This window comes from Helianthus annuus, chromosome 4 (genome assembly GCF_002127325.2).
Source record: "Helianthus annuus cultivar XRQ/B chromosome 4, HanXRQr2.0-SUNRISE, whole genome shotgun sequence".
Classification (NCBI taxonomy): Eukaryota; Viridiplantae; Streptophyta; class Magnoliopsida; order Asterales; family Asteraceae; genus Helianthus; species Helianthus annuus.
In genome coordinates, this window is record NC_035436.2 from 75,302,225 (window position 1) to 75,374,313 (window position 72,089).

The following is a 72,089-nucleotide window of genomic DNA, read 5'->3' on the forward strand; positions in this document are numbered from 1 at the left end:
AAAGTCTCGTCAAGGTTTTCGGGTTTTAATAGTGTGAACACGTGCGAACTGGAAGAGTGAATGCCTGTACCCTGAGTTTTCTGTCTAAGGCTAGAGTGTTCGTACAAATCCACATAATCGGACCAGTCACTCTTACCTGGGAACTCTTGGGGTGAGTGTTCACTTATAGGCGAACATGTCTTCACGATACATTATTTTTGACCCATTCACTTTGACTAGACTTTTCGTGTCGCTTGTTTGCTTTGCGATGCGTAACCACCATCTTTGCTTTTGTTGATTCTGTTTCATCTCATTCTCTTCATCCAATCATCTCACTCATTTCCTTTCATGTTTTCCTCTTTTAGAATGCCTCCTCGACGCGAACACCAGATAGCAACTGCCGAGCTGGCGGAAATTATTGCGCAGCAGATGGCTGCTCAATTCCCAAATCTCTTTGCTCAATGGAACCAAGCCAACAACATCAACAATGGTACATGCAATTTCAAGAACTTTAACTCAGCTAAACCACTCAAGTTTAGTGGTTCTGAGGGAGCAACTGGGCTTCTTCAATGGTTCGAGAGCATCGAGAATACCTTTCGCCACGTGCAGTGTCCGGATAATTGCAAGGTCGAGTTTTCTTCAAGCGTGTTTCAGAAGAGGGCTCTTACATGGTGGAATGGGGTAATGAGAGACCGTGGTGCAGATGTCGCTCTAGCACAGACATGGGCTGAACTAAGAGCTCTCATGATGAGGGAATTTTGTCCTCGTCATGAGCGACGAGCGTTGGAGAAAGAGTTTGATGATTTGAAACAAGATAGTGGTGAGCACAGGGCATATACTGATAGGTTTGAGGAGTTGAGTCTACTTTGCCCGACTATGGTCGCCCCACTCGACAAGGCTATCGAAAGGTACATCGACGGTCTGCCTGACTCGGTACAAGACATCCTTACTGGTAGCAACCCTACCACACTCCGTCAGGTGATCGAGTTATCAGCGACATTGACTGAGTCGCAGATTCGGAAGAATAAATATACACAGGAAGGGTGACAAGGGCAAGAAACAGTCGACTGACAAGGAAGATAGCAAGAAAGGTCAAAACAAGAAGGGAAAGGACTTTGGTTCCTCAAGGGGGTCAAGGAAGCGTAAGGCTTCCCAAAATTTTGTTGTCACTGCCCAGGTTAACCAGGCAGCTCCCAACCAACCCGCACAGCCTCCAGCCAAGAAGCCTTATCTTGGCAATGCACCTTTGTGCAACAGGTGTAACAGCCATCACCCACCACAGGTTCAGTGTCGTCAATGCACTAACTGTGGAAGAAATGGTCATCTTGCTGCCACCTGCCGCATTCCTGCTAACCAGAACCAAGCTCAGCCTCTTACTCAACAACAAGGTCAAGCTGCACGACCTCATTTTCCTCCTGGATCGTGCTACAATTGTGAGGATCTGACCCACTACAGAAACCGGTGCCCAAGGCTAGCCAACCAGAATGCAAACCAGAATCAGGCTCAGGCTCGAGGTCGGGTCTTCAACATGAATGCACAAGAGGCACAAGCAGATGATAATGTGGTGAACGGTACGTTCTTTATTAATAATCAGCCAGCATATGTTCTTTTTTATTCGGGTGCCGATAAGAGTTTTGTGTCATTATCTTTTGAGCCAATGCTTCGAGGTCTAGAACGAAACTAGGTAAACCACTGACAGTAGAAGTTGCTAATGGAAGAAACATGGTGGATACGCCGCTGGTACTTCCTATATATAAATGCTTGTATAATATTACATATCGTAGCATTATCTAAGTCATTTCAGTTTAGACACATTACATTTTACACAAATAACATACTCTTCACAAGACATTATTTTCACAAACAAACTTATCTTATTCAACTCATTTTACTTGGTTGCCCGTTTAACCTTACACTTATCTATACATATCATCTGATATTATCGTTTTTCAAATGGTTTACAAAGCAAGACAAATTACAAGGTTCATGACTGACTGTTATGGAACATTTCTTTAAACTCAAGTCATGAACCCCATTTTCACAAAACCTATGTATCTCACAGGCATTTTTATGCTGACGTACCTACTTTCACATGTGTTTTCAGGAGCTATTGTGTAGGATGACAATGGTGACACTAGGGCGGACCTGTGCCTTAGAGCCTAAAAATGAAGATAGACTAGTTTAATTATGCTATGAACTTTGTTATTTCCTGTTTTGAAACGATGTAACACCCAAGATTAATAAATAAAATGAAACTTTAATTTCCATGGTTATGAAACAAATTAATTCTGTCCCAACACTCCCCGGCGTTTCCGCCGCGGTTGCACGTTATACGCGGCCGGGGTGTGACAAAAGATCTTTAGCATTGTTATACTCGATCAAAGATATAATATCTTCTCGGACAGACTGAAACAGCAACGCGATGCACTTTTGCTCCGCGACAAAATTCTCTATATCTTCAGTTTGTGTCAGAAGTTCACCACTTTGTTCTCCAATATATCCGTTCTTTAAACTTTTCCAGCTCGGATAAGCAAATGCTTTTAACCATTCTTCAAATTTCTTGGCCCACCGACTGTACTCTTCGATCGCCATCAACTTCGGGGGTTTATTGTATGTTCCGTATGCACTTTCCACACCTAAAGTATCCGACAAAGTTTTCTTCGCATTTGGCGTGTTCTCATTGGTGTTGCTAGAAGTATCATCTCCAGAGTTTCCAGCAAAGGCATACATATCACTGAAAGGATTCATGAATTCGTCCGTCTTTCACGTACCTGAAAAATCAACAAACACTTAGATGTTTTTTAAATTTTTGAAAAAAATAGCAAATCCAAGCGGAATCACTTTGAAGCGAAATATCTTCTCAAGCGGAATCAACTGAATTTTCAAGCGGAACCTGATATTGAAGCGAAATCTCTTATTTCGCTTGAAAATTTCAAGCGGAACCTGTTTTCAAGCGGAATAAGATACAATCTTTCAAGCGGAATATGAATTTAACTGGTTTCGCTTGAAATTACACAAGCATTTCAAGCGGAATATGATTTTTAGCAGGTTTCGCTTGAAATTGCACAACTTTTACAAGCGGAATAAGATGATGATGTCATCAAATTCGAATGATTTTTAAGCGGAATTAGTTTGTTTTGTCTGAATTTGTTCGAATTAAGGTCCAAAACTCTCAGGGATTAGTTAACACTATGTTTCGCTTGATATATGTCAAAATCAGGCTATTTCAACCATAAAATATCGTTCAAATCAGAAAAGAAGGTGTAGAAGTGAGAGAATCCGGAGAAATCAAGCTGAATTGGTATGAACTCCTCATCCTGAGCTCTGATACCACTTGTTGGATCGTTCCGGTGACCCTAAACAGTGAAGTTGAGTAGTTCATCATCATTTACGAAGGCGGAATCAATGCAAACAATGTCAAACAGCTTGTTTCCTTTTCAATTCTTTTCTATTAGTAATTTCTGAGCTTTACAATGATTTCTGACAAAAATCCGGCAGCACCTCGACTCAGAACAATTGGTCAGATTCCGCTCCAAATGACACATACACTCCCTATATATAGACTCTCTGATTCCGCTTGAAACACTCCCAAGCGGACCCTGATTCCGCTCCAAACTGTTCAAGCGAAACCCCTATGTTGCTTTCGATCGGAATTACAATTCTTATGATTTCGCTTGAAATGACATGTTGTCATTTCAAGCGGAATTACATGAAATAACCCACTTTCTTTATTTCCAACCCTAATCTATCCTATCTAGACCTAAGACTCGATTAAGACGAAGTTAACAGACACTAGATGCACTAACAACTGCCATCCGAGTGATGATTTAAGTGCCAGAAAGTGCCCAAAACACACTAAAACTGCAGAATTCTGCAGAAAACAGCAAAAATCAGCATTTTAACATCAAAATATAATGCAGAAATGAGGTTTAATGGTCCAGAATAACTTGCTAAGTTTCGGGAATCAAAACTATCATAAAAGACATCATTTGCACAATAAACTGCGCAATTTAGCACCTTAACGAACCGGTAACCAAACGAACAACTTGACACTACCCGAAACACCAAAATTAACTAGATGCATTGTTTTAATGTTACAAAGCTAGTTATGACCACTAAACATCATATTACCACTTAAAAACATATAACATACTTAAACACCAAAATTTAACACTAACATGTAACTAGATGTGTAACTAGAACTTGAAATCCAACTAGACCCCCCCTCCCCATGTTGTGGACGGTTCACAAGGGGCCCCACTTATTGATTTTCTTGAATATTATAATGGGTATGTAGAGTTGATATCAAACATAAGAACCAAGGGGTAAATAAATGTTGGAAGTTATTTTTATAAAACCTTAAGTCCATAACTCACTATCATCTTCATCACTTCAACTCCCCACAACCTCCTTCTCCATCTCTAAAGCTTACAGCCCAACACCCCTCTCACTACTCCTCCATTTTCAATCCATTCTCAAGCATTCTAAGGTGTTCTCAAGGTGTTTCAAGCCTAACTAAGAAGGTTGCAAGCATAGGAAGTGGAAGGACCATCTTGGAGTGCTTTTATCCACCACATTTCTTCATCACTTTGCAACTTGATTCTTCCCTAGCCTTAGAACTAGTAGTAAGCCTCTTTGATCTTGTTTCTACTCATAATTTTAGTGGTTAATGTATGATGTAACTTGGTAATCTAAAGAATCTCAACAAAACATAAGTATGATCATGAACATAAAGCTTAAAAACATGAAAATCAAAGATGTTTAAGTGCATGTAGTAAACTTGATTGTTGATTACTTGTGTTTATGGTGTAGATCACCATATGAAGCTTGCTAGATGATGATTAAACACATGATCTAGCAAGTATAAGGATGGATCTTGAGAAATCTATGTTGATCATCTTTTATGTAAACTATGAACTTGAAGGTGAACTTGTTTATGTGTAGGATGATTATTCCTACAAGATATAAGTCTTGAATATGTAAGATTTCAAAAATAATATTTCCAAGAAACTAAAGTTTACTACAAGATTTCACATGATTTGATTTCAAAGGAAAATAACCATGTTTTAGAAGGTTAAAAGGAACTAGTAAAGTGTATGTAACATGAAATATAAAGAAGATTTATTTTTGAAAAATCATGTTACAAGTTGTGAAGGATGAAATTTTGCAATAATGAGTTTTATGAAACAAAAACCATGGATTTAGTGTTACTAGACCTTACTAAACAACACGTTAAAACACTACAAAGTTTTGTTAAACTTCAAGTTCATAACATCTTGTAAAATGCATATTTATGGCTATTGGTAAGTTGTGTGAAACTTGTTGTTAATTGATGATGAATTTTCAAAAGAAAAAGATATGCTATTACGCATGGAAACCCCCATTTTTAAGGGGAAACTATGGCAATTTTTTTTGTAAAAATTAAACACTTAGAAAAAATATTTATAAACAAGTATTTACAAGTAATTTTTTATCTTGATTTTAAGTATAAAATTTGCCATAATTTTTATTACAAAAATTACAAATATTGAAAGTTGATTTTTGATAATAAAAATGACTAAGTATATATTTGGGAAAATATATATTTAGATGTCACAAAATTATGTGCTACTTGTATATTGATTGTATTAGTTATATTAAAATTAGGGACTTTAACATAATATAACACACTAAAATACTAAAAGTTGTAATATAAAATATTACCAAAATCACAAGAAAATAAATATATAATTTATACCCGAATATTGGACAATCGGACAAAGGACATTGGACAATACATATATATATATATATATATATATATATATATATATATTCCGGAAATAAATTCGTAACTTGACGAATGTGATAAAAGGTATTTTTGAAACCAAAGAAACAGCAAAAATATGAATTTTTATAACTATTACAAAATATATCATATTTTGTGAAATAGAAAATATATTATTTTTTAGTGGAGAAAAATATATATTTTCTTAAAACAATTCAAAAGTATATTATTTTGGTGAAAACTAGAAATATATATATTTTCTAAATTTATTCTTAAAAATATATTATTTTTAAAATATATATGAAAGCATACTTATTTTTGCCAAGTAGAGTTTATAGATACTTTTCTATAAAAATTCTCTTAAAATATGTATATTTTAAGAATATAAAGTGGTGATTTTTAGTGTTTAAAAATAATATTCCGGAAAATAATACACAAATTAAGTATAAAATACTTAATAAATACAAGAAAATACATATTCATATACGTATAAATACATACCGGAATACACTACCAATACTTGGAAAATACATGTGTGAGAAATACATGATAAACCAAGTTAAAAATATATTATTTTTAACAATATTCCAAATAATTGGATAAAAATAGTTTGAAGTTAAAATATTCTTATTTTAACTAATAATTATATAATTGGGAATTATATAATGTACATCAATCGTATAACTCAAAGTGTACTAAACTCCAAAAGTAAGCCTTAATAAACAACTAAGACTAGTAGTCGTTACACGACCTAAACGTCTAATAAAACATGGCACGTGTGTAAGTAGTTGTACGACTCGCAAGAAGGATCTTTGAGTTACAAGACTGCGGATGCAAAACTGTGAGTTCATGTCCCCCTTTTCTTTTAACTGTTTTCAGTTTTATAATTTACCGGGGTGAAATACATGTTTCAAATGTTTCAAATGGTATGGTTAGCTAAGAAATGAACTGTTAGATCATGTGAATGGGTAGGCGCACAATAAAGACTATTAGTCTTTGTATAAAGACCGAGGGGCATGTGTGATAGATCTATCTGGGTGTTGCGAGCCCCACCCATGGGCCCGGGAGTGGCCGAATGTGGTGACTATGTCCTTCCAGCCAGGTGGACCGGTACAAAATACGCTAGGTTTGAGCCTTCCTACACCATTGCACACATATTAATGTTTTAGCTACGCATTAATGATCTGTTCATAGACGCTTTCATACCGGATTACAAAGGAATATTTACACATGTTTACAAGATTATTCGAGCTCACATACAAAACACATGAACTCGCTCAACTTTTGTTGATGTTTTCAAATTACATATAATTCAGGAAACTAATTGGATCTGGTGGCGTTAGAAAGATTTCAAGAAGATATTTCAAGATTGATGTCATCCTTTTGGATGGGTTTGGTTAGTATATTTTATCTTCGATAAGATATACAAACCAAAGCCTTAGTTTAAAAAGACTTTTGTTTTAAAAAGTCCTTTATGGAACTTATTACTTCGAATGGTTTGTAAACTTAACTTGAAGTTTGTTGGTTTAACTTAACAACTTGGGTTTGTAATATTTTGAAACTTATGTATGGATGAACATCATGTTTTAATCATGTAGTTGTTTATTATAATTGAATGCAATGTCAAGTCACACATCAATGCTTCCGCAAAAGTCAGGGTGTGACATCGAAGAGCTGTGGATACTTGGTTTTCATTTCACTCTCGAGTTCCCAAGTGAATTCGGCGCCACGCTTTCCTTCCCATAACACCTTAACTATGGAAATTTTGTTGCGCCTCAGCCGCTTGGTTCCTCGGTCCATGATTTCGACCGGTTTTTCCACAAAGTGAAGAGTCTCGTTTATTTGCAAGTCTTCGATGGGAACCTGAAGTTCCTCATCGGCTAAGCACTTCCTGAGGTTAGATACGTGGAATGTCGGATGTACATTGCTAAGCTCTTGAGGCAATTCGACTTGGTAAGCCACCTTGCCAATCCTTTCGAGTATCTTAAAAATTATATGTTTTTATTTATTATTATTTATTTCTTAAAAATGATATATTTTTAAGGTTTGTTGAAATATATATATATATATATATATATATATATATATATATATATATATATATATATATTGTTATGCTTGTTAAATATATATATATATTTATTTTGTCCTTTTCTGATTTTTTTATGATTTTCATTACTTGGTAGTAATCATATACATTTGTCCAAATATTTGTCCAAGTCCATATATTGTGAGAAATATATATTTATATTAACATATAAATTGTTTATTGTCCAAATACCCCTTTTATGGGTAATTCTTGTATATATATTTATAAATATTTCCTTGTATATTTTTGTGTGTATTTTGGTATTTATACTCCTTGGGAGTATTTAGTGTATTTTCAAGTTCCTAATACACTACTACATATAATACACATAATATACACTTAGCACAAAATTTGGTGATTACTAAGTATATATATTTTTCCTAAAAATATATATACTTAATATTGATTTTAACTTGAAGAAACCTTATTTCTTGACTTGTAATTTTGTATAAAAATTAGGAAACCATAGTAAATATTTTTAGGTGAATTTTTGGGGAATAAGCTTCACCAAAACTTATATTTTTCTAAGTGTCAAAATTTTATAAAAATTGTGACATAATTTCCCCTAAAAATGGAGGTTTCCCATGTTTTCAAAACATGTGTTTATTTTCTTTTCATCACCAAAATCAATTTCCAATCAACATCACAAGTTACATACACTAATTTCATCATGTAAAACCCTGAGATGAAGTTGATTATTTTGTAAAAACATGTAGTCTTTTAGATCTACATTTAACATACTTGATTCTTTCAAAAATAAGCTTCTTGAAGACTTTTTCATGAACTTTTTATAAAACTTAGTTTCATAAGTAAATAATCCATAAACGTTATCACTTCAAGATCATAAGAATCATACTTTAAAGCTATTTTTCATGTTCACATAAAGATTTTTCAAGTTCATCTTCAAATTTAACCATGGATCTTTCAAGATCCATGCTTAAACTTGTTAGATCTAAGCTTCTAACAAGCTTTAACATGATGGATCTAACTAAAAACACAAGATTCAACATTCACAACTTCATCACATACATCAAACAACTTAAAACCAACTTGTTTTCACTTAGATTATGTTAGATCTTCATATTACCATCTTTTAAAGTTTAGATTCTTTGATGATGTGACTTGTACATACTAATAACAAGAAGTAAAATAGTGTTTAGAAGGCTTCCTACTAGCTCTATTGGCTATGGAAGTGGCACAAACAAGAAGAAGATGAAGATTGAAGAAGATGAGAGGTTAAAAGCTCCACAAGAAGGTCCTTCAACTTCTACCACTTGTAGCTTCCTTAGATCACCTACTTACACCTTGTGATAACCTTAGATTCCCTTAATTTGAAGTGAAAATGGGTGTTGTATGGAGTAGGGGATGTGGCCGTGAGGTTAGAGAGAAAAGGAGAAGAAGATGAAGTTTAAAATGAGGTGAATGATCTTGTTTCCTTTATATTATTGTCGTTTAAAACAACCTTCCAACATTTCTTTAACCATAGGGTTTTATGTCCAATATCTAAACCACACTTATAATATTTTAATGGAAAGTGGGTGTGGGCCATGTTGGGGCCGGTTACAAAGAGAGGGGGTAATTTGTAAATATTGGAAGTTAAGGGTGAAAGATGTAACTTGGAAGGTTATATGTAATATTAAGTGTTTTTATGATTTTTAAGGTGTTTGATCATCATAAATAGCTTTATATCATAAAACAATGCTTCTAATCTATTTTTGATGTTTTGGGTAGTGTCCAGTTAATCGTTCGGTTATCGGTTCGTTAAAGTGCCAAATAGTTCATTTTTACTAGGTATGAAGTACCTTTTGTGACAGTTTTCATTCCCAACACTTTACAAGTTATTTTGGACACTAAAACATCAATTTTGCATGTTATTTTATTGTTTAGATGTTGTTTTTGCTGATTTTATGCTGATTTTGCATAAATCTGCATTTAAAGTGTGTTTCGGGTACTTTTTAGTGCTTGTTTTAGCTTCCGAAAAGTGTTTATGTTAACCCTTGTTCCTACACTTGGGATTTAATGTATTTTTGTAGTTGGACCTACATCTAGGTCCTAAATCTATTATCTAATTGTATTCTGCAGTCATGCTGACGCAGCTTGTCTTACCGGTGAGTTTACTAGTCGTTTCGACGCTACGCTTAATGTAATGCACAATGCGATAATTGAAGTATAAAACATGCATGAATTCATATGTAAAGCAAGTAAACATATAATATTGGCGTTTAAGCACATAATCGCAGGAAATAATTAATTATTAAAATAATACGGAAATTACCGGTTTGTGCCAGTTGTCACAGTAAGTTCTCAAATTTTATGATGTCGTGTTCATTTCATTTATACTTAATGAGTCACGAGTCAATTTGTTGTCCATGGAATTTTAATTAAAAACATTTATTTAGCATAGAAAAAGACATGTGGGACATGAGTTACAACAACAGCGACATCAATATCAACAGTAGTAACAACAGCAGCAACAACAACACTACCACCAACATCAACAACACCTTCACTAATAACACCATCACCACCAACAACAATCTAGTTGAAGCATTTATTACTTGTGCTAAACTACTAAGGTAAAAATACTATCTTTCAGCATGCTGATATTGTATTGACAAGTATCCCTTCAATCCATAATGTTACAAATACACATAAAAGCATTCGAAAAAACCAAAAAATTGTCAAACCTTTTCATAAATTATTCCTGATTTGTGATTTATGTGTGTGTAAAATATCAAAGGGTTTTTCTTATTGATTAGAAATCATAATACAGGGAGTTTATACAGACAAGATATTTACACAAAACCTACCTAAGGAATTACACTAATACATACAAAGATAAAATATATAAAACGGATATTATCTAACATCCCCCTGCAAGCTGAACGGTGGAGGACCAATGCAAAGCATATGTCTGAAACTAACGAACTAAGAGCTAGGCAGGCTTTTGGTAAAAATGTCAGCCACCTGAAGCTTGGTTAGAACAAATTTAGTAGCTAAGTTGCCAGCAATCACTAGCTCACGTAAGAAATGATAATCAAGATCTATGTGTTTGGCATGTTTATGAGCAACTGGATTTTGCATAAGAAAAATTGCACTTTGATTATCACAAAGAATGGTAGGTCTGTCCGGAGGAAGAGCATGAAGTTCTTGTAAAAGATGAGTCAACTATACGATCTCAGCAGCAGTATTAGCCATAGCTCTATATTCCGATTCACAACTTGAGCTGGCAATAGTTGGTTGCTTCTTTGCACTCCAAGAGATCAAACTTCCCCCTAAAAATATAGAATAACCATAAGTGGAACGACGCATTTCTATGCAACGAGCCCAATCAGCATCAGAATAGCCAATTAGCGAAGTGGAGGTCAGACGATTGTAATGTAACCCGTATGCAATAGTGCCTTTTAGATAACATAAGATTCTATTGATCTCCTGAAAATGATCAGTAGTTAGGGCGTGAAGAAACTGACTAACTTGATTAACTGCATATGCAATGTCAGGTCTCGTGATCGTCAAATATTGGAGAGCACATACAATAGATCGATAAAGAGTTGCATCCGAAAACATAGTACCTGTAGAAACAAAAGTAACATTGGTGCTTAAAGGTGTTGGAGCAGGTTTGGCATCCAACATATTTGCACGAGTTAGTATATCCAAAGCATATTTCGACTGATTCACAAAGATACCATTCTGAGTGTAGGTAACCTCCAATCCCAAGAAGTAATTGAGTTTCCCAAGATCCTTAATTGCGAATTCTTTATTGAGGCAGGAAATAAAGGATAAGATAGTAGATGAATGATTCCCCGTTAGAATAAGATCATCTACGTATACGAGCAAGTACATAATACAAGAGCCTCATTTGTAGATGAAGAGAGATGGATCGGCACAACTACAGGAGAGACCATTGTTTAGAAGAAATAAGCTGAGTCGATGGAACCAAGCCCTGGGAGCTTGTTTTAGACCATAGATAGCTTTGTTTAGCTTGCAAACATGAGAAGGAAATTGTGAACTAATGAAGCCCTTCGGTTGCTCCATATAAACATCTTTAGTGAGATGACCATGCAGAAAGGCATTATTGACATCCAATTAATGATGATGCCAATTGTGAATAACACTTAGGGCAAGAACCGTGCGAACACTGTTGCTTACACAATAGGACTAAATGTATAAGTATAATCAAGGCCTGGCACCTAACTATAGCCCTGAGCTACAAGACGGGCTTTGTGTCGTTCAATGGATCCATCGGATCGAAACTTGGTGCGATAGATCCATTTTGAGCCCACGACATTGACATTGTTAGGACGCGCAACAAGAATCCAAGTGTTATTGTTGTTTAGAGCTTGTAATTCAGCCTCCATGGCTTTGCCCCATTTAGTGTCTTTAGAGGCATTATGAAAGGTGGTAGGATCACCATTAGCAAATAAGGCATGATGAAGGGGAATCATGTCCGTGTGGGCCAAGTCAACACGATGACGGATTTTGAAAATCCCTGATTTAGCACGTGTCATCATGGGGTGAGAAGGAAGAGGAGGTGGGTCGGGAGGAGCTTGAGGTGATATAGGAGGAGTGACATTAGGCGATGAAGTGGGTGAAGTAGTGGTGGAAGACTCAACATGATCAGTTTGTGGTGATATTGGGCCGATAGGTGGGAGAGGATCAACTGGACCAACAGGTGTTGGGCCGACGGTTGGACCAGACGAGATACAAGGTGGAATATCAGATGTTGTTGGGCCAGGCCCGCTAAAAGAATCAGCGCCATATAGACTAGATGGGTTGCTAGGCAGAACATTAGTATTTGGTTGGGCCGGAGCAGGTGTTGGGCCGAGAGAGTAGGCTGGGAAGAAGGGAACAATAAGTGGAGGATTAATTTGTGAGAGAGTGGGAACAGTAGGTCTGATAGGGTGCGCTAGCAGTCGGTTTATTTGTTGAGATTGGTGATACGTCTAGAAAAGTGGTAACATCAAGCATGTCAAGGGGTTTGGTGGTTGTGGATAAACCATCAAGAGGAAAAAAATTTTCATCAAACTGAGCATTTCGAGTGATGTAAATACGAGATGAGCACGGATCAAAACATCTATAGCCCTTGTATTTGGACCAATAGCCAAGGAATATACAAGGAATGCTCCTAGGTGATAGTTTATGTGGGGCATAATCGCGAAGGCAAGGAAACACTCTACAACCAAACGTTCGAAACATAGCATAATTTGGTATTTGATGGTATAAGAGTTCAAATGGTGACTGCCTTGCAAAATTTGTGATGGTAAACGGTTAATTATGAACACCGCGGAAGAAAAAGCATCAACCCAATATTTAGTGGGTAACTTGGCATTAAATAACATAGCTAAACCGGTTTCTACCACATGACGATGCTTTCGTTCCACCCGGCCATTTTGTTGTGGTGTATACGGACAAGACATGCGATGTTGAGTGTCGTTTTGTTCAAACAAAGTACGAACCCTATTATTTGTAAATTCCGCACCACCATCACTTTTAAAAACTTTAATTTTGGTAGAAAATTGAGTTTGAAGAAATGGCACAAAGATGGACAAGGCATTAAAAAAATCAGATTTAGCTCGCAATGGGTATAACCATGTAAAGCGAGAGTAATCATCGATGAAGGCAACATAGTAGACAAAGTTATCAACCGACTTTATTGGAGAAGGACCCCATAAGTCACAGTGTATTATTTCAAGAGGTAAAGACGCATGTTTATTATTATAAGAAAAAGGTTGCCTTTTTGCTTTAGCAAGTTCACACGGGGAACAAAGACCCGGTTTGGGTAATACCGAGGTAAAAGATAAGCAACCATTAGTTTATAACAAAGAGACAATATCAAAATTAACATGCCCAAGTCTGGAGTGCCATAACTCAAAAGAAGCTTTTGGACAAGTTGATGTAGAAACCAAAGCTTCATGAGGTTGGCGAAGAACATATAGGCCGTCTTCACGGCACCCCCGGGCTAGAGTTTGCTTGGTTCGACGGTCCTGAATATAGAAATACGGGTGAGAAAAAACAACATCAACTAGATTATCCTCGGTTTATTTTCCAATAGATAATTTGGTGAGATTAGTAACCACCAAAACATTGTTAAGCGCAAGATTACCAAATAATTTTGTTTGACCAATATGAGTTATAGGAAGAGATTACCCATTGCCAAATACACTTTTTGATTACCTTGAGTTGGAGTGGATGATTGAAGGTTATTATTGTTTGGAAGCATATGAGTGGTAGCTCCAATATCAGAAGTCCAATCTGGAACAGTAGAATTAATTTGACACTGAGCATGGAACGCTTGAGCTACCTGCTCCGGAGAAGGAAGAGCAGTGGCAGCATATGTAGAAAGTTGATAACACTGGTTGGCATAATGCCCAGTTTTTTGGCACAACTGGCATGTAGGGGTGTGGCACCCAACTAACTTCACAATCTTGTTTTTACAATTTGGTTTACGTGTTGTCTGTGCAGTTATCTGGATGATTAGTGATTGTGTGTAATGCCTGACTGTTATTTGTGTAGTGTTACATATAGTTTAATTAGAGTTTCTATCGCTTCACTCTACATATCAAATTTCGGGACGAAATTTCTTTCAAGTTAGGGATGATGTGACAACCCAAACTTCCGAGGCCAGTAACGTTTTATCTTGCGATCTTAACTTCTCGTTATCTCTCTCTTATGTGTTAAAATGTTCTATTCAGTTATAACTCCGTTAAACAAAGAACGTTTGATAACTAGGTTACTCATTCTTTGTATATGTTGATCAATTCGGCCTAAGTGTGTGTAGCCCAAAGAAGACTTATTATCGGCCCACTTGTGAGGTGTTGACACTATAATTGAATGCACGTAACCTCCTTATGCCTCTCATTATCACAATATAACAAACCAAACCCTACCCCTCTTTTGCTTCGCGATGGCAGACTTCGAGACTTTCCCTCTCCTCATTGGCGCAACACCCTATTCAGTCAACATCTTAATCTGGTCGAGCTCTTGGTTAGTGTACAATTTATGTTTGGATCGCATTCCTTGATAACTTGGATCACATGATATTGTAACTGTTTGGTTAATTGTTTAGTGCATAGGGTTTGTATGTTGATAAACTGTTGATCCATGTTGCATGATATCGCACAAGTTCATGATAATTAACTGTTAGAAGGGTTATATGATATCGAGTTATGATCTAGTGATGATTTGTAAAGATTGAATAACATTGATTGAAGAATAGGAAACCTGATGTGTCTTGTGTGTATGATATACCATCTGTTGCGTGTGCTATGAGTTTGAAGTAATAGTTATTTGTTAAGCCATAATTTCTATCATGAATGCATGTGATGAAGGATAGTTATGTGGACACTGTTGCTAAGAGATAACCCTACAGTCTGAGATTGAGAACTTTAGTTTGGTTGCATAAATAGAACATTTCTTTATTATTAACTGTTAAGTGAGAATGCATGAATTGTGAACTTGTATGAGTATTGAGTATGTTGATATTGTAGGCTGTGGTGAGTTTGTTAATATTTGCATGTGTTGTAAAGAGGGTATAACAAAATCATGAGTGGGAAACCTAAAATGTCGAGGTTGAGCAGTAAATCATCTATTATGCGTGTTATGTGCTTGAAGTGGTTGGTACATGTTATGCAATGTGCACACTATGAACGTATGTGAATAACGTGAAATATGTGGTTTATGTGCACATGAAACTGATTGTTATCGGTAACCATGCTAGGACGTGTGTGATCAACTGATAAACAAGTAACTAATTATACCGAGCAAACCAAGGTGAGTTCATTCCTCTTGAGCGTGCGTCCCGGTGGTTGGGACAGTCATTGGGTATCCCTGAGAGGGATGAGTTTTTGGGTAAATCATGGGTATTCCTGAGGGAATATGTCTTGTGGGTAAAAATCATGAATGTTGGATAATATACTCATCCTATCATTTTTTAAATCTCATCTGTTTGTACCGGAGAGGTAGGTGGGTATTAGTTGGTAGCGCTACTTAGGTTTGGCAACCTCACCCCGTACCGGAGAGGACGGGTGTTAACTAATGACCTAATCATGACCAATGCTTGGATAGGGGCATTGGGGTAAGGGCAAAACATAAATCAGGAGCCGTCTTGTATCGGGGTATTATCAACATTGTTTTCAGAATTGCAATCATTGAACTTAACTAAACACTTGGTAACCAACGTTTTTGTAAAACTATGAACTCACCAGCGTTGTCTGATACACTTGTTGCATGCTCGAAGGGCGTTAGGTAACATGGACGAGGGACTTGCATATTTGGATGGCTGGAGTGGTCATGGGTCGTGTCGCTTGGAATTACGAGACTTGTTTACTTATTTTGCATACATTGGTTTTGAGATATTTGAACGGTGTTTTACTATTTGCTTCCGTTGACACTATTAAAATTGGAATATGTTCTACGAATGTTTTACTTAATAAATGAGAATTTTGTTAAACGTCTAATGGTTAGTTCAATGTGATTGGTGGCTAGATCCTGGTACGTCACACGCCTAGCGGGGTTACCGCATGTGGTATTTTGGGGGTGTGACAAGGGGGGCTAGATTGGCGCCCAAACTGTCTATTGGATCCCCTGTAATTATTAAAGGTCGGCCGATTGGGCCTAAATTGGGCCTGTTGAGACCTTTGTGGTCGATAAGAAGACCCGAAAGTGTTGGGCCTTTGAGGACTACTTTGGGCCGTAAAAGCAACAGTAGGTGTATCAATAGAGCCATGTAAATTTTTCATAAACATTTCATGACTTTCAGCACTTGCAAGTAAATCAACAAAATTGGGAATAGGGCGTACCGATCGAGTAGAGGTAGAAAAGCTTTCAAAAGAGGTTCTTAACCCCCATAAGGAACCAATGAAGCTGATCCATAGAGTCGACAGGATGACCAATGGCACTAAGCTAGTCACATATGGCTTTGAAGGCATGCCCAAATTCAGCTACTGATTTGTCTCCTTTCTTTAAAGCACGAAGATTATCACAAAGGTTTTGAACTCTTTCAACGGAAGCGTTGCAGAAAGCCGCTTCAAGGGCAACGCATATATCACGCGCAAATGTGAGCCCAATCGTAATAGAGAAAGCCTCTTCAGTGAGAGAGGCATTGAGAAGAATTATAGCTTGTTGTTCATCTTTTACCCATTAAGCATAGTCTGGATTTGCAACTTCTTTGTCATTACTTTGGATAAGAGGAGATGGTGGAGGTAGTAAACCTCACGTGAGAAAACAGCCCTTGATATGCAAGGATAGGCATCATCTGCATCCTCCAACAGATGAAATTAGTAGAACAAAGCTTGATAGCTATCATGGGAGCCAACTCTGGCATGAGAGGATTGGAATTATGAGAGGGAGAGGCCATAGGGGAATCACAGGTGATAGAGAAAAAACAAAGGCAGAAGTAGAGAATGAAGGAGAAGAAAAAGAAACGTGAGGGGAAAAGAAAAGAAAAGGATACGGTTAAGGGAGAGAGAGAGAGAGGTAAACGGTTCGGGAGGTAGAGGATTTAGGAAACTCAATCACCTTTGAGTAAAGGTTGATACCTTCTGTAAAATATCAAAGGTTTTTTCTTATTGATTAGAAATCATAATACAGGGAGTTTATATAGACAAGATATTTACACAAAACCTACCTAAGGAATTACACTAATACATACAAAGATAAAATATATAAAACAGATATTATCTACTAATGTGTTCAGGGTCGACTCAACCATTTTAGAGGCCCAAAGCGATATCAAAAATTTAGGGCCCTTTTCATTTTTATATTTTTGGAACTTATATAACATCCACTCAGAGCTTTTAATTAAGTAAATTTTGAATAGAAGTAAAAAAATGTTTTTATATTTATATAGGCTATTACATAATTTTAGTTGCTGGGATTTGAATGGGTTTTTAAGAACTTGGGCCACCTTAAATGCTAATTAATGAATACAATTTAAAAATATACGGCTGGGAGGTGGGATTCGAACCGAAATCTATGTGGGAAAACCAGAGAATTATACCGCCTGACTAGAATCATATTTATTACTAAACTGACCTCGACAATTTTAATATACGCATTTTAGTTTTTTTTTTTAATGAGGCCCTAAACGTTTGGAGGCCCAAAGCTCTTGCTTGTTTTTACTTATGCTTGGGCCGGCCCTGAATGTGTTAATAGGGGTGTTCATGAGCCGATCCGATCGAGGGTCTGCTCATGCTCGGATTGAATTACAACCGATCCGATCTGATCGGATCGAATTTGCAAAACCGAGCACAAAAGTGATGCGCATGCTCGGATTGAATTTGAATCGATCGGATCGTTTTCGCTCGGTTTTTATCAAATCCTAAAAAAAATCGAGCGGATCTTCGCACAATCAGATTTTGGTGTGTGTGTGTGTGGAGCGGCGATATGCAGATGAGCAGATCTTCGCACAATCAGATTGTGAATATTGTTTGAGGAATAGGGATTTAGGGTTAGATTTTGATATTAACTATTAAGTTGGGCTGAATATTTTTTGAGCTTTTAAGTTTTTTTTTTTGGCTAGTATATTTTTGGGTGTTTAATAGTATATATATATATATATATATATATATATATATATATATATATATATAATATATATATATACACATTAATAAAAATAATTCGAGCGAACCTGAGCGAGCGGACCTTTGCTCATGCTTGGATTGAATTTGAATCAAACGGATCCGAGTGGCTCATTTACAAACTGAGCGGGAATCGAACGAGCATTTTTCGAGCGATCCTTGAGCGATCCTCAATCGTCGAGCAGTTTGGACAGCCCTATGGGTTAACATACGGTAATTGTTTGGTAGGTAAATATTATTATGTGATGATGAGTGGCATCAAGACGTCTAAGCACCTTATACTTCTTTATGGGTAATTAGCTTGGATCCGTAGCTAGTATTGTAGCGAATAGATAGGTTCACCCAAGTGTTGATGTCGTCAAACCACTTAGTCATAGTAGCTATAGTCATTGACAGATGTCAGCTGTGCACAAATATAGTTAACAAACTAGTCATGATATATTGCTAAAGAATTTGTAACCGTCATGAGATGTTATTATCAAAATAGACGGTTTAGAAGTTTGCCTATCTATTATAATGGTGTGGAGTTGACGTTGATTTTGGAGTTTATTCACAACTGGGGCGGAAGCAATGTATAAGGAGGGATAGCCCGGCCGGGCAACCCCTCAACCGTCTTCATAGTGTAACAATACCCTTCACTTCATCTACGTAGTGTAAATTTTTTTTTTCTGTACAAATGATACCCATAATCCAAAATAAATAAATAAATAATTGAATAACCCTGAATTTTTATGCTAGCTACGCCACTGATTCACAGGATTATATGTGTAATGTGTATCTCTACATGAGCCACGAGTAGAAGATGATAGATAACAAGATAAAAACTTCAAATTTAAAACAATTAGGTTTACCGGTCTTAAAAGTTGAACCTGAAATTAAAGAACTAACACTTCTTGTATTTACAAGCGAATTTCATAATAGATTTGTAACTTTTAGAATACGTATAAAAATAAACAATATCTTGATCTGTTAACTATGAACAAAAATACAAAAATAAAACGATATCTTTGTCTAGCATTATCAAACATCGCATTCAATGAATACACGTCTCCATGAGGTTGTGGTGATTGTGTGAACAGTACTGAACAATAAAATAATCATGATGTAATATATCATCAGCTATTATAGCTCACACTGTAATATAATTATATAAAACGTACTTTATTTACACCATAATTAAAAATTAAAAATTAAATTATTTTCCTAAATGAGCTCTAATGAATTACTACAATAAAATAATATATAAATGAGCTCTAATGAATTACTACAATAAAATAATATAAAAATATTAAAAAATTATGTGTTGCTACAGGATAAAGGAAACGGGTTTTCCTCCAAATTGCCCCCAAATGTGCGAGAATTTGGAGATTAAAAAAATAAGACTCATTGACTATTAGAATTCGGGACACCACTGTCATTGACCTTAATTTACACAAAAGCACATAATAATATAATAAATTTATAAAACTTACAACAGCATATAATAATAAATTTATAAATTTTTTTTAACGGCCAACGAATCCTTTAAATGCCGGCTGAAAAGCCTTTTAATCTTAAATCTGAAAAGCACATAACAAGATAATGATAATTATCAATATATAAAAAATTAGTTGGAACCAATGCCGGAAATACGGAAACCTAAAACCTCAAATCGTCGGAGAAATCAGTGTGAAATGTGAAAAAAAAAAATGTGCTACGTAGGTGTCACATAGACGGTGGTGTTTTCACACTCGCACTCACTAGACATGATAATACATACACGTTTTTGACCCCCGATTTTATAGAAAATTTTTTGTATATACGTTTTCGACCTCCGATCGGAAATTTCAAGCTTGGCCACTGACTCTAACCAAACCCGAAAGGAGCGGTGTTCCGCGCCTACGTGACAAGGGCACCACACCTCCTTTCACCTTCCACAACACATGCTACTAAACAAAATAAAAACAATCTATGATTACTTGAATAAATCGAAATATCTTGATTTCATAACAAATAAAAAACCCTAAATTCAACGCTTTGATCACTCCAAAAAATCCCATGTTCATTGTTCACTACATATTTTTTTTACAATTTACCATGAGTAATTCTACTATTTTCAAAATCAACCCTCACATTCATCACCATTAACAACTAATGATGGATGAACTTTACCTCCAGATCTGCTACTGCTACTATTCAACAACTTGTTCGAAGATTGCGATTCCCCAATCGAAGATGATGACGCGACATCCACTATTTCACGAGGCTGTTCGACACGATTACTTATAGTTACAATCTCCAACCGCAAATCCTCGTCGTTATTAATCGTTAATCCATCCGAATTATGTTCCAAATTAGTGATCTCGATCTCTATATGATCGATTTTGCGACTATGGTTGCACTGAATCGCTGCCCGACAAATCGGGCACGTCGAATGCGAGTGCAACCACATGTCTATGCATTCCACGTGAAATGCATGGCCACATACCGGCAACTTCCGTCCGATCTCTTCTTCCTCGAATACGCACAAACAAATCGCGCATTCTAACGCGTAATCGCGATCTTCAAATGAAGAAAGTTTGTAAACGAATAGAGGGAGTGATGAGATGATGGAGATAGGGAGTCCTGATTTTCCGGAAGAATGGTCGGAATTGGTGGTGTCGATGATCGTGAAGCGTTGGTGGAGTCGGGATCCTAAGACGCGTGGGACGGTGACCGAACTGTGGCTTCGTCGGCGAGCTTGGAGGAGGAACCAGCGGGTGTAGAGGTGGAGGAGGAGGACGAAGAGGATGACGAGGAGGAGGGAGATGATTGCGGCGAGCATGACGTTTGTGTCGTAGGAGAGTGTTGTGCGAATGAGACGCGCGAGGGAGCTGTCGGACTCCGGTGGCGGCGTTGGTGGTGGTGGTGGCGGAGGGATAGGCATGGTAAGGCGGTGGTGTGTAAGGGTGGAGGAAGGAGTTGGGTGGTGGGGGTTTGGTTGTTTGGGGTTTGAGTAAAACAGATGTCTAGAATATATCTATATATAGTTTGGAAAGCTTAAATACATATATAATTAAATATATAACTTGTCAAAAGAGTTTGAAAAATTGATGTAATAACTTCTTAATTAAATGCAACTTTATTAAATTTGGGATGGACAACAGGGGTAACAAATCATATTATTTCAGGAAAACTTTTATACAAGTTATTAATTTAAAAAAAAAAAAGTTATATCATAAATTAAGCATCTTGTTCTTTTTAATTCATTAATAGCATTTAATATTAATAAAAAACTATGTTAAGAGTGTTGACGGTGCATACAAAGACACATCTGAAACAATTTACATAATGTATCTAAACTCTAACACCCATAGAGTACACTACGTGTCTGACTCAAATGTCAGTCCAGTACACGTTGCATATAACCCATACATCGGTGCATTGTTCTATATAAAAAAAATAGATTTTGTTACCGGATTTATTCACCACTCTCCCTATTATATGCATGTCAATTTCTTATACTTGTTAAGAATTTTTTTATGGTATAACCGGTTAACCGCTCCTTACACAAGTGTGTTTAAACAATTATTTCTAGTATTTATTTATTTACTTGTGATAAATATATTAATTAAATTACGAATAATATTTTGTTTATGGGGTTATTTTTTTGATGCTAAGATTGCGTACTTTTGTTGGTCAATGCCCCTCATTTGCTCTCACTCCCTCCCCCATTCACATGTATCATACATAAGAAGTCAAAGGAGAGATCCTATTTACCCGACTACCTCAAATCAAATCAAAACGTGATCCAAGGACATAATCGGTATTTTACCACAATTATTTTAAATGCATAAACCATCAAGCAAAATTAATAAAATTCTATATATTTATTAAAAGAAAATACATAAAAGCTACTTATGAGTTATGACTCAACCGATATCTACCAGGTTTCTTATTAATTATAGTCGTAGGTTTAACGCTGGGTACGTATGTTTTTTTATGTTTATAGGTTACGGGCGGCTTTATGTGTCTACGGTTTTGAAGCTTGGGTGACGTGGCAGAATCTTATTGGTGAATAGCAAACAAAGAGGTGCACAGAAAGACTAGAAAGTCCCGTGAAGTCGACGGCATGCAGCATGTGTTAATTAAGTGGTTGAAGAAGATCCCAATACACCCTATTATCTTTAAGAAATCTTGTTTATAATTTTTTTTTTAAAGCATATTAACCTTAAGAAATCTTGTTTATATATTAATGTTTTAAAAGCATATATTAGTTATTAAATCAACAATTTTAATGGTTTATTTAGTAGACGTGTTCTAAAAATTGTTGGGTTAACAAAGAGAGGAGGCAATATTGGCGGTTAGTGATGGAACCTAAACTTCTTAGTTGAGGGGTCATAAGGTTTTACTCTTTACGGATAACTAACGCCAATGGGCCAACTCCTGTTTTTTTATGAAAACTCAACATTTTATATTAAAAAACTAGGTTATAACCCCGTGTATTACACAGGGTTGAATAAATAAATTTTATATACTAAATAATAAAACAATATATTTTTAAAAACTTCATTTATTGTACGGGTTAAATAAATATAATTTTATATATTAAATAATAGAATGTTATATATATAAGAACCATATTGTACAGATTGAATAAATGTAATTATATATACCAAATAAAAAAGTTATATCTTTAAAACCACGTGTATTATACGCGTTGAATAAATGTAATATTGTTTATCAAATAATAAAATAATACATCTTTAAAAACCTCATTTATTACACGGGTTGAATAAATGTAATTTTCTATGCCAAATAATAAAAAAAAATTACATCTTTAAAAATATGCGCATTACATGGTTTGAATAAATATACCAAATAAAAAAGTTATATCTTTAAAACCACGTGTATTATACGGGTTGAATAAATGTAATATTGTTTATCAAATAATAAAATAATACATCTTTAAAAGCCTCATTTATTACACTGGTTGAATAAATGTAATTTTATATGCCAAATAATAAAAAAAAAAATTACATCTTTAAAAATATGCGCATTACATGGTTTGAATAAATGTAATTTTCTGTACTAAATAAGAAAAAAAATACATCCTTAAAAAAACCTCGTGTATTGTACGAATTGAATAAATCTAATTTTATATATCAAATAATAAAAAGTTATATCTTAAAAACCTCATGTATTACATGGGTCGAGTAAATGTAATTTTGTATAGTAAAAATAAAAATATTTAATATATTAATACAAAGTTTGGTTTTCATGATAAAAATAGATTATTCTGTTATTGCAAAATTTGTTAACGAAGTCTCAATATTTAACCCTTTATTTAAAACTCCGTAAATGTATAAATGATAAATAATATTAGTTAATTTTATTTTAAGTTTCGTAAAATCTATTTGATACCAAACTAAACAAAACTTTCGAATATAATTAATTCAAATAAATAATATTATAAATGAGAAGGAGATTAAACTAAATAATAATTATCCATAAGATATTAAACTAATAATATTTAGTAGAAGGGTTATCTATGATATAATATATTAAACTAAATAATATTTAGTAGGGTGATTATCTTTAATTAATTAATAGAGATTAAACTAAAATAATAATTATCTATAAGAGATGGCCTAATATGATGACAAGTGTCCCTAAAGTGGTTTCTTTTATTATATAGTATAGATAACCCATGTACTGATGAAAGAAGGCTAATAGACCATCTTTACCCTCTCTGGTTTTGTCCTTTTTATTGAACATTTCATCTAATTTTGCTCTCATTTTCATCGATTTTATCTAGTTTAGTTAAAACCAGTCATTTATGTTCGGTTTGTTAACTTGTAACCAAATCGACGATTCTTAATTGTATACTATAAGTTCGTATATTTATTTACTAAATTTATTAATACTTTATTTATATTTCCGGTATGTTAAAATTTAAGTATAATTTATCATATTTATTTATATTATATTCATAGTAAATACTTTATTGAAGTACATAATTAAGTTATGAAATATAGTTTAAGAAGTGAGACACATAAAAAATAAGGATAGTTGTAAGAAGCAATGACTTGTTAAGATGTGTCTTCTTACTTAAAAAAGAGTGTGGCGTGACATGAGAATTAGGGTTGTAAACGAACCGAACGAACACGGATAAGGCATTGTTCATGTCCTTAATGAATATATTTATGACCGGTTTACGAACGCTTACTGAACAAGATTTCTTGTTCGTTCATTAAGAAAATGAAGAGGTTCATGAACTGTCCATGAACATTACCGAACGTAAATGAACGAAAATGAACACAAAAAAAATGCTCATGAACATAAATGAACACAAACGAACGTTAAATATACATTTTAAAATGAAATCTACAGTTATATCAAAAAGACTATGAAGAGTTCACCGACAATAAATAAGTACTTAACATAACTGTCTGAACATAGTTGACATAATTATCATAAACATAATTAACACAAATACTATGAAGTTTGTCAAGATTTAACAAAACTGAAACTGAAATGGTTAAACGAGCGATGTTGGCGGAGTCGTATAGTAGAACTTTGGTTTCAATTTTTTTAAAACTAAAACCAATAAAACAAAAATATGATATAACATAAAATAAAATAAACTTTAAATAAAGAAACACAAATGCACATAAATGAGCAAACATAAATGAACATATTACCGAACGCTCACGAACATAAACAACCGAACACAAACTCTATTCATATTCATTTGTTTGGGTTTGTTCATTTAATAAGCCAACGAACATAAATGAACTTCCCATCGAATAGTTCACTAACTGTTTACTAAACGTTTGGTTCGTTTACAGGACAAGCGTAAGGATAACACTATGAATGTGTGAACACGGGTGATCTAATGAATTTTCAACCGGACAAACAACTATTAGACTTCTATGCATACCAGTACACCATGTGTCATAACGCTAAATTTGAAGTCATGAAATCGAACATGATCAAATGTGTATCTAACAAGAGTGAAGTCATATATCATCACTGAAAACTCAACACAAACTACTGAACTACCACCGCAAACCATAGCAAAGTCGGTCACTGGAAACTAAACACATCACCCTTCACCACTACCCTCCTCCGTAGCACAACGTGTCACCACTAGTACCTCCGACAATCACCACCGCCCCTGTTCACCACCCTCAAACCACAACAGCGCCACTTTCAAACCATCACTGTACCCCGATTTCACCACCACACCTGGCCAGTTACCACCTTCATCACGTCATCGTCGTCATCCTTTATTGTTCTTCTCCAGTGAATACAAAAAAGAACAGAAGAAGCAAAGCATGGTTACTTGTATAGTTGAGTGTTTTTCGTTGAAACAACAAGAAACAAAGAAAGTATTGTGTTACCGCTGATGCTTTAGATTTAGGGTTTCGTTTGTATTAAAGGGAAGAAGACAAAAAGAAATATTTGTGTTTTTGTTAATAAGTAAGGATATTTTAATTATTTAACAAAACTTAACTGAAAAGCTTAACAGAGATTAACGATAAGGATCACACAAATATAAAAATTGTAATTACTGGAACAAACTCTGTAAATATTGAAGTCCAGGACCAACTCTATGAATATGAAAAACCACAAGAACCAACTAATCATTTAACTAAAGTTTCAAGTTAAACAATATGTCTAGTGATGATAAAAAATGAGAATGCTTTTTCAAATAGTGATGAGTTGAAAAATAAAAAGGAGAAGGAGTTGCATGTGTGTAAACCTAAAACTTTTGTCAAAATTTGCAAAAAACAATAACAATAATAATAATAATAAAATACAAATAATGAGATGAGAGTTCTTGCGGATTCTCGGTTTCTCACGGGCCATAAAGGAGTAATTCAAACATCATTATTCTTGTCGGTAGGAGCCCTAATACTAACAAATCCAACAATCATAAAGTACATAATTACATAATACAATTTGTTGATTTTATATGAAAATCTTACAACCATAGAAATCACTAAATCTAAAACAAACTCATAACACAAAAGCACACTAAAAAAACAATTTCACAAGAGATTTCTAAAACATTTTTGCAAAACTATTCTTATTATTATTACTATATGTTATTATTATTACTATATATTATTATTATTTTTATATATTACTAAACGAACTAAAATAATAGTGATTTTAATATTATAATAATATATAATTTCTTTTAATACTTTATTATTTTAATATTATAATAATTACTATTTTCTTTACTTTTTAACTTTAATATTTTTTTAATATCAGAGGTTGGGATAAGCTTGGTGTCAACCGGTATCGAACCAGTACTGGTATCGAAAATATCGGGATGGTCCTGTTCGGAATCAGTACATAAGGTAAAAACCGGCACTAATACAGAAAACGCCAAAAGTTGGTACCGAATTAATATTGGAAATCTTTTGGTTCGGGAGCGATTTTAATATTATAATAATATATAGTTATTTTTAGTACTTTATTATTTTAATATTATAATAATAGTTATTTTCTTTACTTTTTAACATTAATCCTTTTTTTAATATCAGGGGTTGAGATAAGCTTGGTGTCAACCAGTATCGAACCAGTACTGGTATTGAAAATACCGAGACGGTCCTGTTCAGTATCAGTCCTGAAGGTAAAAACCGGCACTAATACAGAAAACGCCAAAAGTTGGTGTCGAATTGATATTGGAAATCTTTTGGTTCAGGAAATTCAGTGCTGCTACCCAATACCATTTGCTCATCCCTGGTCATGGTTATCGTACGAACAACGGTATCCTACAACTTTTTTTTTGTTGATTTTCTTCAACTTTTAATTTTTTTCTTTTTTTAGTTTCAGGGGTAGGGATGAGCTCGGTGCCAACCGATAAAGAATCGGTACTGATACCGAAAATACCCGTTACGGTACCGGTATATGAAGGTAAAAAACGGTAGTAAACTGGTACCAGGAACGCCAAAATCGGTACCGGTACCCAGAACAATTTGCTCATCTCTAACCACGGGTTTCATACGAACAACATCGTTACCATACAACATTTTTGGTTGATTTTTTTCGGTTATGTTTTAGTGTTTTTTTCTACATTTTCTTTTTATTTTTGTCAGCAGTTCCGTTCGCAACACGCTCGTAGTGATTTCAAAACACATGTAAATAGATACTAAATAACAAAAGAAATTCGCCGTAACGCGACGAAGTTGTTTAAACCTAGTTTAGATGAAAGTCTAATGCAAGAAAAATACATAATATAAAAGCAAACCCAAATTAAAAAAAAAAACACGACAACAAAATATAATATAAAAAGGGTCCTAATAAATCCACATAGTATCATCTTATTCTAACATGGTTGATACGGGCCGTATAAGGTTATACGGCCCGTATAGAATAAAGTGAACCGACAAAGGCTGTGCCAGCAGCCTTTGTCGGTTCACTTTATTCTATACGGGCCGTATAACCTTATACGGCCCGTATCAACCATGTTAGAATAAGATGATACTGTGGTCGTATATATATTATACGACTACTTTATACGGCTCGTATATATCTATACGGCTCGTATACAATGAATTTCCTTTATTTTATTGTTTTATTACTATTTGACGCGACGTATTATTCCTCGATTCACGTGCGAGTAGACGTAAGATTCACTGATTCGATGTTATATTCCTCGATTCTCGTGCGAGTTATGTGATTAGACGTTAGATTCCTCGATATTCGTGCAAGTTATTTGATTCGACGTTAGATTCCTCGATTCGCGTGTTAATCATTTGAAACGATGTAATATTCCGTAAAATTCTCTATATAAACGACACTAATTTCATTCATTTTCATTCAACTTCTATTCGTTTCTTCTATTTTTCTCTGTATTCAAATTATTTACGCTATAATGTCGGGTTGGGGTAACTTTTTTAATGTGTTTGATAACGAGGCGAATCAGGGGAGTTATGATAACAATGAAGATAACAAAGCGGGCATGTTTGATCTAAATGCTCCGTTCGATCCCATTCTTGCTTCTGATGCAGGTCAGGATACTTGGGGTTTGGATGCAATTCAGCCTAATTATGTTGGTTATTATCCATCGCAACACCCGGTTAATTTTGAAGACCCTCCTGTTAGTTTTGGACCACCGACTGATAGTTCTCAGTCTCCTCCCATAAGTGATGGACCGCCGGAGGGTCCAAATGCTGACCAGGAACGTAGTGAGTTTCAAAACAAGAAGGTATAGCATTTAATTATACGTTTATTTGTTGTACGTTAACTATTTTAGTGTTTTTACGTTTGATGTTGTTTTTAATAAAACCTTAGATTAGGGTTGCTCAACGGGTCGTGTTCGCGAGTTGGTGGGTTCAACCCGACCTGAACCTGAAAATTTTACACAAACCCGAACTCGACCCGAACCCGAAAATCGTACCATACATAAGAACCCGAACACGACCCGAACTTTCATGGGTTGACCCGAACACGACCCTTTAAACCCTAATTTTTTTATTTTTTTTCTGAAATTAATATATTAAAGTTAAAATTTACTTAAAAAACACAAATATATATATATATATATATATAATAATATCATATTTAAATTATGAAATCTATGTTAATATATAGTATAAATGTGTAACGGGTCAACCCTCCAACCCGACCATGTTGACCCGAACCCGACCTGTTAACCCAAACGGGTTCGCAGGTTCAACCTGAAACTGACCCGAACCCGTTTATACTAAAGCTAACCGATTGGTTAATCATTAATTGACACATATAAGTGTTTTCGTTAGGAATTCGCAAGCATGGATAAATTGGTAGAGTGGTGTAGAGACGTTGGACGCGTAAATGACTACGTCCTCGTCACCAAACGCACCATCTACGATAAACAGGGTAGCGGTCAGCCGTTAAAAATCTGGCTTACGTGTGATTGTGCCGGCGAGTACAAATCAACAGCCACGGTCAGACGCAGCGGGACCAGGAAAACCGGTTGCAAGTTCCAACTGGTCGGGGCATACAAGAAGAGGTTAGGTTATTGGGATCTAAGGGTTGAGGAAGCTAAACATAACCACGAACCATTTCTGTATCCAGAGGGTCATCCGTCCCTAATGAGGTTGACTCCATCAGAAGAGAGGACGGTGGAGCAAATGACGCATCAGAACATAAAACCACGAGACATTCTTGCTGCCATTAAAGAACAGAACCCCCATAATGTCTCAACAAAAAACACCATATACAACGCTCGGGCCAAATTGGGTCGAATTGAACAACTCGGCGAGACTCCAATGCAGATACTTTTCAACCGGTTGGAGAAGGTTGGGTTTGTTTTTTACCATAAAACATCTCAAAACGGCGAACGGGTCGAGGATGTTTTCTTCATCCACCCGGAGTCGAACATGTTGTGGCGCGCCTTCCCGCATGTGTTGCTTATAGACGCCACCTACAAGACGAATCGGTACAAAATGCCGTTAGTCCAGATTATCGGTGTTACATCCACGTTGATGTCGTTTTGCATTGCTCATGCGTTCGTAAGCAACGAGAAACAGGAAAACTTCACATGGGTTCTACAGAGGTTGAAACACTCATTAGACAGTGTTATGGAACCCCGTGTAATAGTAACCGATAAAGATCGCGCCCTAATGAACGCATGTGCAACCGTGTTTCCCAGGGCTAGACATTCATTGTGTAGGTGGCACATACAGCAAAACATCTTCAAGCATTGCAGGCAAAGCTTTAAAACAGAGGATAAATGGGGGTGGTTTCTTTACAAGTGGGGCAAGCTAATTAACTCAACGACCGATCTTGACTACAACTACTGGTACGAGCGAATACGATCAAACTTGCCACGCAAAAAAACCGACGGTAAGTTTTATATAATTTTTGTTTAATAATCGTATTTATTTGACTTGTCTTAACTGCACTTGACTTTGATTACAGAGATTATGAACTATTTGGATTCAATCTGGTTACAAGCATATAGAGACCGGTTTGTTTCGTTCTAGAGCGACCAACATCTGAACTTCGGTCAAAATACAACGAACCGGGCAGAGGGTCAACATGCCCTTTTGAAGCAGTACCTAGGCGACTCTAATTACACCCTGGAGAAAGTGGTACCACTTATCGATAAGCTCATAAGAAACCAGGTGACAGAAATCAAAGGCAGCATTGAAACAAGCAGGAGCCAAACATTGGGTCATCATAACAAACCAATATTTAATCTCCTACTAAAGAAGGTTTCACATGCCTGCCTAGAGTTGATATCAGACGAAATAAATGAAATAGAAAAATTAAAGTTATATAACCGTACATGCGCGTGCCGTTTGTATACAAGTTGTGGGTTGCCGTGCGCGTGTCGGTTGGAACCGTATACAACGAATGGTAATACATTATTCGACCAACCACATTTTATAATCATAGCCTTTCAACACGCAAAATCTTATTGACGTTTTATGTTGTTTGTTGATATGTTTCTTAGGTCAAATGATCCCGTTGGAGTTGATACACCTTTTTTGGAGAAAGTTAAATTTGGACTCCATAGTCGAACCGAGCAAGGTGGACTCTTTCGACTTAGACGGCGAATTTGCGCTTCTCAAACAACATTTAAGTGCTCAGCCGAGAGAACTCAAGAAAAACTTGATTCAAAAGATGAAGGAGTTGGTACAACTCAACAAGACGAAGCTTAAACAACCAGTTGTGCAAAAAAACACACGGGGTCGTCCAACTTTAAAAGCTCAGCAACAAAGGAAGGATGATTCGTTTACGGAGCCTTCTAGACATAGCTTTTTTACAACGCAGGACCAGTATAGTGATTCACAAGATGGGTTTGGCACACAAGAGTCAACGATCGAACCTACCAGGCACAGCTCGTTTGTCGAGTCACAAAGTTATTGTACTGAAACACCTATGTTCTTCGGCGAGATTGCTAAAGGCGCTAAGAATTCGAAAACGAAAAACAAGGTCGCAAAATCAAAGGAAGAGCCACCAGACTTACCTTTGCTGCCTGTCGGACAAGTTAATATGTTCTTGCACTTCAAAAAGTTCATTCCACCGTGCTTCTATCCGCACCTCAGTCACATACAAAATGTGCAGGGTGATGGTAATTGTGGGTTTCGATCTATAGCGGTCGGCTTATCGCTTAAAGAGTGGCAGTGACCGTTCATACGACAGCATCTTCATGATGAGTGCAACCGGTTCCACGAATTTTGGAAAAAGATAAATGAAGTTCTGTATCAACAAGTTCTGGAATCATTAGTTTGGTCCAACCATATAGACGGAGCACCTCGACATAAGTGGCTACAAATGCCATTCACGGGGCTTCTGATAGCAAACCGGTAGAATGTCATTTGTCTCTTATTAAGTGACCTTGGTTGTGCTTCATTTTTTCCCATGTTCACAACAGCCGAAGAAAGTATTCCGCATCGAACAGTCGCGCTTGTACATGTACACAGGAACCATTTTATTCACGTCAGATTAGAAGGGGAATATCCAATGCCAACCCCATCAGGATACTGGCGACAACCGACACGGAATACGCCAGTAGAAAGTTGGTATCACTATTACAAGGAACGTATTGACCAATATAATATGATCGTTGATGAATATAGGACCAGGGATTACATAGATTTAGGTGCCCTATGAATATAAAATGTTATTTGCATGTTTTGACAATTTGTAATGATCAACATACACGTTATAGAAATGTTTTGGCAACTTTTTGAAATTGAATTTGAAAAAACGTTTAAACGAATCAACGTTAACGCATACCGACCGTATTTTCGTCAGTTCCGCATATAGTAATTGAAAATAAATGAAAAATACTAAATTGTATACGGGCCGTATAAAAATATACGCCTCGTATACCGTCATCGTATATTAAGTATACGACAAAATTAAAATAAATTATATTACTGTATACGGGTCGTATACTCTTATACGGCCCGTATACAAAGGAAAAAAGATCGTATAAGTTTTATACGACCTCATTTCCACCACACGGCCTCAACATTCCACCAAAAATTCTCTCGGTTTTCTCTCGGTTCGTTCTTGGGCAGCGTTCTTCGACGTTTTTGGCGTTTTCTTCTTGTTCTTCCTATACGGTACGTTTTCGTATAGTAAACTTTCAAATTCCGTAACATGTTAGATTATGGTCTTGTATAGTAAAGCGTAGATAGGCGTAACGATTACGATTGTATAATTCAATTTGAAACAGAAAATTGTAACTGATTATTCAAGTGTATACGGTCGTATAAATTGTATTCAAACATTATACGATCGTATACAGTTTATACGACCGTATAATCTTGAATAATCAAAGGTTTTACGATCGTAACATTATATACGCTCGTATAACGTTTGAATATTCAAACATTATACGATCGTATATTTATATACGGTCGTATAATGTTTGAATATTCAAACATTATACGAACGTATATTTTATATACGGTCGTATACTTGTTGAATGTTCAAACATTGTACGAGCGTATATGATATGTACAATACGTTCGTATACAAGAACAGTATTCGTATAATACGTTAACGATAATCGTATAGTGATTGCTAAGTTATAATTGTTATTTGTTACATACGATATGACTGAGTCATCAGCAGCTGGTGCGGCCCATAGAGGTCGAGGTCAGGGTCAGGGTCAGGGTCGGGGTCGGGGCCGTGGACGTGGACGCGGACGGGGACGTGGACGTGGACAGGAGGAGGAGGTTGTGCCCGATTTTACTGAGACGGGGCGGTTTCTTAGAGATATCCCCGAGGTACTGTTGCCTATAGGGTTTTGGGCAAATTACGGGAGATGGTGTTGGATGCGCCTCAGACCATAGATTTTCAGTTTTTGACCGATATTGGAGCGACCGGTCGGGTCCGGGAGCTCATGCCAGCTAACTCCCCATGGGACCGCTTATTTGATGCCGCCGTAGAGCGGGCCCATAGGGAGATTACTTTAGAGTTTTTATCTACCTTTTCATTTACAGACACCCGGGGTGGGGGTTTTCAACATTTTTTGATGACAGAGGCCGTAGCTTTTACTATTTGCGGCAAGACTCAGAGGATGACACTTCCTTAGTTCGCTGTTGCCTTGGGTCTGTACTCACAGGAGGACTCAAGGTCCCACGCATTTTTTGATGCGCCAGTCAGCACGTCCACTGACGTGTTGTGGTCGTATTGGTGCACTATTGGGTTCGGGGAGTTCGCGAAACCGAGTCAGCGATCCCCGAAGGCACGGGCGACTGATCTTTACGACCCGTTACACCGATACCTACATCGGTGTATCGCCGTGACGATCGCCGGTCGTCATGATTGCAGGGAATGGGTCACCCAAAGTGACCTATTCTTCTTGCATGACTTACTTACCGGCGGGAGGACCAACTTGGCGTACAAGTTGGCCGCATATCTCGCCGAGTACGCTTTTAAGCGACCCTCTTCCCACATCAGCTGTGGGGCCTTCGTCACCCGTCTGCCGAAGGGTTTCTTTCGCCTCCTGTCCCCGCAGGTGGCAAGTGATATGACCTTTACACGCTAGCTTGACAGGGTTGGGAGGGACACAGCCCTATCGATGGGTTTGGCTCACGAGGTCGAGGGAGGGCAGCTGGTTTGGGCTTATGGCGTGGGAGGAGTTACGGGGTGATCGCCCGTACGTTCAACGCAACGTGAGACAGCGTGTGTAACAACTCTCACTAAAATTAATAATTCGTGTGTTAATTATCTATTAAGGAAACCCTAATTGAGAAACCCAAGTAACTCCGCATAAACCCTAAAATTTTCGAAACAATCGGAATCAGGAGCAGGACCCCTAAAACTCAGGGGGGTTAAACCCTAGTGGACATTTATCTTCTAAATTTGCTGTAGAATTGAAATTTGTTCGTACAAATTACTCAGCAAGGCTATCTGGGACACGAAACAACCTAGGCTAGGAAGTAGACCCGTCGCGCCACGCGACGGGTACACATGTCTCTTTCGCGTGGCGCGAAGGAGAGCATTTTCCAGATATAAATAGGGGATGTTGGCACTTGAATTTCGGTGTTATTTCGACGTCCAAATTCGAAGTATGCTCTGAGATATCATAGAAATCGTTCACAACACACACTAATCTCGAAACGCTGCCGCAATCAGGGTAATAACTCGATCGCTATTACGATTCAACGTCCGATCGATTGTAACTATCCAACGATTGTTTGAGTGCTGCTCAAATTGAGTTTATACTTTGTTATTCATCGTGATTTCGACTTGAATGTTTGAGTGCTGTTCGAACTCGGACTATACTCTGTCATTCGTTGTGAATCCGCTGAATTGTTAAGTATTGCGCTTATAAATCGTTGTGAGGGTTTAATCTCGTGAATTGACGTAACTGCTGAATTAGTTACTAATCCCGTTTGTGTGTATTGTGAATCAAATTAGGTTAATCCGGGCTAATCAGTAAAGCTTATACTCTGCTCGTTAAATCTGCAATGTGAGTCATTCTCTTTTTATCAACTGTTTTACAAAACTCAAAGTTATAATTACAGGGATTAAGTCTTTGTAATCACCAAGTTACAGCCGGTATGTGGGGTTTTGTATATATTACTTGATAATCTTCAACATTGGGGCAGCCAATGGGTGATATGACCATAATCACAGACACCACTGGACAGGTGGGCCAGTGGGTCGAGTGATAAAGTACCGTGGGTAGTTGGTTGGATATAAGAAACATTGTAATCGCTCTTAATATTGTAAATTATAACAAATGTGTCGTTTTCAGTAAAATGAATGATTCACTCAGTATTTCCTCGCTGACAAAACCTTTTTCAAACATGTTTCAGGTGATCTGATGTGAGCAAAGAAAAGTGCCGTGAAGCACTACTAGCTTAGAAAAGTGGCTCAATGTAAATAAATAAAGAAACATGTTTTGAGAAATAAAGATTTCCCTGTGAAATCAACTTAATGTAAATTATGGGATTATATCCCTAAATTATGTAAACGGGCAGTTTGAAATATTGAAAGATCCTGTTTTAAAAAGACTTCCGCTGTCGCCTAAATTAAATACCACAGGATTCTGTCCCGCGGCACTTGAAACTGGTCAAACCGGGTCGGGGGCCGTGACAGAAAAAGGTGGTATCAGAGCCACTGTTTTAAGCTTACTGATTTAAGCTCACTGTTTTAAGCCTATTAAAGTAATTGGAAAATACTTAGGAATTCTGATTGCTATTCTGTGAATATATGTTTTATTAACTATTTTATTTGTTAAAACTACAGTATGGGTAAACAAAAGCTTTCCGCTATCTACCACAAATTAGATAGAACACCTAAAGAAAAGGGAACCTCTTCCTCCAAATATCCAGCCAATTTAGAAGAAGGGATTTTTGTCCGTAAGGCAAACTATGAAAATCCTCTTACCCCAGAGAAAAGAAATTCGATTATTAGGAAAGGTCAGGAGAAAAAGAAAACCCAAGCCAAGAAAGTGAGGTTTAATCCAGAAGTCCAGGAATTAGGCAATAATCCACCTTGGGAAGACAATTTAGATGAAAAATGGGCAAATTTTTATATGCTAGCTACCGTAGCAGAAAATGCAAACCTTTAAACTATCAATAAGCCTGGTCTAGTAGAAAATTACTACCCAGTAAATAAATAAATCCGAGTGTGTTTTCTTGTTGTCCTTTGTACAAATTCGTGTGCAATAAAACTTCAATGTTTATTTGTTAAACTTTGTTCCAAAGTTTTAACTTAGCATTTTTGTGCATTTTGCATATATGCTACACAGCATGAGTGAGCTATCTGAAGCATTCCAGAATCTCAACCTCTACCCAGTACCAATTGAAGTCTCCCACGACTTTATTGGATATGTTGCTGATATAAAGGAACCTCTGGAATTCCAAGCTCCACCGCTGGAAAAAGCAAAACCTAAAAAGAAAAGAAGATATGTAGGATGGAGGAAAGTGCGCAGGAGAAAGCCAGCCACTAGGAAACTTCCTAAAATAGAAAACCCTGTGAGCAAAGGAAAAGAAATAGAGACCGGAGAGAGTTCCAAACCAGCAGAGATAGAAATAAGGGAAGATATTAAGCAAAAAGGAATAGAGATCTGAGAGAGCTCTAAACAACCTGAGGAGATCACATTTCAAGACGAAATAGACCGTCTACTGTCAAATTGTGATGTCATAGAACCTGTCAACAATAATCTCTACTCTTACCCTGCCACAGCTCAACTCCCAATAAACCTAGAACCAGCTATTCCAGAACCACTAATCCACACACGAACTTTAGGCCAAATGGAAGAATGGTGGACAAATGACTGGCAATTCCAAAACATGATCAACAGTCCTTATTCCTTCTTTCCGCAGTTTGATCCAGAACCTATCCCCAATCCGCCAATGAGCTATGAAAACTTAGCCGAACTTCGACAGTTTGGTGAAGAATTGATAGGTACAGGGAATAGGATCCAGGAAATGGGAGAACAAATCTCCTGGAAGTACGACGAGAGGGAGTGTCGCTACTGAAACTGCCAGTGGACCAAAAGATAGGGGGGTGGAAATTATGTCTGTATAATAACAGTAGTAGTAAAATCTAACTCTGTAAAATGGGAAATAAAACATTGTAAGATAAACAGAGTGTATGGAAGCCTATATAATCTATAAAACAAAATAGAAGTCGAGGCATCGACAATTTTGGTTATAGATGTGTGTTGTAATATTTTATGTGTTTATGTGTGATTATTTTGTTATCAACAAGTAGATACTAATAATTCATACCAATTAGCAGATGGAAAATGCTAATAATGAACCAGTTAATGAAGTAAATCAATCTGAGCAAAATCAGGAAAATCAGTATATGACTAGGCAAGACATCGAGAACATTGTTGCTCAAGGGATAGCCAATGCTATTCCAGAAATTATGGTTGCTACTCAAAAACCTGCCGAACCACAACAATTAGTCCCTAGTAAACGTACTTCGGAAGATAACGGCAGTAACAGCATAAATGGAGGCAGCAATTATAATCAGGAACCACGACAGGCCCCACTTCCTAAGAAAATGAAAGCTGCAACGCCTGGTTGCACTTACAAAGAATTTCTTGCCTGTAAACCAACAGAATTTGCAGGTAATGAAGGGGCAACTGCAACACTGCGTTGGTTAGAGAAAACCGAAGCAGTAATTGCAATAAGTAAATGTGCTGAAGAAGATCAAGTGATGTATGCGTCAAACCTGTTCAAAGAAGGGGCGCTAGAATGGTGGAATACAGTACTACAAGCAAAAGGAAGAAGGGTGGCTTATGCAATGAACTGGGAAGAATTTAAGAGTCTTGTAGAAAGAAAATTCTGTCCCGAATACGAGAAGGAACAAATGGCCAATAAGTTTCTGAGTCATCGTATGATAGGCGTAAACTGTTGAGGATATACTTCGACATTCTTCGAATATGCGAGAGTGGTACCTACCCTGGCTTCGCCAGAACCGGTACTTATTTCCCGTTATATTTGGGGATTAATCGGAGAAATCCGTAACATTGTTAAAGCTGCGAGACCACGCACTATTGACGATGCTGTGGAATTAGCAAATACCCTAACAGATGAACTGGTACGCACAAAAGAAGAAGATCGAAAGAAGGAATTGGCTCAGAAAATTACCCAAGGATTTCGTATGGGTAATAATAATAACCGCTTCAAAAGAAGAGGGACAGGGCAATCTTCAAACCCGCCATTTTGCAGAAATTGCAAAAGGAAACATTTCGGAAGATGCAATATAACTTGCAATTTTTGCAAATCTGTGGGACATAGTGAAGAAAACTGCAAAAAGAAAACCATAGTCTGCTATAACTGTGGAGAAACAGGACATTACAAAACAGAATGTCCTAAATTGGTTAAAACCGCAGATAATAAAGGCAAACCAGCTGAAGGAACAACCAAGAAGAATGCCCGAGCATTTCAATTGACTACTCAGGAAGCCGAACTGATTCCTGACGTCATAGCCGGTACGTTTTTAGTTCACGACGTTTATGCAAAAGTATTATTTGACTCTGGTGCAAACCAAAGTTTTATCAATACTTCATTCTGCCAAGCTCTTAACTTACCCTTAACTACCCTTAGGCAGATCTTTACAGTCGAAACGGCAGATGGAAATTCTGTTAATATAGATAAGGTATTGCAAGAAGGAAAGATAGAACTTCTAGGCCATAAGTTTTCTGCAAACCTGTTACCTATGAAATTAGCCGGATTCGATGTAGTGTTAGGAATGGATTGGTTAGTAGCCAACCATGCTCGAATCCTGTGTGATAAGAATTCCGTAGAAATCCGTACCCCCACAGGAGAAGTAATTTTAATTACAGGAGATAGACCTCGAAAGCCACTGAAATTCATTTCAGTAATGAAATTGGCTAGTTATTCAAAAAAACAAGAAATGGTGTATATGATTTCTGTAATCATTAACACTAAAAATAAGGAACTTCAGGACATTCCTGTAGTCTCAGAATACCCAGATGTCTTTCCAGAAGAATTACCTGGGTTACCACCTGATAGAGAAGTAGAGTTTAGAATTCATCTAATTCCGGGTACTACACCGACAGCCAAGGCACCATATCGATTAGCACCCACCGAAATGCTAGAATTGAAGAAGCAATTAGACGAATTACTAAGCAAAGGATTTATACAACCTAGTTCATCCCCTTGGGGAGCACCAGTGTTGTTTGTGAAAAAGAAAGACGGATCGATGAGAATGTGTATCGATTATAGAGAGCTGAATAAGGTTACAATTAAAAATCGATACCCATTACCTAGGATTGACGATCTTTTCGATCAATTGCAAGGCGCTAGGTATTTCTCTAAGATAGACTTGCGCTCTGGATATCATCAATTGAAAGTACAAGAAGAAGACATACCTAAAACTGCTTTTAGAACTAGGTATGGACATTATGAGTTTACAGTCATGCCCTTTGGATTAACAAATGCCCCAACAGCATTTATGGACATGATGAATAGAATCTGTAAACCATATTTGGATAAATTTGTAATCGTTTTCATTGACGATATACTTATCTATTCCAAAAGTCAGGAAGAACATTGTAAACACCTGCATGCACTCTTAACTTTGTTAAGAAAGGAAAAGCTTTATGCCAAATTCTCGAAGTGTGAATTCTGGCTGCAAGAAGTACAATTTTTAGGACACATGGTGAATCACGAAGGAATTCACGTAGATCCTGCCAAAATAGAAGCAATCACCAATTGGAAGGTTCCACAAACGGCTATCGAAGTTAGAAGTTTTCTAGGCTTAGCTGGATACTATAGACGATTTATTAAGGATTTCTCTAAGATAGCTGTGCCTTTAACTAAGCTAACTTGTAAAGCAGTTAAGTTTGAATGGGGACATAGACAAGAAGAAGCTTTTAAGATTTTAAAGCACAGATTGACAAATGCTCCAATTTTAGCTTTACCCGAAGGAACCGAAGATTTTGAAGTATACTGTGATGCTTCAAAATTAGGATACGGATGCGTATTGATGCAACGCAAGAAGGTAATTGCGTATGCCTCTAGGCAGTTAAAGAAACATGAGGAAAATTACACGACGCACGACCTAGAATTAGGAGCCATAATCTTTGCCCTTAAAATCTGGAGACATTATCTGTATGGAAGTAAGTTTACTATCTATACAGATCATAAAAGTTTAAGGTACATATTTGGGCAAAAAGAGTTAAATATGAGGCAAAGAAGGTGCATGGAAATCCTAAGTGATTACGACTGTGATATCCAATATCACGAAGGAAAGGCGAACGTAGTCGCAGATGCCTTAAGTCGTAAGTATCATGAAAAGCAAAAGCGAGTCCGTGCTCTTAGATTAAATCTACAAATAGATTTAATGAAACAATTGAAGAACGTTCAGGAAACGGCAATCAAGGACGATTCTAAAGGAATGAAAGGTTACCTAAAGGAATTAGAGCAAGGAAAGGATGGAATTTGGAGATTCCACAAGAAACGAATTTGGGTACCTAAGCAGGGAGAATTAAGAAATAAGATTTTAGAAGAAGCTCATAAGTCTAGGTATACTGTACATCCAGGAAACAATAAAATGTATCAAGATTTAAGGAATAATTTCTGGTGGATAGGAATGAAAAAGGATATAGCTGAATACGTATCTAAGTGTCTTACTTGTTCACAAGTTAAGGCTGAACACCAGAAACCTTCAGGATTACTACAACAGTTAGAAATGCCTGTATGGAAATGGGAACTCATAACAATGGATTTTGTTACTAAGTTACCCAAGACCAGAAAAGGTAATGATGCAATTTGGGTAATCGTGGATCGATTAACCAAATCAGCTCATTTTCTACCAATGAAAGAAACCTTTACAATGGAAAGGCTAGCCAAGTTGTACGTAGATGAAGTAGTATCTTTACATGGAGTCCCACTCTCCATTGTATCGGATAGAGATAGTCGTTTCACTTCCCATTTTTGGACTAGTTTCCAGGAAGTAATGGGAACCCGACTAAATTTAAGTACTGCATATCATCCTCAAACAGACGGACAAAGTGAAAGGACAATACAAACCTTGGAAGACATGCTTCGAGCATGTGTAATTGATTTTGGTGGTAATTGGGATAACCGCTTACCCTTAATTGAATTCTCCTATAATAATAGTTATCATTCAAGCATCGAAGCTGCTCCATTCGAAGCAATGTATGGACGCAAGTGCAGAACACTCCAATTTGTTGGGCGGAAATAGGAGAAAGTCAATTATCAGGTCCAGAAATTGTACAAGAAACCACAGACAAGATAACTCAAATCAAGGAAAGACTGAAGACGGCTCGAGATCGCCAGAAAAGCTATGCAGACAATCGCCACAAGCCACTAGAGTTTCAGGTAGGAGACAAAGTACTTTTGAAAGTCTCTCCTTGGAAAGGAGTAGTACGATTCGGTAAGAAAGGAAAACCAAGTCCAAGATACGTAGGACCATTTTCAGTAATGCAACGAATAGGATCAGTTGCTTATCGCTTACAACTACCAGAAGAACTAGCTGGAGTACATGATGTATTTCATGTATCCAATCTCAAGAAATGTTTATCAGACGAATCCCTGGTAGTACCCTGGTAGTACCTCTTCAAGATGTGGAGGTAAATGAAAAGTTAAAATTCGTAGAAAAACCACTGCAAATAGAAGACAAGAAAGTCAAGTTTCTCAAACACAAGCGACTAGTACTAGTCAAAGTCAAATGGGTTTCAAAGAGAGGACCAGAATACACTTGGGAGCTGGAATCAGAAATGAAGCGGAAATACCCTCATCTATTTCAATGAATCTCGAGGACGAGATTTTTCTTAAGGTGGGGAGGATGTAACAACTCTCACTAAAATTAATAAGTAGTGTGTTAATTATCTATTAAGGAAACCCTAATTGAGAAACCCAAGTAATTCCGCATAAACCCTAAAATTTTCGAAACAATCGGAATCAGGAGCAGGACCCCTAAAACTCAGGGGGGTTAAACCCTAGTGGACATTTATCTTCTAAATTTGCTGTAGAATTGAAATTTGTTCGTACAAATTACTCAGCAAGGCTATCTGGGACACGAAACAACCTAGGCTATGAAGTAGACCCGTCGCGCCACGCGACGGGTACACATGTCTCTTTCACGTGGCGCGAAGGAGAGCATTTTCCAGATATAAATAGGGGATGTTGGCACTTGAATTTCGGTGTTATTTCGACGTCCAAATTCGAAGTATGCTCTGAGATATCATAGAAATCGTTCACAACACACACTAATCTCGAAACGCTGCCGCAATCAGGGTAATAACTCGATCGCTATTACGATTCAACGTCCGATCGATTGTAACTATCCAACGATTGTTTGAGTGTTGCTCAAATTGAGTTTATACTTTGTTATTCATCGTGATTTCGACTTGAATGTTTGAGTGTTGTTCGAACTCGGACTATACTCTGTCATTCGTTGTGAATCCGCTGAATTGTTAAGTATTGCACTTATAAATCGTTGTGAGGGTTTAATCTCGTGAATTGACGTAACTGCTGAATTAGTTACTAATCCCGTTTGTGTGTATTGTGAATCAAATTAGGTTAATCAGGGCTAATCAGTAAAGCTTATACTCTGCTCGTTAAATCTGCAATGTGAGTCATTCTCTTTTTATCAACTGTTTTACAAAACTCCAAATTATTTTCAAAGTTATAATTACAGGGATTAAGTCTTTGTAATCACCAAGTTACAGCCGGTATGTGGGGTTTTGTATACATTACTTGATAATCTTCGACATTGGGGCAGCCAATGGGTGATATGACCATAATCACAGACACCACTGGACAGGTGGGCCAGTGGGTCGAGTGATAAAGTACCGTGGGTAGTTGGTTGGATATCAGAAACATTGTAATCGCTCTTAATACTGTAAATTATAACAAATGTGTCGTTTTCAGTAAAATGAATGATTCACTCAGTATTTCCCCGCTGACAAAACCTTTTTCAAACATGTTTCAGGTGATCTGATGTGAGCAAAGAAAAGTGTCGTGAAGCACTACTAGATTAGAAAAATGGCTCAATGTAAATAAATAAAGAAACATGTTTTGAGAAATAAAGATTTCCCTGTGAAATCAGCTTAATGTAAATTATGGGATTATATCCCTAAATTATGTAAACGGGCAGTTTGAAATATTGAAAGATCCTGTTTTAAAAAGACTTTCGCTGTCGCCTAAATTAAATACCACAGGATTTCTGTCCCGCGGCACCTGAAACGGGTCAAACCGGGTCGGGGGCCGTGACAGCGTGTGATGCCTCCACCGGGGGTGGAGGAGAGACTCGTTCAGGTCGAGTCGGATGTAGCTGCAGTCAGAGGGGATTTAGCTGCAGTGAGAGAGGATGTACAGTGGATGGTCGAGGCGATTGTGGCTATGCATTCTGCCGCGCCCCTACCTCCACGAGCTGGCGCTGCACCACCACCACCACCACCGTAGCTGCTTATTGTGTTATTATTATTTTTTTTTGTTATTTTACGTTTGAAACTTTGTAAAAGTTTATCTTTTTTTTGTTTTAGATGTAAAACATTATAAATATTAATCTTATGTTTAGATGTTAACTTGTTTGTTTAATAATTGTTGTCGTAGTTTATCATAATCATATCACATATTTATCGTTTTACATAGTGGAAACTTACTAAACATTATAAATACGTTTAACTAGAAACTCATAACATAATCCGATATATACAATACTATTTTAAAATTTACAAAACTTATTAAACGGTTTTCCGATTGCAACAAAAAATTAACTATTCTATACATATTTATCGTTTTACAAAGTGGAAACCTATGATAAATAATAAATATGTTTAACTACAAACTCGTAACATAATGCGATATATAGAACACTATTTTAAAATTTTCAAAATTTATTAAACGGTTTCCCGATTGCAACAAAAAATTAACTTTTCTATACATATTTATCGTTTTACAAAGAGGAAACTTATTAAACATAATAAATACGTTTAACTACAAACTCGTAACATAATCCGATATATACAACACTATTTTAAAATTTACAAAACTTATTTAACGGTTTCCCGATTTCAACAAAAAATTAACCTTTCTATACGGGCTATACGGGCTGTATAACATTGTACGACCCGTATACAGATTTCAAAACTTAAAACCCTTCTCCAACCTTCGAAACAATATGCAAGTATGTATACGACCCGTATATAATATACGTCCCATATACATATAAAAACAAAAAAAAACATTCCACTCATTAAATTCTGTGCATAAACATTCTATACGACCCATATACACATAGGGATGTGAAAATAAGATTATAGGGGTGTGGAAATAGAAGACCCCTATAAAAAACATAAAGCAATTTACCAATTTGTTTTTAGTTTGAGGAGACACGACAAAATCAATAAATTTAAGGAAACCCATAAAACATCTATCTATCTATCTACTATAATAAAAGAAAATAACTTTTGGACACGTATCATACATTGAAGGTATTCTCAAATCTATACTTATCTTATATTAACTAAGTAAATAATAAATTAATATTAAATCTTATCATATTTTAATAAAATATTATCCTCAAATCTAAATTGTTAATTTAATATATTTTTAAAATAAATATCTCTCTTTCCTACTTATCTTATATTAAATATATAAGTAATAAATTAGTATTAAATGTTATCCTAATTAATTAAAAATATAACTTTTTTATTATTTGGTATACAAAATTATATTTACTCAACTCGTGTAAAACGCTGAGTTTTTAAAGATAATTTTTTTATTATTTGCTATTCAAAGTTACATTTATATAACTCTTGTAATACACGAAGTTTTTAAAGATTTGTTATGTAAAATTAGAACACGTGTAATACACGGGGTTTTTAAGGATATAATATTTTTTATTATTTAGTAGATTTTTCGACCCGACTATACATGAGTTTTTTAAAGATACGACGTTTTTAGTATTTAATATACAAAATTACGTTTATTTAATATGTATAATACACATTATTTTTAAAGATATAACTTTTTTTTAGATCTATTCAACATGTGTAATATAGGGGATTTTTAAGGATGTAATTTTTTTATTATTTGGTAGATTTATTCAACCCGATTATACACGGGTTTTTTTAAAGATACAACGTTTTTAATATTTAGTATACAAAATTATATTTATTTAATCTGTGTAATACACATGGTTTTTAAAGATATAATTTTGTTATTATTTGATATATAAAATTACATTTATTTAACCCGCACAATATACGGGGTTTATAAAGATATAACTTTTTATTGTTTAATATATAAAATTACATTTATTTAACCCGTGTAATACACGGGTTTCTAACCTAGTATTAAGAAAAAGATAATATTATAACAAAGCCCTTACACTAAATAATTATTATATTTATAAAGACGATAACAAACAAGCACACTAACCAAAAAGAATGAAAGAGAAATAAGGTTTACAAAATTTTAAAACAGCATTAGACTTAACACGTAAGTATATAAAACTAAATTCATAGTTTAAGAAATATAAAACCTAAATAAAACACCCTCCAAATATATTAAGTAAAACAACATTTTCAACTAAAAAATATGTGAATTTGTGTAATTAGTAAATGACAAAACTGCCCCTACAATACAACCACCACATCCTAAAGTCATAAAATTATAATACAAGGGTCAGCATGAGTCCATGACTATATTGAATAAAAAAGCAGGACCTGTTCAACCTTCCCCAACTTTCGTGCATGTTTTTAGGCTGAAAGGGAGAAAAACAAAAACAAGATTTGGATAGTGCCCGATTGGCTGACCCATGGGCCATGCCAAACCCGAAAAATAGTATTTTTGGAGCTTAAACTCAAATATTTAATCAATTATTTTCACAAAACCTGCCTTTAGATAGCTTTATGTTTTGGTCACTTTTTGCATTGTTAGGTTACACTTCGTAAGTAATGCAACATATCATTTCATTTTTTTAAAGTTACACTTTTATAAAATAAAACATTATTTTTTTTCTATTTTCTTTACTATTTTAAGGTTCTTGTAACTGATTTGTTGTTCATTTGTCCTTCATGTGGTTTCATCATGAATGGAATTAGTATTATTATTGAGTGATGAGTGATGGGTCAAGCGACTCAGTAGCCCTTTTAATTTGATATGTGGCGTTATCGTTTCTCGACGGGCACACGAGATTTTTTACCTTCAATGTCAACCCTCAGGATTTTTGAATTTACTTAGAAATGATCAATCTATATGTGATACATTTGAAAAACAACGGAAAAGTAAAAATAATGACCATAGAATCCGATCAAGTTGTTCAGTTTTTCTTTTTAAATGGTTACTGAATGGTGCATTATTTTTCATATTCATAATTATCTCAAAAAGCCTCATTCTAGCTCTTAGTTTTACTGGTAAACCGAACCAAAAAATCGAATGTCAAGTTAAGAGACATCCATACATGTAAAATAAACATGATAAATATATATTTTGGTAAACCCATTTCAAAATCAACCAAAAGAATTAATAAAGCAAGACTCAATAACAATAACAATAAGAATCCCTAGACTAATTATATATAAGTCAAACACCATCTCTAAAAACCTAAGACCGGTTCCAAGGTCTGAAATATGAGATTGATTCCATTATAGTCACCTCAATAGTACTTGTGATGTAGGGTTAGAGAGAGATGGCGACAAAGGTTGGATGAGTGATTGGTCAACGCCTAGGGGATTGTCGAAGGTGCTGGTGAGTGATTTTTTGGTACTAGAGTTGGTATCGGGGATGGTATGACGGGTTAAGGCTTCATTGACAATGGTGGTGGGAGTAGTAAGGGCTTTGTTTTCAAACTCACCATTTTCAAAAACCCATCATCTTCAACATTTTCCTCACTCTCTCTGTAATCACTACATCATATTGAGATTTTCTTTATCCATCAATGATTCAAAAACTCAATTACCGTGTTCTTCAACTTTTTTGAAAAAAAAAACCCAATTTGTTTTTATACAATTTCACATTTTTTTTTCTCGTGATTTTGAAGCAAATCACTCGATTCGTTCGATTCGATTGTTGATCAGTGTTTTTAGCATTCAAATTTTGTCAATCATTGAAGAAATCCTAAGAAATCGGCTTCGATCTGTATAAGAAATCTAAAAAACTTTGTCAATCATTGTGTTTTATGATCTTGGTTTTCGAATTGCGCTTTAGAAAAACACATTTTTGTGTTTATACTCTATTGTGTTTTAGAAAAACACATTTTTTTATGTTTTTAGTTAATTGTGTTTTAGAAAAACATATTATTTTTTTTGTTCTCAGTTCATTACATTTTAGAAAGGAAAAGAACACATATTTTGTGTTTTTAGTCTATTGCGTTTAAAAAGCACGTTTTCTGTTGTGTTTTTAGTCGAGTTTTTTCCCAAACTAGTGTAGGTGGAAAACTTATTTACCAAAATGGGTGATTTGAAAAATATTTACCAAAATATGTGGTTTTTAAAAACTTCATTTTTCTCACTCTTAATCTTATTGAATAAAAACTAATTTGATTGTAGAAATTATTCTTTTCAAAAACATAAGAAAAGAGTTTTACAATAAATAACAAAAATATATATATTTTTTTTGTTGGATCGTGATAGTTTGGAAAAAAAAATTAATGCGTCCTGTTATTAATATTTTGTTTTAACTCTTTTAAAATAGAGAAATCTTATATTTTTATATACACCTTTTTATGTTGTAACCTTAATTAACTATATAAAAAAAAGTGTCTCAATGGGGCTTAGAAAATTTAGAAACTATATTGTTGAATTATGATACCGTATAAAAAGTTTTTTTTTTTTTTTTTTTTTTTTTTTTTTTTGTATGAGCATTATTTAACTTTTCATAAAATATAAACATTATTATCTTTCATAAATGTTTTTGCAATCTTTTTACGTATATATTTATAAATATGTTTCCTTTTAATTTCTCAAAAAAAGTATTTATATCTTTTTTTTTCGAAATGATTTTACATACCTTTACCTGTGAGTTGTATTGTTTATTGGATTTTATGTGATGAGTATTTCATAAAATTAGACTTACTATTAAATTTTCTAAGCCCCACGGACGTACTTTTGTTATATTGTTAATTCAGGTTACCACATAAAAAAGTGTAGATGAAAATATAAGATTTCTCTTTTTAAATAAAATTAATTTTTAAAAGAAACTAGTTAAAAGTGCGATTATTTTTTCAAATTCAGTACACGTACTTATATTTTTTATCACATCATATATAGTTAAATCTCAAAAAAAGGTATTTTATTACCATATGTAAAGTTACTGGGTTGGAAAAAAAAATTTATAAATAAGTATTTATAAAATAAGTAGAAAATTTCTATCAAAGACGAAACATATTTCTATTTTGAAAAAGTTAAAATAAAATATTAATAACAGAATTAAAGAAGCATTATTTTTTTTTCCAAACTATCACGATCCAACAAAAAAATATATATGTTTTTGTTATTTATTGTAAAACTCTTTTCTTATGTTTTTGAAAAGAATAATTTCTACAATCAAATTAGTTTTTATTCAATAAGATTAAGAGTGAGAAAAATGAAGTTTTTAAAAAACACATATTTTAGTAAATATTTTTCAAATAACCCATTTTGGTAAATAAGTTTTCCACCTACACTAGTTTGGGAAAAAAACTCGTTTTTAGTCCATTGCATTTTAAAAAAAAAATATTTTCTTTTGTGTTTTAATCTATTACGTTTTAGAAAAAAACATTTTCTTTTGTGTCTTTGTCCATTGCGTTTTAGAATAAACATATTTTTTTTGTTTTTTGTGCAATACGTTTTAGAAAAAAAAAACATATTTTTTGTGTTTTTAGTACATTGCGTTTTAGAAAAAACACATTTTTGTGTTTTTACCATCTGGGTTTTCGATTTTTTTTTTCAAAAGTTAGAAATAGTAAATTCGTTTTAAAGATAAATAAATGTTCGTTTTTTTTGTGCAATTTATAAAAAAATAATGTCGTAAGAAAGAGTTGTTAGTATTTAAAAAAACAAGGGGAATTTGAAGATGGATAATCTATTGACTTAGATGGACTAAAATACCCCTAACTAACTCACGCGCCTCATTTTTTTTTGTTCAATTCCACATGTATAATCTTTGCCATTTATTTTAAATCCAATTGATAAGATTGCTTCCTAATGTTCCCACCAAAATGAGCTACGGATCACTTTCTATTCACGAAAACGTTAATTCATCTATACGTATCTAATTCCTCCACGAAATTAAATACTCCACCTTTTAATTTCTCTAGCTAATTTTGCTGGCAAACCAAGTTAATTATGCTAGGTTACGCTAATTATGCTGGCAAACCAAGTTAAATATGCTGATAGAGTAATTATAATTATGCTGGTAGAGTATATATAATTATGCTGACTTTTTAAATTCGCTGGAACAAATTCGCTGATTAATTCCTCTGATCACTTAAATTCGCTGGGTAATTCCTCTGATCACTTAAATTCGCTGGGTAATTATGCTAGCTGATCAAATTCGCTGGTAAATAATTTCGCTAGCACGGCGTCTAGTAACTTCGCCGATCACCGTAATAATGTCGCTGAGGACAATTAAAACAGTCACCAAAGTCGCCTTTGGATTTTAATTTCGCCGGTCACCGATGTTAAATTTGCTGGATCAGATAATTCCTCTGATTTGTCAGCGCAATTGTTAATTATGCTGGCAAATTTAGGAAACTCAATATGTTTGAAATTTCTGAAGATTTTCCAGATCCTTCTAACAGTTTCCTACAAAATCAACACAGCAAATTATCAGTAATTTTCTGCAAATTATGATGAATACCACGAAGAACACGAAGAACAGTTCTTCAAATCTTCAAGTTTCCTTCAAGCAAAAACACCAAATATGCAGAATTAAATTCGCTGAACACCAACAACAGCCTATTTTCAACTAAAAACCCAAAAAATTTCGAAAATTTTCCTCCAAAATTTCGAAACCCTAGGTCTACCAACTTCAAAATTTTCGAAAATTTCAACACAGAACCTGAAAATCCACTCTTTTCTGCAGAAACAAATTCTAAACCGAGCTTCTTCAAGAGCCTAAAGCTCTGATACCAATTGTAGGTCCCCTGGTTCATACGGATCGTCACAGAATTGTATATCTAACCTAGAGTGCGGAATCCTCTAGATCAGATTTGTTACAGAAACGAGTAGAAACAGAAATCACAATCAAACGGGTCTTCTATTGATTATCCAAACGAAACGTTTTACAATCAATTCAAGACCTCACAACCTCACAACCACTATCTGTGATCTTTCTCAAGAACCCTAAATTTCAAAATTCACTCTCTCTCTAGAATTTCTCTCTCTAGAATTCTCTAACTCCTCTAACCTCTAAAACCCTAATCACAAAACATGTTTATATACCACATGTCTGTGAACTGGGCTTCCTACTGGACTAGGCCATTTTCCAAGCCCATTACAATAATAAACTCACTAACCAATGAGCTAAGCCCAATACAAAATATCCAAAGACTAAATAAACAAACTATTAAGCTGTTGTCACAGAATATGCACCAACAGACTCCCCCTTGACAATAGCTTCATAGTGTAACTTTGTCTTCAAACATCTTGTGTTCTTTTGGTCTTTGGATAACGTCAGCTACACAGTTTCTGACATCAACAGACTCCCCCTTAGCTGATGCTTCCAAACTCCAAAACTTTAATTCGTTGTAGATCAGTTTGCTAGCAATCCTTGGTTAAGCAAGTAAGCTCCAACTCTTCATATCACTATCTCTCTGCAATGTATTAGAAGGATCCTACCATGCATCTTCACACATCTTCACTTCACTCTCAATCTGCACTTTACTTGTATTCTGCACTTCATTTTGATAACTGCATCAATCTGTTTAGAAACACAAGCAAGTATCTCGAGAAACCATTAGTCTTTTTCACATTTAAAGATAAACCAATATTTTATCTTATCATGCAAAAACAACAACCTGTCAGTTCAAAATGGAAGTCTTTTAAAAAGAAATCTTTTTGGTATTTTTGATATTTTAAGAAAGCAGTAAACTATTTATAAAAGCAATAAACACTCTATTTTTGTGAGAATCACCGGTAAGAAGATCATATCAGCACAATCAAACTGTTTCAAACAATTAGATAATTCTTTATGTAATTTTGTCGTGAAAAGCAGTTCAAGACGATTACCAGTATGTTTGTCCACTTAAACAAAATGCATAAACATTTCAAGTACCATTACCGTATGATACGTTAAGGTAATATTATTTCTGAAATACTAGCGTGTCCCACATCAAGATATACCCCCGCGATCAAGGTATGCACAAAGATTCATCGTAGTAGGTGAGTATACTGAATTCATCCATTTTATTTTTCAACGATAGATAATTGGTGAACAGGTCAGTAACTTCCGTACAACAAAGAGACCAAAATATCTTATTGAGGGCTAAGACAGATACCATTTTTTGGTACGATTTATGCATTTTGCACTGTTTTGAATGACTCTCTATGAGAGCTTCTTCATTTTCAAGGTTTTGGCATTTTTAGCTCTTTTAAGATATCCTGGGTGTGTCTAGGTCAGCATGTATCTGGATGCAGCAGAAGGACACCCCTGATATCCCCAGATGAAATAACAGTATAAAGACCTAAAACCTCAGATTTTGGCAATCTATCAACGCAAGAATTAAGGTCATTAAACCATACACCACTGACGTGTTCCCCACTCATATTCAGTTCATTTAGGTTTATATCACTTTGGTAAGTTGATTATTTCATGCTTTTTGCCTACTGGTACATCATATGACGAAGCTGCTATCACACTTAAGCAATTTTGGTTCAATTTCAGTGTGACAGTTTAACTTGCTGATGTACTATCATTTCTTCTTTTTCACACAGTGATATCTCATTTTTTATTTTTTATTTTTTTATGTTTTTTATTTTTCAATTTTTTGTATTTTTTTTAATTTTAAATTATAACTTACTCCACCTAAACTCACGCACTAACTAAACTCCTTTTGGCTTAGGGAAATTTCTCCCCCTAAATTTTTGTTTTTATGGAGCAAGTTTTAAAAACACATATTTAAAAACACAAACAGACTCCCACTTCAATCTGACAATAAGTTTTTCACCAATAAATCATCAATCAATCACTAAAGTAAATAGTTAGTTACCAATTTTAACCTACTATTCACCTCAGACACTTTACAGGAACAACCACTGTCGAACACATCAACAGTCCTTCTTGGTCATCCTGCACATTCTCAACAACTTAGTTAGACTTAACAACCCAAACCTGACCGGTTTTGGGTTGACCATGTAAATCCACATGCGATGCTTCTAACCAATATCCATCACACCTTACTGGTGTCTTGGATGTTTTCCCTGTTGTTGAACAAGATTTATAATTTTCACTAGGTCTTTGATCACGAGAGTTCCAATAAAATCTCAGATTTGCCGACCTTTGAAAATTATTATCTTGATACCTTCTTCGCCCATTATTATACCATGAATTTTGAAAAAAAATTTGGATGTTGTTGAACATTTAAGTTACTAAAACCCCTATGTTCGTTTCTTCTATGAAAATTTCGATTACCAAAGGTTTGGTATCGATTTTGATATCCAAAATTTCTATTTTGATTTTGAAACCGATTTGATTTACCATCATAATGACTAAATTGTATAGAATTGCTTCTTGGTCTATCAAATCTTCCTGATGTTGAAGTCCTTGATTGAAATCTTGGTTGATTATATTGACAATGTGGTTGCACATTATTATTTAAATCAACCCTATTCCCATCCTTAACTTCATCAACTTTTTGCTTATTTTTCTTTAAAGGACAACAACTCGCCACGTGCCCTTTAATGTGACATTTAAAACAAGATTTTGTCTTATAATTTCTCTTTTTCTGAAATCTCTTTTTAAATGTTTTCTTCTTTTCCTCTTCAGTATCCTCATCCTATTTATGAGGTGTACTGTTAGACTCAACAGATTCTTTCAAAGAAACTGGACTATTTGGCAAGTCCACAGCTATCGGATCCACTACAGCTGGTGTAGTAGGCACAAAATCAATTAACTCATTCTCATCAGGTAAAAAAGAGTAATCTTGATCTTTAGAAGATGAGGCTTTACTAAACCCCAAACCCTTTTTATCATTACTCTTTTTCAACCCTTTTTGAATTTGAGTCCTAACTAATGAAGAATTTTCAAATTTGTCTCATTTTCCTTTAAGTTCAACAATTTGGTCTTGTGCAACGGCCAATTCCCTGCACTTTTCAAAAAACTCATTAGTTTTATCCTTTACAGTTTCACGAGCCAAATCAATGATCTGTAACAGTTCATTGACTTTGCTTGTTAAACTGTTGATTTCCTGTTCATTTGACTTGAGTTTGTTTAAACAATTTGACTCTCGTTTAAGCAAAAGAACATTTGACTCTTTCAATTTTTCCAATTCAGCTAACAGAATTTTGTTTTGCTCCGATAGGCTGTTAACTTTACCATGTAGTTCAGTGCAATTATGACACGTATGACTTACAAATTCTGATGATACCTTCACCTCTATTGTAAGTTCATTCACACCATTTATGCACTTTGAAACTTCTGCAGCCTTCTTCTCAATAGCTTTTTTCTTCTCTTCTACCACAACATCTGCATTTCCCTGATATCGCTTTTTCTAATGCATCCCACATATCCTTTGAATTGGTGTACTTCCTAAAGGTATGCTTGATGCCATCAGGTAAGGACATTTTAATTGCAGCTAAAGCTTTCTTCTCAGCATCAACCACCTGCCTCTCAGATTCATCCATCTTGTCATAAGACATCACTATAACCCTTCCTTCAATACGACGCGTAGGAGCAACATATCCATCTATCATACAATACCACATTCTGGTATCTTCACTCTTCACAACCGATTCAAACTCCTCCTTCCAGACAGCATATTCTTTAACGTTTCTCAGCTTTGGCCAATTCTTAACAGTCTCACTGACCTTATCCATTTTAACCATCTTAAAACAAGTTTTACCGTAACCGTACTGATAAAACCGTACAATGTTTTTCTGAAAATTGTTTTTACCAAATTATACCATTAGAATCGTCTCAAAAAAACGAATCCAATGATATATAATGTCGAAAACCCAATCCGGAAATTTCCAGAGTCTTCTTTTCTTTTTTTTTGTCCTAAAAATCCAACGAACCCAACCGTGCAAACGGTTTAGTCAAATGAGCTACGGATCACTTTCTATTCACGAAAACGTTAATTCCTCTATACGTATCTAATTCCTCCACGAAATTAAATACTCCACCTTTTAATTCCAAGTTAATTATGCTAGGTCACGCTAATTATGCTGGCAAACCAAGTTAAATATGCTGATAGAGTAATTACAATTATGCTGGTAGAGTAGATATAACTATGCTGACTTTTTAAATTCGCTGGAACAAATTCGCTGATTAATTCCTCTGATCACTTAAATTCGCTGGGTAATTCCTCTGATCACTTAAATTTGATGGGTAATTATGCTAGCTGATCAAATTCGCTGGTAAATAATTTCGCTAGCACGACGTCTACTAACTTCGCAGATCACCGTAATAATGTCGCTGAGGACAATTAAAACAGTCACCAAAGTCGCCTTTGGATTTTAATTTCGCCGGTCACCGATGTTAAATTTGCTGAATCAGATAATTCCTCTGATTTGTCAGCGGAATTGTTAATTATGCTGGCAAATTTAGGAAACTCAATATATTTGAAATTTCTGAAGATTTTCCAGATCCTTCTAAAAGTTTCCTACAAAATCAACACAGCAAATTATCAGTAATTTTCTGCAAATTATGATGAACACCACGAAGAACACGAAGAACAGTTCTTCAAATCTTCAAGTTTCCTTCAAGCAAAAACACCAAATATGCAGAATTAAATTCGCTGAACACCAACAACAACCTATTTTCAACTAAAAACCCAAAAAATTTCGAAAATTTTCCTCCAAAATTTCGAAACCCTAGGTCTACCAACATCAAAATTTTCGAAAATTTCAACACAGAACCCGAAAATCCACCCTTTTCTGCAGCAACAAATTCTGAACCAAGCTTCTTCAAGAGCCTAAAGCTCTGATACCAATTGTAGGTCCCCTGGTTCGTACGGATCGTCATAGAATTGTATATCTAACCTAGAGTGCGGAATCCTCTAGATCAGATTTGTTACAGAAACGAGTAGAAACAGAAATCACAATCAAACAGGTCTTCTATTGATTATCCAAACGAAACGTTTTACAATCAATTCAAGACCTCACAACCTCACAGCCACTATCTGTGATCTTGCTCAAGAACCCTAAATTTCGAAATTCACTCTCTCTCTAGAATTTCTCTCTCTAGAATTCTCTAACTCCTCTAACCTCTAAAACCCTAATCACAAAACATGTTTATATACCACATGTCTGTGAACTGGGCTTCCTACTGGGCTAGGCTATTTTCCAAGTCCGTTACAACAATAAACTCACTAACCAATGAACTAAGCCCAATACAAAATATCCAAAGACTAAATAAACAAACTATTAAGCTGTTGTCACCGAATATGCACCAACATTTTTTTTGTGCAATTTATAAAAAAAAATAATGTCGTAAGAAAGAGTTGTTAGTATTTAAAAAAAACAAGGGGAATTTGAAGATGGATAATCTATTGACTTAGATGGACTAAAATACCCCTAACTAACTCACGCGCCTCATTTTTTGTTCAATTCCACATGTATAATCTTTGCCATTTATTTTAAATCCAATTGATAAGATTGCTTCCTAATGTTCCCACCAAAATAATCTTTCTAGTATATCCTAAACCAATTAATATAAGGAAAATAACTATGATTTTATGTATATGTACTTAATATATTAAATAAAAAATATTCAAATAATAAGCTCGTTTAGACTCGTGAGCTAGCTTGAGTTCGATAAGGCTGGTGGGTGTAGGGTGCGTCTCCGGCCCGTCGAGGCCTGGCACCACCGGCGCCTCCGGTTCGTCGCGTCACTTTTGTCGTCCAACCCACAAAGGTGACAAGCCCAATTCAAAATATATAGTCGTTAACAAAAAAAAAGAAGAAGAAGAAGAAGAAGAAGAAGAAGAAGAAGGCTCATCACCCGCACTCAAGGCCCATCACTTGCATGAGGTGATGGGCCACCTCCACACCCACCAGCCTAACTAAATTAAACAAATTTAATTTTAGATTCCAGCTTAGACTCTAGCACGTTTAAGCTAACGAGCTTAAATATCTAAGACTAAGTGCAGTAAAATGAGCCCATTTGAAGGTTTTTCATTGGCCGAAAAAAAAAGAAAAGATATTGGATTTAAATAATCGCAACTTTCACCAATTGACTAATAACACTCCCAACTTTCGATTTGTACCACACCACTCTCAACTTTCAACGTATTGGCCGATAGCACTCCAAACTAATTGAACCCTAACCCAGTTAATTTTTGCTTATGTGACACTTGTGGTGACGTCGCATCTAATATGGAATATTTTGATGACATGGCGTCTAACTTGGCTTTTTTGCTGATGTGGCATCTGGCTTGGTTTTTTGTGACGTTGCAGTTGACGTGACATTGGTTTGGTGGCCTGGCAGCTGATATCTGCAAACTGAGTTAGTGTTGGGTTAGTCTGGAAGTGTTATCGGCCACCATAAGTTGAAAGTTAGAAGTGGTGTGGTACAAATCGAAAGTTAAAAGTGTTATCGGTCAATTGGTAAAAGTTGAGGTTATTTAAATTTAATATCTCAAAAAAGAAATCGCACACATGCCCAAGTTGCAAACTTCACGTCTGTTACTCCCAATGTTTTAAAAACCGGTTTTTAAATCATACCGGGTTAGGCTCATAAATTGTTCAACTTAGTTGACTAATTAACCCTATAAATCCATAAAATAAAATTTCAACTCAAAAAATAATCCAAAACTACATCATTCCATTATAAAAAATATTATAAAAGTTAATCCATAATAAAAAATAACCCAATGATCGATGTGGATTGTGGATGAAGTTTGATCGATTTGGATTGTGGGCGCTAAGTTTTACTAAGAAGATAAATCGTCACCTTTTTGGACCCATAGAAGATTAAAAGTCCAAATTTTAACCTTGGGCTAGTACCGGTATACTGGTTTAAACCGGTATAACTCAATTGGCCAACGATACAACTTCTTTTCCGTCTCTCAGTTTACCGGTATAATTTATGCCGGGCAAGCTTTTGACATCCGCTTTAAGCGGTTCAACCGGCCGGTTTAAACGGGTTTTTAAAACCTTCTTTACTCCTGTAACATACACACATCCCCACGTAATGGTGTGTGAGGCACTCATACGATGACGTGGCACTAAGGTAACACCCATCACAGATTGTCTAGTAAACATTCCTCCAGTATACCCAATGTTGCAGAAATCGGCCTAGGCGGCCGATTAATCGGCGCCTAGGCGCTAGTCGGTGGGTTACTGCCTAAATTTAAGCTAGTCGGTCAAAAAATCGGTTATGGTCAAAATCGGTCAAAGTCGGTAAAAGTCGGACAAAACCAGTCAAAGTCGGTAAAAATCGGTCAAAATCGGACTAATCGGGCCCATGTTTTTTGACCCAAAAAACATGTTTTTTTACCCAAAACACCCAATTTTTGAAACCTGTCCCATGGTTTAAAGCCCAAATTTTAGTTATAAACCTATTTTAACATTTAAGTTTAGGTATTTTAACATTTAACTCCCTCTATCTTTCACTAGTTTACATATGGTTCCTAAACTTTTAAATTTATTAATAAAAAGTATAAAGTTATATCCTAAACTTGTAAATTTACTAATAAAAAGTATAAAGTTATCTATATATATATATAAAAATTTGTAAAATTATACTTAAAAAGTCCAATCCGATTAATCCCTAGGCGGTACCTCACCGTCCGACTAGCGCCTAGCGCTTTCTACAACAACACTGAGTATACCTGATGACAAAAGAGCTTTCGCAGTCTTCCATCTCCGGTCGGTCACAATGAGAGCTAAGGTGATTGATCAATCCTGTAACACTTCACGATCTTCAAACCAACTTTTGTTTTGCTGATTTGATATGTGTTCACTCTGCATTTATGTTTCACAGTGGAAGAAGAAGAGAAGAAGAGGAAGCGTCGAAAGATCCAAGTAAATCAGGTGTCAATTTACTGTTTTGATATTTTAACTTCGTTAGCTTTTGCATTTGATTTCTGTAGATACATTTGATTATGCAGCATCGTTGTGTTGATGCTGGTTTGCTGATTGATTTCTTCGTAATTACTTTAGTTTTCTGAACTCTATTACGAAATTATCACCATGATTGTTTGCTCCAATTTTCAAAAACCAAAACAAAAGTTTAGTTTGAATAGAGTTAAGTGCAATTTTCGTCCCTTGGTTTGTTCACTTTTGCCATTTCAGGTTGTAAAACCAAAGGGTTGGATTTTTATTGCATGAATAGAGAGTTACAAACACGGAAATATAAAGACTAAAATATTACACATTCAACCCTCTAACAATAATAAACATGATAGACTTTTGGTTTAACATTCCCCCGCAAGTTGAGGGCGGGGAACGACCTGCAACTTGGACCTTAAGTGTAGAAACCGTTGAGATGGTAAGGGCTTTGTGAAAACATCAGCAATCTGATCACTTGTAGAGATAAACTGGACATTTAATTGACCTTGAGCCACTTATTCACGAACAAAGTGAAAATCTACTTCTACATGTTTTGTACGAGCATGAAATATAGGATTCGCTGAGAGATAAGTGGCCCCTAGATTGTCACACCAAAGTGTAGGGGAAGTATTTACTGAAATGCCTAATTCATGTAGGAGAGACCGTAACCAGATTAATTCTGCCACTGTATTAGCAAGGGCTTTGTACTCGGACTCGGTTGAAGATCGTGAAACAGTTCGTTGTTTACGGGCAGACCAGGAGATGAGATTGGATCCAAGATATATGGCGAACCCTCCCGTGGATCGACGGTCGACTGGGCAACCTGCCCAATCTGAGTCAGAATAGGCACGAACCGGTGAGGTGACAACATTTTGCCAGTTGACATCTGTAAAGGCTTGCAAGACGGAACCCGAAGAATGGCGAATAAAGAGACCCAAATCTGCAGTCCCCTTTAGGTACCGGAGTATCCGTTTTACTGCCGACCAATGATTTTCTGTTGGAGAATGCATGAATTGACATACACGGTTAACAGCAAAAGCAATATCTGGGCGAGATAGAGTAGCATACTGTAAGGCGCCAACGACTTGATGATATTTCACTGGATCGGAGAGAAGTGGGCTGTCATCAATGGTCAACACTTGGGACGTGCTCATTGGAGTATTTACCGGTTTGCAAGTAGAGAGGCCGAAACGTTGAAGGACATCTAGAATATATTTTTGTTGTGATAGGACGATGTCTTTCTTGTGATGAACCACTTCAATTCCCAAAAAATAATGAAGCTTTCCAAGGTCTTTGATGGCAAATATGGAACTGAGGCGGTGAACAAGGCCATTAATAGCAGAATCGTTGTTGCCCGTAATGATAATGTCGTCTACATAAACAAGAACATAAACAAGAGTGCCATCGGAGTTAAAGATAAACAATGAGGGATCAGTTTTTGATCCATAAAAGCCAAGTTTAACTAGAGCTCCTGATAAACGATTAAACCAGGCCCGAGGAGCTTGCTTGAGCCCATAGAGAGATTTGTGAAGAAGGCACACATGATTTGGTTTTTGTGGATCAACAAAACCAGGTGGTTGTTTCATGTAAACAGTTTCTTTTAAATCCCCATGTAAGAAAGCGTTTTGCACGTCCAACTGACGTAAAGACCAGTTGCTTGTCACGGCAAGAGACAAGAGAACCCGAAGAGTAGTTGCCTTTATTACCGGGCTGAATGTCTCATGATAATCAAGACCGGGTTGTTGAGTGAACCCCTTTGCAACAAGGCGTGCTTTATGACGAGTGACATTGCCTTGTGCATCTTTCTTTAACCTGTACACCCACTTACAATAAATAACATTAGTGTTGTTGACATAGGGAACTAAAGACCATGTTCCGTTCTTATGTAAAGCTTGAAACTCCTCAGACATGGCATGACGCCACTTCGGGGATTTGTTGGCAACGGTAAAGGATGAAGGCTCAATGGAAGATGAAGAACATGTGGCCGTAAAAGCCGATGGATCATATCGAGTTGTTTGTTTAGGATTTTGTCGAAGGTGTGAAGGCCGAGGCCGAGTGGGGGAGGAGGGGGGGTAGGAGCTGAGTTGGGTGAAGTTGTTTGTGATGGTGATGATTGATGTGGGGAAGGAGGTGACTTTGGTGGTGGTTGCTGGGAAGAAAAAACTGCATCAGCAATTTGTTGGTCTGAAGTGGTGGAAGAATAAGAAGGGTCTAGTGAAGAAAGGTAAGGAGGGCTTGGCAGTTCGTTCTGTGCAGAGTAGGTGGGAAGAGATGGAGCTGGTGTAGGGTAAACAGAAACATATGGGGTAGACACAGGAATGGATGATTGAGGAGCGGGAGTTTGGAAAGGAAAGACATCCTCATTGAATCGAACATGCCTTGCGATATATATATGTTCAGTAACTGGATCAAAGCAACGATAGCCATGATGATCCGGGCTATAACCAAGAAAGACACAAGGGAGAGAACGGAAGTCCATTTTGTGACGGTTATATGGGCGAAGATAAGGAAAACATTCACACCCAAATACTCGAAGAAACGAGTAATCTGGTTTGCGTTTAAAAATGTGCTGGAAAAGGAGATTTGTTGGAGGATATTCTGGATGGTAACTGATTTATGAGGTAAACGGCGGTTTCAAAAGCAAAGTGCCAAAAACGTTGTGGAAGATGAGACTGGGCTAGAAGAGTAAGCCCGGTTTCCACAACGTGACGATGACGACGTTCAACAACGCCATTTTGTTCACTAGTGTAGGGACATGAACGTCTATGAATAATACCAAGTTTAGAGAAAAAAGGAGATAGGTTACGAAATTCTCCTCTCCAATCAGTTTGGACACACTTAAGTTTAGTATGAAATTGTCTTTCTACCATGGTTACAAAGTTGGTAAAGGTGACATATACATCAGATTTATTTCTAAGCAGAAAATACCACATATAACGTGAGTGGTGATCAACACATAATAGGAAAAACCGATATCCATCAAGAGAAACAATAGGAGAGGGTCCCCAAACATCACAAAATATCAAATCCAAAATATTATTGCTTTGAAACTTAGAATTATCCATAGGAAGTTTGGAAGATTTTCCCAACTGACATGGAGTACATAATGTTGAGCATAATTTATTTGAAATTGACAAAGAACAATTTTAAATAACAGATTGGAAAACCCGTTCATGTGGGTGACCAAGACGTTGATGCCAAATTTTTGAGGGTGCTTTGGTTGCTGAAAAGACTTGTTTTGAAATTGATTTAAGCTGAGGTAGATGGACGGAGTAGAGGCCTTGATTACTTGGACCCATGAGAAGGATAGTGTGTGAAAACTCGTCCTTCACAACAAAGAAAGATGCATGAAATTCAAAGTAGACGTTATTATCAACACAAAATTGTTTAACAGATAATAGATTCTTTTGAATGGCAGGTACGTGAAGAATATTGTTAAGATTAAACGTTTTATTTGGTGAAAAAGATTTGGATGATCCAATATGTAGGATGGGCAAAGGATTACCGTCTCAGATAATAAGCCAGGCAGTTCATTAAACGTGATTGGTGGGTGTCGGCCTAGAAGATTGGATTTTAAACCATTGTATTCGTCTCTTAATCCAGATATTGTGAGCATAACTAGGTCCTTATCTTTCATAGGTTCACCAATATTTGACAAAGCAGAGGCATATTCCATAGCTCGGGTCAAATATGCAATTGGGGTTTCATCCCCTTTCATCATTATTCTGAGCAATTGAGTTTTTAAAGTGTATTCACGAGAGGCTGTGTTGGGTGCATAAGCACGTTCTAAAGAAAGCCAAAGATCACGAGAAGTGTTACCTTGAACATGCTGAAATGATGCTTCAGAAATTGTTGATAAGATTATCATCCGGATGTGGGCATCGTTTGCAATCCACCGGGAATAACTGGGGTTATCAGTGGTTGAAGAAGCTTCACCTTCTTTAGATGCTGGAATGATTACAGTTGGTTCTGGGCAAGGAATGGTGCCATCCACATAATCGAACAGATTATTTGTAAGCAAGAAAGGTTCGATCATGGCTTTCCAATACCCATAGTTTGTTGGGGTTAGGGTAAAAGCAAATTTGTGTGTGTTATGGGCTGTTTTCTCAGCAGTGGTGAAGGCAGCCAAGGTTGCCATGATTGAAAGAGGCTGGCCGGAAAAAAAACAGGTTACCGGCGAAGGGAAGGGGAACAGTTGACTGTTGAGCTCCTGGCTCTTGATACCATGTAAAACCAAAGGGTTGGATTTTTATTGCATGAATAGAGAGTTACAAACAGGGAAATATAAAGACTAAAATATTACACATTCAACCCTCTAACAATAATAAACATGACAGACTTTTGGTTTAACACAGGTCAATTTTCAAAAATGCACCAGTTTCCTCACTGACATACTGAAAACATGCCACTTCGGTCCAAAAATTAAAACTCAGTTAAGTCAGACAGGTTAAATGAAGGGTATTATTACCAATGGGGTGGTGGTCCATTGGCAAAGGAAAAGCCTTTAAACACCTTGGGAGAGGGAGGTCTTGGGTTCAAGTCCCATAGACGACACGGAATAAAAGAAATTTGCCGTTCAAAAAAAAATGAAGGGTATTATTGGCAATTCATAAAATAAGGTAAAAATAAAAGATATATGAATTTACAATAATACCCTTCATTTAACCTGTCTGACTTAACTGGGTTTTAATTTTTGGACTGAAGTGTCACGTTTCCAATATGTGAAGGAGGAAACTGGTGCATTTTTGAAAATTGGCCTGAAATAGCAAAAGTGAACAAACCATAGGGACGAAAATGGCACTTAACTCTACTCTTTTAGTTTTCACTTACTGTTTTGATTTTGAGTTTCTTAGCTTATGCATTTGATTCCTGTAGTTGCTAAAAAGGTAGTCAACATAGTCTATAGCAGAAATTACGCATTTGTACGCGAGGCACAAATTATTATATAACTTTTTCTATAGGTTTCTAGCATCCTTTACCCAATGTTTGAGCCTATGTTGTCAAAAGCCCTTCTGGCATGCGCGTAGGCCCTTAGGTGAGGCAAGTCGCAAGGAAATCGTTCCGGCGAGGTTCCAGCCAAGTTTCGTAAATTCGGGAAATAATTCTACAACTTCAGGCCATACCAGTCCAAAAAGTAGCCAGTAACCCACCTAAAGTAAGGTTAAAACATGTCTAAAATCGCTAAAGATGGTATGTTTATGCTATGCGCCATGTAAGCACTTTGCGCATAGGGCCAAGGCTCACCCTTTACAGCTTGAGTGTTATGATTTAGACAGATATCAGCTTTAATATGTTTTAATATATAAATTGTCTACACGTACAACCTGAAAAGCATGTTGTACAACATCCTGCTGTGGCATATACATGAGGCACGCAAATCAAAGTTAATTTTTTGCCCAAAAACACGCCTCACTTGCGCTTCTGGTAAACCTCGCGCCTTATGAGGTTGAAGCGGCGACCCCTTGCGCCTATGTGCGCTTTTATTAAACCAAGGTTGTTATGGTAGTACTTTATGATAATTTGATTATGGAGCAATAATATAGAACATGAATTTGTCTCAAATGATTGTTTGCTAATTTCATTGCAATTACTTCATTTATCTGAATTCTGTTATAAGAAATTATCACCATGATTGTTGCATTTGTTGCTCCAATTTCCAAAAACCAAAACAAAAATTCAGTTTTGATCTAAACTGATCCAAGAAACCAAAATCAAACTCAAATCCGACCCGATCCGTGGGAGCCAAATTACTGAGGATTAGGCGGGCGACTGTTAGCTGAGCAGACCCTTGATCCCCATTCAAGTAGTTCTTTGCTGGTATCATCCTTGTGAACAATCACTTCTATGAAGCACAAATGATCCTCTTTCTCTCCTGTTGCTGTTGCTATTGCTTCTATCAGCTCCTCTTCACATTTTACCTGTTCATTATCATTGTTTAATTAATGCACGCATTTTGAAACCAAGGTCGAGGTCTATGTGTATTACCTTTGCAGTCCAAAGCTTGCCTTCATCGTTATGGAAGGCTTCAACGACACCCACGTAGTTCCAGTTCTTGATAACATTATAAGGCCCGTCATGGATCTCAACTTCTATGGTGTAACCCCCGTTGTTTATCAGAAATATTACACTCTTTTGCTCGTTTCTTATCATTGTTGACACATCTTGTACTGTTACCTGCACGTTGAACATGTCAAATAGGCTGAATGGGTCAAAATACGTTCGTTAAAAAATAGGGGTGTAAACGAGCTAAGCCCCTCATGAGCTACTTGAGAGAGCCGAGCTTAAACAATGACCCGTTTGTCGGTATGGTATTTATTTACCTGAAAACTGCCATCACCGATGCAAGCAATGACCCGTTTGTCGGGAATAGACTGAGCATAGCCAAGAAGGGCACCAACAGACCACCCGATTGACCCGTACTGCATTTGGAATTCGTACCTGCGATTGTAGCACAAACTTTTCTCCCTCTTTATATGCAAGATTTACACTAAATTATGTGAAACTGTATTTTTATAAGAGTATGTTATTAGTTATCGTACCCACATCCTGCGGGTAGCCTCAACTTCTGGCAGTTAAACCAAGAATCTCCGGTTTCAGCAAGTACTGCAGTGTTCTCAGAAAGCATTTTCTGTATATGCTGGAACAAAATATTGACCCGTAACGGCTCATTAGGCTCGGGTGCATTCGGTGTTCCATCAGGGACAAAGATCCGCTCGTAGTTCTCAAATGCTGTAGTGTTTTTGGTGACTACTTTAGCAAGTCCTTCAAGAAAATCTTTCATCAAAACACACCCGAAAGCTGGCCCGTTGGCGATAACCACGCGATCAGCCTGCACAATGATGGCCTTTTCTTTCTTGAGCAGCAACGAGTAGCCGACTGAACTGTAGTCGTTGAAAATGGGGCCCGCAAAGAGATAAGCGTCGGCTGACTCGACGATTTCTGAACAAAATGAAGTCCCGACCGCACCCCAGTAGGTCCCAATAAAGTGCTCATGAGTCTCGGGAACCATCCCCTTGCCCGCGGGCATTACAGCTAATGCAAAGCCGCTGGCGTCTGCGAATTCTACAAATGCATCGGTAGCCTTTGCCACGCGAAGGTTTGGGCCACCAACTAATACGGGCTTTACCGCATTGCCCAAGAAGGCGGCTGCTGCTTCGATTGCTGCTTCTAATTCTGCAGTGTTGCTTGTGCTGCAAGAATACATAGAAATTTTACATCATGTATATGTGAAATACATGATTATCGACAAATTTTACAAGTCTTAGTTACCGATCAACAAGTGAAAACGGGATGGGATCCCTGATAAAAGTAGGGTGAGGAATCCCGGGCAAATTGCAACTGATGCTGATATAAACCGGCTTGCTTTCTTTAAGGGCGGTCGTAATCGCCCTGTCGATTTGCTCGTGTGCGTCTTCTAAATGACTAACCACAGCCTGTGCCATATGCGATCTCGATATTACATAGAAATGACATTATGGACCGTAGACAGGTCGTTTTGACAGACTTATAAATAGGTCGATTTGATTATGTTTTATCTCGTAAAGTAGGTAAAAGTGATAAGAACTAAAAAAAACATGTCAAATGAGTTGAAAGTCACGTAAAATGTAAGTTTTGTGAATGAAAAAAATGATCATTTAGCCCGACCCGTCGATAGGCAGGTCGCGCAAGATTCAAATGTTTTATAAATAGGTAGATTTGATTATGTTTTATCTCGTAAAGTAGGTAATAGTAATATAATTATTTTAAAATGAAACGCGACAAATGAATCAAAATTCAAAAGTCACATAACATGTAGGTTTTGTGAATAAAAGAAGATGATCATTTGGCCCGACCCGTTGATAGACCCGACCCGTCCAAGATTCGAATGTTTTACCTGGTAGCAAGTAACGGTCTGGAAACACCTCAACTCCTGGCTGAAATCGGGTATCCCAATGGTATGATGGAGGATCCGGTTAGTCCCGAAATCATTGGAATTCGGGCCACCAACGATACAAATAACGGGCAGGTTCTCACTATTAGCACCGGCTATAGCGTTGATGACGCTCAAGCCGCCCACGGTGAATGTGACGACACAGGCTGCAGCACCGCGGGTCCTAGCGTAGCCATCGGCTGCATAACCCGCATTGAGCTCGTTGCAGCAGCCGATGTTTTTAAGGCGAGGCTCGGCAATGAGGTGGTCGAGGAGGGTGAGGTTGAAGTCTCCGGGCACGGTGAAGATGTCGGTGATGCCGATTTCGACAAGGCGGCGGGCGAGGTGGCGGCCCATGGTGGCATCCTTGTTGGCTACTTCGGTTCCTTCCATTGTGTTTTGGGTGGGGTGTTGGAAAGTTTAGTGTGGAAATGGGGTGAAGGATGGTGATATAAGAGAGTGAGATTCGAATTTGTAGGAATAGTGTGAGGTGGTTGTTTATGGTAGTTTCTTGTGGAGGAAGGCTGTTCTTTGAATGTAATTAAGAGCAATTTAATGCGAATTGTTTGCTCAACAAGTTAATTTTTTTTTCTTCATATATTGGTAAGATTATATTCTTATTCTTAGGTCGGTCATGTTTACGGATTTACGGGACGAGTCGAGTAGACATGACAGAAAATGAAATCTTAAAATCGTGTTAGATTGATGTGAGATGAATTTGAACACTACATGACATATTTAACTTATTTTCTTATTATTTTTTTAATTATTTAATATTCTAAAGTTATAATTTATGATCAATAATACAAAGGTGTAAAAACAATTATGTTATTATTAGAACTATATAATTGGATGTCAAGTACTCTCTTTAGCTCTTAGTTTTTTCATTTTCATAAAATGTCTAACCATGACTTAAAACCCATTTAAACAATACAAATAAATGTATTATTTATGTCAACCACTAAACTAGATTCAAACATGACCCATTTAACTAAAGGATGACCCAAAACTAATTAAATGCAAAACTCGCAAATTTCTTGTTAGTCTCGTATCTCATGTTAGAAATTCAAATATCACTAGCTATTTACATACGCATATCACTAGGTATTTTCATACTATAAAGTGTGTCATTTATCTTTAAAAAGTACAAAAACATATTCAAATATCACTAGCTATTTACATACGCATACCAGTAGGTATTTTCATACTATAAAGTGTGTCATTTATCTTTAAAAAGTACAAAAACGTACTCGATGTTGTAAACCCAAGTTATATCCATTAACTTTAAAGGTGGGGGTGATTGGTTGGGGAATTTGGAATTTGGGCCCAGTAGAAAACAATGATCACTGGGCTGAGTAGCAACCATCCGAAACCACCGCCATGCAACGTTGTCAGGTTTTGCAAACATTGAGTATGTTTTTTGTACTTATTGGATATAAAGGACACTTTGCAATCTCGTGTCAACATAAAGGACGACTTTTGTAATTTACTCTACTATAAATTTTTAACATTTTTGTGGATATGGAGGTTGTACATAGGGATAAGCATTTGGTACTAGGTACCAGTATTCGTTTTCTCCGTTTTTCGGTACCGGTATGTTGGTTGATTTACCGGTAAATATCGGTACTGGTGCCAACTGATTATATTCGGTACTGGTTCCTGTTTTTCGGTACCGGTCTATTACCATGTTCATTCCTAGTTGTACCAAATGCTTGGTGGTGAGGTTCAAAAAACTTTTGATATTACACTTTTAACTCAAAACTATTTAATTTTTTTACTTTTAACCAAAAAAATTTCATCTTTTGCACTTTAACCTCACAACTTTCTACTTTCAACTTTGGTCACCTGTACTTTTCATATTTCGGGAATTTTTCGTTTACGTTTCGCTCTAAATTTTGCGAGTTAACACGGTGCAACGTGCATATATGGTTCAACGTTTTTATGTTTTTACGTTTTTACGTTTCGTCTTACGCTTCATTCTAAATTTTGCGTTAACACGACACAACGTACGTGTGTGGTTCAACGTTTTTACGTTATCTATTTTTTCTCTTTTGACAGGTTATGCGCAGGTCCGAAATCGACTTAGTTATTATTTTCTATGTTTTACGTTTCGATGTAATTTTTTCGCATTAATACACCGCAAATTTAATGTTGGTGGTCGCTATCGGTGGTGTGGCATTGGTGCTGTTTGACATGGTTTTACGCCCCCACCGTAATGTGAGAGGACTTAACATGGCGCAACGTGCGTATATGGTTCAACATTTTTACGTTTCGTCTTACGCTTCGTTTTAAATTTTGCGTTAACACGACACGTGTGTATGTTGTTCAACATTTTTACATTGTCTATTTTTTCCCTTTTGACAGGTTTGCCGCAACGCGCTGTCCTAAATCGACTTAGTTATTATTTTCTTTGTTTTACACTCTGGTTTAATTTCTTCGTATTAATACGCCGCAAATTTAATGTTGGTGGTCGCTATTGATGGTGTGGCATTGATGCTCTTTGGCACGGTTTTACACGAGGAGGAGGGGCACGGCTTGAAATTATTTATTTAAAAAAGGCAAACAAAACAGCTAATTATTTGTTAATTTGTATTATAATTCTAAGATTTTGATCAAAAATAGCTTCCGAGTATTACACACATGCAAGTTCAAATCAGTAAAACAACCATTAAACCGTAAAATGTAATAATGGCTTACGAAGGAAATAATATAAAATAATAATGATATTTGATATGTTTAGGACCTTTGATCTCTAGCAAGTATAGTTTAATGTCATGTACATTTTCCCATTCTATGATCTATTTAACTTAACCTTTGTACAAAACTTAAGCACCTTCTCATGCTTAAAAGTCTTTTTAACATATACTTATAGTGGTATATACCCGTATACCGTATACGTACGTATCACTTTACCGTCAAACATAATAAATCATACCGACTTCTAGCAACGAAGTATGTGGCACGTTCAAAACGACATCTGTTCCCCTGCAGTTCCTGCTCAAAAACGAGTACACCACATCAATAGCAAACTTCGTGAATATCGTGGACGATTTCTTAGCTTTCGCATACGAATGCCCGAGTATGTAAGCGATTCCAGATTCCCGAGCTTTAAGTATCTGAACCGATTCATCATTAAGATTTGGGTGCCCTTCTAAACTCCCAGAAAACGACTCCTCAATCTCCTTTAACGACCGGACCATCTTTTCTTCGCGATCAGGAAGCGTAAACATGTGTTCCGCAACATTCTCCTCGATATTCTCACTCTCGGTATCTCCAAATTCATCTTTGCCTTTTCCTTCGGTTTCAAGAAACTCCACGAGTGCAGAGACTAACCGGTTCTCGAAATTGTAGTTCTCGTGTGGAACGTCTTTGTAACCGTACCTAACAATGCATCTAAACATATGATACTCTTGCGGGCCGACCCGGCCCATTAGCATCCGCTCCTCGGCCTTGACATACGGGACTTGAACCGATTTTACGCACACGAACACCAAAACTTGATGGAAAGCCGGTAAGTTGGTGACGAAATGACCAAAGATTGCGGGGATTCCCGTTGCTAGATTTGTGTAAACAAGCCCGATTCCCGGGACCCGAACCATCCCGAGGCTTGGGCCTAGTGAGAGGATTCGGTTCATCGAGACTTTGTTTTCTAAGTCAAACTCGTGTTTTTTTAATTTCCCGTAATTCCATATAAACATGACTGACATGAAGGTTAATGAGAGGAGAAGCGAGATCCACCCGCCTTTCGGGATTTTAAAGATGCCGGCTGAGAGATAGAGAAGTTCCACCGACCCAAAAAGTACAAGAAAAGCAGCAGCCGTTACAATCCGTTGTTTCCATATGATGATCATCACCATTGTCATCAAACAAGTTGTTACAAACATCACTACTGTCACCGCTAGTCCTGCACACCATTAATCCTTTTGTTACACATGATTATGATGTTGACTTTTGAGGTCAGACTGACCAACTTTGACCTCAAATACTGCTAAAACTTTAACTACATAAAGTAACGGTTTCGATGAAAAACTTATTTCAAAACGCTCGTTAAGACGATATCTAACCGAGAACTAGAAAGAATTACTCCTTTGTTCCAAATGAATGCAATTTTGACTTTTGAGGTCAAACACACTGACATTTAACTTAAAAACCTTGAAATTTTGGATAAAGTACATTCAACTTCATATGATTATATAAATGTCTTTGACCGTGACAAAATCCATCTGAAGATACAAATTTAAAAACTATGTGTTGACCTGAAAATATAAGTTTGACTTTTAAGGTCAAACATACTTCCTGTCACCTTTGAATTGCTACAAAATATAAAATTTCTAAAATTAGTGTAACTACATCAAACTCCATGAACTTGATATTGAAACACTTAAAATTAACACATTTAATCATGAGTTTAAGAAAAAATCCATATGAAAATACGATACTAAATGTCCAAATTTGACCTCAAAAGTCAAAAGAGTTAGGTACTACTGACTAAATGAAAAAGATGAATACCGTAGGCATGTCCTATCATGTTTGTGTCTCTTAATCCAATCGTCACAGCCAAACACAGGCTTAACAACATCCAATTCACCTCCGGGATGTAAACCTGACCGTATATTTTTCTCGAAGTATGAACGATTTTCACATGAGGAAAACAGTTTAACGCGCAGCATTGACTTATAATCGAGAAAGTGGCAGAAATGGCAGCTTGACTTCCTACTACCGCTGCAAAAGTCGCCACTATGAACACAGGCCAGAATATAGTTTCTGCTAAAATAAAGTCAACAAAACAACCCAAAAAGTCAACAAAATCATGAACATAACAGTTTTTTTAAAGAGTAAAGTACATGGATGGTCCCGGTGCTTAACCAAAATTTTGGATTTAGTCCCTAGTTTTTCAAAAGTACACGGATGGTCCCTGTGATTTGCACTTTGTAACGTATTTAGTACCCAACTTTTGCCAAAAGTACACGGATGGTCCCTATGGTTTTCATGATGTAACACATTTAGTCACTAAACGTTAGTGACTAAATGCATTACAAAGTGCATACCAAAGGGACCATCCATGTACTTTTGGCAAAAGTTGAGGACCAAATGCGTTACAAAGTGCAAACTATAGGGACCATCCGTGTGATTTTAAAAACCCAGGGAATAAATCCAAAATTTTGGTTAAGCACAGGGACCATCCGTGTACTTTACTCTTTTTTTAACTATCGGGGTTCCAGGACGTTAAATTCTTGCCTGGTATGGCTTTATAAAAGCTTTGCTGAATATCTTCGTGATGCCTCGACAGAAACGCAGCCTCACCCAAATATGCGAGAACCAAGCATGGATACACAAGAAACGTGAACGCTATCTGAAAACAGTATGAAATTTCAAACTTTCAAGTTTCGACATTCATTTATGTGTCGGTTTGTTCGGATTTGGTGTTTGGAACCGATTACCTTAACGGATAACGTTGAAAAGTGGCCTAAATCAGCAAACATGGTCTCCACGCCCGTGATGGAGAGTACAACTCCTCCTAAAGATAACCAACCTTCACGACCGGTCTCTTTAAGTAATTTTACCATGTAAACAGGTGAAAGAGCGCGAAATATTCGCGGGTTCCATTGGATTATGTTGTATATTCCAATGCCAGCAATTGAAAGCAGCCACGCTGTGACGATTGGAGCAAACAAGAAAGCAACTCGGTGGGTTCCGTGATGTTGAATCGAGAAAAGTCCGACTAAAATAACGCACGATATCGCCACTACATAATCTAGGCAAGAAAAAGTAACAGATGTTAGCGTAAAAACGAAGAACGAACGAAAGAAAGAGAGTTTGACTAAGTTGACTTACTGTCATGAAGACCTGTAACTTTAATCTTAACTCCCGAAACAGCTGAAAGAACTGAAAGCAAAGATCTTGACATGTTTAGAAAGAAGCAAACTTTTGACAACTTTCAACCCGTTTGACCCGTTAAAGATAACACAAAACCCAAATTAACAAAATTAGTAAACGGGTCGAAATTTCTACCTCTAATATAAGGTAATTACCCGATATAGCAGGAGTGAAAACGCCATCACCAATGGTCATACAAGTTCCAAGAAGAACGAAAATCAACAACCCTTTTCGAAACTTGGGGTGTTTTTCGAAGAAAGATTTCAAAGCAAAGCTTTGCCACGTTTCTGCAGTCTTTTTGA

The 72,089-nt window shown here is 36.3% G+C and overlaps 5 protein-coding genes across 7 annotated transcripts in view; 1 reads left to right on the forward strand and 4 right to left on the reverse strand.

The window, feature by feature from the left end:
• Window positions 1–10,226: 10,226 nt before the first annotated feature.
• LOC110924526 (uncharacterized mitochondrial protein AtMg00810-like) lies at window positions 10,227–11,678 on the reverse strand. The gene is made up of 2 exons (XM_022168529.1): window positions 11,010–11,678; window positions 10,227–10,373 (listed from the first exon to the last, which is right to left on the reverse strand). The coding sequence occupies exons 1-2, from the start codon at window positions 11,676–11,678 to the stop codon at window positions 10,227–10,229; spliced, it is 816 nt and encodes a 271-aa protein (XP_022024221.1).
• Window positions 11,679–20,353: 8,675 nt separating this feature from the next.
• On the reverse strand, window positions 20,354–21,380 carry LOC110921517 (RING-H2 finger protein ATL63). The gene has a single exon (XM_022165855.2). The coding sequence runs from the start codon at window positions 21,318–21,320 to the stop codon at window positions 20,517–20,519; it is 804 nt and encodes a 267-aa protein (XP_022021547.1). The 5' UTR covers window positions 21,321–21,380; the 3' UTR covers window positions 20,354–20,516.
• A 6,888-nt stretch (window positions 21,381–28,268) lies between these two features.
• On the forward strand, window positions 28,269–31,513 carry LOC110924525. The gene is made up of 3 exons (XM_022168527.1): window positions 28,269–28,601; window positions 29,155–30,223; window positions 30,837–31,513. Exons 1-3 carry the CDS (start codon window positions 28,269–28,271, stop codon window positions 31,511–31,513), a joined length of 2,079 nt encoding a protein of 692 aa, XP_022024219.1.
• Window positions 31,514–63,552: 32,039 nt separating this feature from the next.
• LOC110926115 (pyruvate decarboxylase 2) lies at window positions 63,553–66,478 on the reverse strand. 2 transcript variants are annotated; one of them, XM_022169861.2, is made up of 6 exons: window positions 65,875–66,478; window positions 65,271–65,434; window positions 64,541–65,191; window positions 64,322–64,457; window positions 63,987–64,175; window positions 63,553–63,919 (listed from the first exon to the last, which is right to left on the reverse strand). In XM_022169861.2, exons 1-6 carry the CDS (start codon window positions 66,301–66,303, stop codon window positions 63,749–63,751), a joined length of 1,740 nt encoding a protein of 579 aa, XP_022025553.1. In that variant the 5' UTR covers window positions 66,304–66,478; the 3' UTR covers window positions 63,553–63,748. The 2 variants fall into 2 exon arrangements, with proteins under 2 accessions (XP_022025553.1, XP_022025554.1); XM_022169862.2 differs by having other exon boundaries at window positions 64,322–64,439; window positions 65,875–66,477.
• Window positions 66,479–68,611: 2,133 nt separating this feature from the next.
• The window catches only part of LOC110926113 (potassium transporter 1), a 5,586-nt gene continuing 2,108 nt past the window's right edge, over window positions 68,612–72,089 (reverse strand). Inside the window, exons 3-8 of one of the 2 annotated variants that reach the window (XM_022169860.2) lie at window positions 71,943–72,089; window positions 71,746–71,796; window positions 71,352–71,665; window positions 71,149–71,263; window positions 70,420–70,674; window positions 68,612–69,814 (exon numbers count right to left, since the gene is read on the reverse strand). The exon at window positions 71,943–72,089 is cut by the window's right edge and continues 99 nt beyond it. In XM_022169860.2, the coding sequence (XP_022025552.1) occupies window positions 68,826–69,814; window positions 70,420–70,674; window positions 71,149–71,263; window positions 71,352–71,665; window positions 71,746–71,796; window positions 71,943–72,089 (1,871 nt within the window). In that variant the 3' untranslated portion in view covers window positions 68,612–68,825. Of the gene's footprint in view, window positions 69,815–70,419; window positions 70,678–71,148; window positions 71,264–71,351; window positions 71,666–71,745; window positions 71,797–71,942 lie in introns of both variants that reach the window. The other variant, XM_022169859.2, reaches the window with a different exon arrangement.

Excerpts from the sequence above, each read along its gene's own strand:
- LOC110924526 (XM_022168529.1), bottom strand. The coding sequence starts at position 11,678 with ATGTACTTGCTCGTATACGTAGATGATCTTATTCTAACGGGGAATCAT. Across the intron at positions 10,374-11,009 it reads CTAATACTGCTGCTGAGATC|ATTGTTGTTGGTGGTGATGG; the intron begins GTATAGTTGACT and ends TGCTTCAACTAG.
- LOC110924525 (XM_022168527.1), top strand. The coding sequence starts at position 28,269 with ATGTCGGGTTGGGGTAACTTTTTTAATGTGTTTGATAACGAGGCGAAT. Across the intron at positions 28,602-29,154 it reads GTGAGTTTCAAAACAAGAAG|GAATTCGCAAGCATGGATAA; the intron begins GTATAGCATTTA and ends TGTTTTCGTTAG. Across the intron at positions 30,224-30,836 it reads GCCACGCAAAAAAACCGACG|GTCAAATGATCCCGTTGGAG; the intron begins GTAAGTTTTATA and ends TATGTTTCTTAG.
- LOC110926115 (XM_022169861.2), bottom strand. The coding sequence starts at position 66,303 with ATGGAAGGAACCGAAGTAGCCAACAAGGATGCCACCATGGGCCGCCAC. Across the intron at positions 65,192-65,270 it reads CCGTTTTCACTTGTTGATCG|CACAAGCAACACTGCAGAAT; the intron begins GTAACTAAGACT and ends GTATTCTTGCAG. Across the intron at positions 64,458-64,540 it reads AGGCTACCCGCAGGATGTGG|TTTGTGCTACAATCGCAGGT; the intron begins GTACGATAACTA and ends GAGGGAGAAAAG.
- LOC110921517 (XM_022165855.2), bottom strand. The coding sequence starts at position 21,320 with ATGCCTATCCCTCCGCCACCACCACCACCAACGCCGCCACCGGAGTCC.